The sequence below is a fragment of the Mesoplodon densirostris genome, chromosome 3 (assembly GCF_025265405.1).
Source record: "Mesoplodon densirostris isolate mMesDen1 chromosome 3, mMesDen1 primary haplotype, whole genome shotgun sequence".
In the NCBI taxonomy this organism is placed as follows: domain Eukaryota; kingdom Metazoa; phylum Chordata; class Mammalia; order Artiodactyla; family Ziphiidae; genus Mesoplodon; species Mesoplodon densirostris.
In genome coordinates this window covers 138,882,651-138,954,739 of record NC_082663.1, presented here as the reverse complement: position 1 = coordinate 138,954,739, position 72,089 = coordinate 138,882,651, and the positions used below count along the sequence as shown (strand labels likewise).

The window sequence follows — 72,089 nt, the reverse complement described above, 5'->3', positions numbered from 1 at the left end:
ATACAATGGAATATTACTCAGCCATAAAAAGAAATGAAATTGAGCTATTTGTAATGAGGTGGATAGACCTAGAGTCTGTCATACAGAGTGAAGTAAGTCAGAAAGAGAAAGACAAATACTGTATGCTAACATATATATGGAATTTAAGGGAAAAAAATGTCATGAAGAACATAGGGGTAAGACAGGAATAAAGACACAGACCTACTAGAGCATGGACTTGAGGATATGGGGAGGGGGAAGGGTAAGCTGTGACAAAGTGAAAGAGCGGCATGGACATATATACACTACCAAACGTAAGGTAGATAGCTAGTGGGAAGCAGCCGCATAGCACAGGGAGATCAGCTCAGTGCTTTGTGACCGCCTGGAGGGGTGGGATAGGGAGGGTGGGAGGGAGACGCAAAAGGGAGGGGATATGGAAACATATGTATATGTATAACTGATTAAATTTGTTATAAAGCAAAAAAAAATAAAAAATAAAAGAGAAAAAATAAAAAAGAGGGGAAAAAAAATAAAGTTTGACTGCTGATAGCTTCCAGTCTATACTACCACCACCCCTTTTCCTTTTACCTCACATCTAGGCAAGCTGAGAACAGAGCCTGAACACTCCCTCTTTTGGCATCAGAGAGAAGTTCAAACCATGGAAACGCTGCCTCATTCATGAAGGAATTTTCACCCCATCTGCTTCCCCTAACTGTAGTGAAAGCCAAGTCAGTTTCCTTTCTTTGCTTTCTTATGCCATTTTTCACACCTGCTTAGGAGTCTGCCTTGCTTTCCCCAGAAAGCCTCATTATGTGACTAACAAACTGCCTCATATCTTTTTGATGCATGTATGACATCATCAGTCTCAACAAATAAACCAAATTTTGAGAAAGGCAGGAGGGAGATCCATTCTCCCTCTGAAGGGTGACCACTGCAGTATATCTTCTTCTATCCTTTCCACTCACTCTACCAATGACATTGTATTTGATATGAGTTTCCTATAGACAGCACATAACTGGGTTGTGGGTTCTTTTTTTTTTTAAATCTATTCTGCCTATTTATTTCCTTATTTATTTAGCCGCATGCAGCTTGTGGGATCTATGTTCCCCGACCAGGGATTGAACCCCAGCTCTCAGCAGTGAAAGCACGGAGTCCTAACCACTGGAATTCCCAGTGCCAGTGGAATAATCAGGGAATTCCCGTGGCCAATTTCTTCATTAGCGTATTTATAGCATTTAAATTTAAGGTAGTTATTGGTATTTAGAGCTTAACTCTGGCATTTTATTATTTGTTTTATGTTTGTTTCCTCTGTTATCCTTCCTCTAGTTCTCTTTTCTTGACTTCCTAGGGATTACTAGAACATTTTTAGAATTCCATCTAGATTTATTTCCACTATTTTTGAGTACATCACTTTGTATAGTCATCTTAGCATTTCATCTGGGTATTAGATATAAATATATGTACCACAACCTACTAGTACTGACATTTTATCACTTTGAGTAAAATGTGGAATACTTACTTCCATTTAGTTCTCTTTACCTTCTCCACATTTGAAGTAAAATTTCCTTATGTATTTCTTCTACCTATATTGAGCATCAAATCAGATAGAATTATAACTTTTGTTTAAATCATGAAAGATAATTTCAAAAACTCATGAGAAGGGCAATCTATTGTCTTTACTTGTGATCATTCTATTTTTTTCCTTCATTCTTGATGTTGTAAGATTCCTTTTATCATTTTCTTCCTGTTTTAATAATTTTCTTTAGCCATTCTTTAAGACTAAGTCAACTAGCAACATATTCTTAGTTTTTTTCATCTGAGAATGTCTTCATTTCCTTCTCATTTCGAACATCTGATTCAGTCCGGTGTGGCATCAGTCAGTTGCCTATTCTTAAATTGAAAATTGGATATTTTTAATATTACATTAGTAAATCCCAGATCCTAGTCAAGGATGCTTCTGTTTTATCAGGCAGTCACACTGTTTGGGTTTAGCACTCAGGTCCTCATCCACTTTTTGCAGTAGTGGTTTCAAGAACTATTTAATTTTCACACTGTGCTGTTTTGGTCTGCTTGGTTTACTTGGTGATGTTGGAGATTCTTACTGATCCCTTCTAGTGCTTCCTGTGCAAGTAGAGATGCTTCCCTAAGTCAGACTTCCTGGTATCTCTAGGTGATGGAGGGGAGTCCCTGGCCCATAGAGAAAAAGAATGATTCCCCTGGCCTCTTGTCAGTGGAGGCTCCTGCTCAATCCTTTGGCTAGTACCACTTTGCCCACCTGATGTTGTCAGTGATGTGGGTGTGGAGTGAGCCTACTTGGGCCACATTCCTTTGCTGAGTAAGGGGGTGAATCATAAGATGCTTGGCTGCTATGTTGTTCCTCCAGACCTATGCCCCTAGTCAGTACATCTTCTTCTTTCAGATTTTCAGTGTTTCCTTATGGTTGCCTCATGCTATTTCCAGGGTTTGTAATTTTATTTAGATGGATGCTCAAGGGGAGATAAGTCTATGCTATCCTATCCAGACCCCTTTCTCCGGTGCTTACACCATCATTTCTTTTTCATCTATTCAACCAACAAACATATATTAGGGTTTGTGCACTGATAAAAACCCCAGGGAATGTCAGAAAACAGCACATGGAGGCTAATTTCTGTCTGGTGAGGAGAGATGAGCAAAAACAAATGATCAAATAGAGGTCACCTGTGTAGAGAGTCTCACCTTGGTGTCCCAAGTCATAAGAGTGGAGGTCAGACTAAATTCTACTCAGGATTCCAGTTATTTCTGTTGAATCAACTTCCCTATTATCTATCCCCTTATTGTAGCCTTCTTCTTTTCTTGTTCTCTTCTTCTACTTGTATGACTTTAGTGCTGCCTAGTTTGCCACTCCACACCTGGGAGATTCCAATCATCCTTCTTCCATGCTGCTGCCTTGGAGTCTCTCTAAGATGCAGGTCTGGTTGTAACTTCCTCCTGCCAAAAGTCAGTAGACAACTCTACAGAGCTACAATTCCTTCAGTGGCTATGGGGAAACTGTCTACACCTTTATTTCAGTATATTCACAGTCTCCGTGGTCTGCATCTTGGTTTCATCAGACCTCACACCCATTCCCTCTTACACATCACAGTCTAGAACTACCAAAGGTCTTTGAACACATCACAGCATACCAGCTCTCCTTATCATGGTGTGTACTTGACCCTATACCTATCATGCTTCTCCCTCTCATCCAATTGTCTACCAAATATAAGATAAAACAAAACAAAACCCACCTATTTGTCTGAAACCACAGGGTGTAAATGATGCATCCAGGAAGCTGTGACTTCCCCTGATATTTAATTACTCTCTACTCTGTGCTAACTTTACTATGCTTCCATACTTGCCCTTTTCACAATGAAATATTTTTGTTTACAGTTGTTTCCAAGTTTAGTTAGTGAGTAAACAGAGGCTCTGTCTTACTCACTTCATCATATTTAGTATTTAGGAGCAGTCAGGCATATAGTAGCTGTTAAATGTACGTTGAATGAACAAAGTCCATGAAAGGGCTTACAGCAGTGTTATCAGTCTATATTTATAAAAGAGAGTGAGAGGGCTTCCCTGGTGGCGCAGCGGTTGGGAGTCCATCTGCCGATGCGGGGGACACGGGTTTGTGCCTGATGCAGGGGACACGGGTTTGTGCCCCGGTCAGAGAAGATCCCACATGCCGCGGAGCGGCTGGGCCCATGAGCCACGGCCGCTGAGCCTGCGCGTCCGGAGCCTGTGCTCCGCAACGGGAGAGGGCACAAGAGTGAGAGGCCCGCATACCGCACAAAAAAAAAAAAAAAAAAGGAGTAAAACTATAATTTTTTAATAGATGCGAAAAACAAATAAATTTCAACATCCATTCATGATTTAAAATTTTAGTGAATCCAAAACAGAAGAAAATTGCTTATGAATCTAGAATTAAAAGAGAACCTCCTTAATCTGATAAAAAACACTTAGCAAACATCATGCAAATTGTATATCATCACAGCAAATATCACACATAATCAGGAACATAATAAAGATGATTGCATTAAATATAGCTCTCCAAAACTATACTGGAGTACTAGTCATTTCAGTAAGGGAATAAAATGGGAAAAAGTTATAACTTTAGAAAGGAATAAATAGAATGGCCACTACACAGAAAATCTAGAAGAATCTACGGATGAATTCATCATATTCATGTGACTTAAGATTAATAAACCAAATAAACTGCATTTCTATACAACAGCAAAGAAACAGCAAAGACAGAAAAACAAACATGTCATGTACAATATCAAAAGTGTGTAAATTAGGAATAAGTCCAATAAAATATTTTCAAACTTATTAAAGAACATTATGAAACTTTATTAAAAGACACTAAAGAGGGCTTCCTTGGTGGCGCAGTGGTTGAGGGTCTGCCTGCCGATGCAGGGGACGCGGGTTCATGCCCTGGTCCGGGAGGGTCCCACATGCCGCGGAGCAGCTGGGCCCGTGAGCCATGGCCGCTGAGCCTGCGCGTCCAGGGCCTGTGCTCCGCAGCGGGAGAGGCCAGAACAGTGAGAGGCCCGCGTACCGCAAAAAAAAAAAAAAAAAAAAAGTCGCTAAAGAAAACTGAAATAAGAGGAGAGACATAAAATCTTTCAGATAAAATATGTGTAATTTAAAGATATCATTTCTCCCAGAATTAATCTATAGATTCAGAACAATTTCTTTGAAAAATCTCAGTGGAGTTTTCTTAGAACTTGGTAAGTGAATTTTATGTGGTAGAGCAAATAGCCAGGAATTGACAAGACACAGCAGAATAAGAACAGGACTGGGAATCTTAGTCTCATGTATATCAAGACATATCCCAGAACTGTGATGATTAAGCCAGCTAACATTTTGGGCGCAGAGATAGCCAAGTGGACCAATAGTAAAGAACAGAGAGCCAGGAAACAAATCCAAGGTTAAACAGAAACTTGATGTAGACAGGGTTGACATTGTGTGTTAAAACACAGTGCATTCACGAAGGATGTTGGGACAGTTGTTATCCATTTAGAAGAAACTGAAATTGATCTTGTACCTCATTTTACATAAAAAGATAAAATACACATAGATCAAGATTTTTTTTTTTTTTTTTCGGTACACGGGCCTCTCACTGTTGTGGCCTCTCCCGTTGCGGAGCACAGGCTCCGGACGCGCAGGCTCAGCGGCCATGGCTCACAGACCCAGCCGCTCCGCGGCATGTGGGATCTTCCCGGACCGGGGCACGAACCGGTGTCCCCTGCATCGGCAGGTGGACTCTCAACCACTGCACCACCAGGGAAGCCCCAGATCAAGATTTATACGGATCAACATGCTCACCAGCATCTGATGTCAATATTCTGGGTTCAGCTGTTCTAACAGCCCAATGAGTGAAACCATAGGCACCAAAAGAGTAAAGTGCCAGAGGTGGTCTTTAAAGATGGTGACATTGGAGGCTTCTAAACTCTCTGTTGCCAAATCTTGGCTCCCTGTGCACCGATGCTGAATAAAAATACGGAGACAGAGATTTGGAAGTTAAGAAAAAGAGAGGTTTTTTATTTTCTTTGCCAGGCAAAAGGAAGACACAGCAAGCTAGCACCTCAAGAACTGTGTCTCCCCCTGTCCTGGGGAATTACAGGGGGTCTTATAGATGGAACTCTCTGTCCAGGGTAAGTGATAAGGATCAAAGTGGTGAAGGTCTTGCATTCTGCTTCTTCTTCTTGCAATATTTTAAAACAGTCACATTGTAACAAGGAAGAGCTAAGTCGGACTCCATGTTTGATCTGTTTCTTTGACTTTAACCTTTGCTTTTCCTTGCTTTTGTTATTTTAATCATACATAATGGCCTGCCTCAGGGAACCCTGCCCCTCTGCCTGAATGTTAAACTAAAGTGCCTCTGTTCAGCGCCCAGTGAGATCATCTGACCCCGCCCACCACAGGATGGCTTCAAGAAAGAAGAAATTAACACATCCCCTCCCCGAGGCTGGCCATGCCAGGGGATATTGGCAAAACTTATGGCCCTTTTACTTTACTTCCACATCTCATCCCCCTCTCTGTGCTATAAAAGAAACTGACATGCAAGCCCTGAAAAGCTGGTTTTTCAGGCATTAGTCTGCCATCTTCTCGGTCTGCCGGCTTTTCGCGTGGCGAGCAGAGCGAGCTTGAACTCGGTAACAACTGCTGGCAGCAGGCAGCCTGGTAACTGGTTCCGTTCATCTCTGCGTTATCGGCCTTCGACCTTTTTCTGAAATGTAAACAGCCACAAGGGGTGATTTGCTACAAAAGAATGCAGCAAGAGTAAATGCCAGGTGGATTGTACAATTCATATGGAGTCAGAGTAATGAGCTTTGTTTAGCTTTGTGAAGGACAAGTCTAGCTACAAGTGTTTGTCAGTAGTAACAGCTAAAGAGTAACCAAGATTGCTTAAGTGTTTCAGGCCTGTTTATGTTGTTTCCCCAGCCTACTCATTGTTTGCTTATTTTCCTTGTTTGTCAGAAAAGTCTCATTTCTATATTTGCTACAACGTCCCCACCTCCCATGGACACACATAAGAGGTAGTTATACATGAAGCAATCCCCTCTGAAAGAAATCCAGAAACTGGCTGAGTGACTCCTACACATTGGGCTGATGAGCAAATACCCACATCAAAACAGGTCGGAAAGGCTGGGACACACTCCTGCCAAAAACCCCACCCCTGGCACAGTGCCAAAAAAAATCAGAGCCCCCACCCCCACCCCCAATTCCCAGTTTCTGTCTGAAGAGTGAAGGGTTTGGAATACACAACTAGCACCTCAACTTTTAAGGCTCCCATCAGAGGGATCAGCCTCCAAAACACCTAGCTCTGCAAGTCATGGGGCTTGTGTGCGTGAGACCCACAAACTACTATAGCAAACAAAGAAGCAGTTATTAATGGGAGCGCACACTTAACTGCATCTATCATCCCAGTGCTCAGAGCTGAGGGAGCAGGAAAAAAGTGCCCATCTTCCAGTCTTTTCCTGAATGGAGTCTATCTGCATACTTTAAAAGCTACTACCTGAGGATCAGGCTTCTAATTTAGCACACATCTCAAGGCTGATGCAATCCTCCTCAGAGACCAGGGAAGCCTGCAGGCACTCCCCATCACCCTCTCTCTCCTGCCCACCCCAAGTAGCCATTGTCCCACTGAAAGGAGTTTGTACATATGTCTCTGCCTCAGCTTTTGTGGCTGCTGCCCAAGGGGACATCTCCCTTGGTCACATGGCTCTGATAGCCAACAGGGCTTCCATTCAGGAGTCCCACAGACTATAACAAACAAAGAAGCAGTTCTTAACTGGCTATCTCCCCAGGGCTTATTGTAGAGGGAGCAGAAATTCCCATCTCCCTGGTTTTTCCCTTAAAGGGGTCTATTTGCATACTTCAAAAGTTGCTACCTGAGGGTCAGGCTTCTCTTCAAGCTTGTATCTATGGGCTGACTGCAAGCCTCTAGGGAGACAAGGGAAGTGTGGGAACATCCCCCTTGCCCTCTTTCTCTAGCTCACTCCAAGTCACCAGTATCTCCATGGAAGAATCTTATACACATGTCTGCTACCTGATCTTTTGCAGCTGCTGCCTGAGGGAAGTGCCCCTGGATCACTGGCTCTGATAGACAAGACAACAGGGCATGCATTCAGGAGTCCCACAGGACTGTGGTCAAAAAGCAGTTCTTAATGGGCTTAGGAGCAACCATCCCATGGTTATACATCCCAGCTCAACACAGAGGGAGCAGGTAAAAAAGTCCTACCTCCTGGGCTTCCCTGGTGGCACAGTGGTTGAGAGCCCGCCTGCCAATGCAGGGGACGCGGGTTCGTGCCCCGGTCCGGGAAGATCCCACATGCCGTGAAGCGGCTGGGCCCATGAGCCATGGCCACTGAGCCTGCGCGTCCGGAGCCTGTGCTCCGCAACGGGAGAGGCCAAGACAGTGAGAGGCCCACGTACCCCCCACCCCAAAAAAATCCTACCTCCCAATTTCTGCCTTAGAAGGGCGTAGCATGTCCCCAGATGCTGCCTGAGGGTCTTGCTTCCAACTGGTCTGCATCTGGGTGCTGACTGTGATCCTCCCATTTAGGACACTGATAGGTATTGGCACACCCAGAGCTACTGGGAGCCACTAAGAAAAAAGGCGGCTTGGCCAATCGCAAGGGTTTGAGACACAACCAGGAGCATGAACTAGGCTGACTGACGAGGTTCATGGCCTACACAAGACCACTGTGTCGAAACTAGGGAAGGCGGCAGCTTAAATCTACAATTATTTCAAAATGAAAAATTTAATTTAAAAAAGTGTCCGCTGAGTTGTAGTTCATTATACATAACAACTGAAATAAGATATGTTAAACACAGTTTCAGAGATTCAATTAGTGTTAGCCCCATCAAATAATAATTGAACAAAAGGCCTTAAAAATCCCTGTAGCTTCAAACATCAGAACAATTATCTTCAGCTTATTTAAACTGCAGGATGTCATCTTGTGCCATCCAAAGTAAATAAGGATTAAAGCCATGAACAAGAAATGGTCAAGGATAAACAAAACTAGACACTACTTAAGATAGTGAAGACAAATTTTATTTTATTAATTTTTAAGGTGGTGAAAACGGAGTTTATTCAGGAACAATTGCAATATGGAAAAAGAGACCTCAGAATAGAACTGGGTTCTATTCCAAATACAGAATGGGCAAATGGGAATTTATAAGCCAAGGAGCAGTTTGGGGTCAGTGATGGGAAATTTCTAAGAGAAAACATGAGGGATAGGGGATTCTGGTTATAGACCTGAGAGAATTCTTGCTGAAGGTGATCTCGGAGAGACAGCAGTGAGCGGTACTGAAGAGGGATCTTAGTTCCCTGCCCAGGAATTGAACCTGGGTAGCCTGGGTGAAAAATCAGGAATCCTAGCCACTAGACCACCAGGGGCCAGAGGCTAGAAGCAAAGTGGCCCTAGCTCTTTCCCCCGTTTGAAAGCAAGAATGTTTCAAAGAGGCAAAAACTGTAAAAACAGGTACGAAGTTTATTATTAGAGACATGGGATAGCATGTTGGAGAGTACACAGTTTGTTTACGTAATTCAGAAGCAAAGCAGAAATACACACCTGGAGAGGAGTGTGGGCGTCCTGAATGAGGAGCGTAGTAAAGAGGTGATTTAAATCACTTATATAGGACAGTCCTTCTGTGTCTTTGTTTACCTTTGGCCAATTATCTCATTTCTTTTTTCGCACCTGATTGGTCCCAGGACCCTCCCCAAGATGTCTGCACAGCGGCAGAAAAAGCGGCAGGGGAATCTTCCACTTGGCAGGGCCTACTGCTGGTAGATACCAGGGAAGAGGAGCTTCTTCTCTTGGGAGATGGGATGTGTGAAGACTTTTCACGCTGCAGCTCCTTCCCAGCCATCAGTGAGCCTGGTGATTTAGGCCGATGATCTTCACCCAGCACTTCTTTTGTTGGCCTCTCCAGCAGCAGGGAGCAGCATGTGGTTGGGGCAGAGAACACCATGGCATGGGATGGGACCTTCACCTCCCTCTCCTTGGGGAAGGAAGTGGGAGGTGACTGGATGGTACCGGCTTCCTAACGTAGGGCAGAAGGCAGGCGCTGGAGCAGCAGGGTGGTCCCTGTCAGATGTGGCAGCCTCCCAGGAGGGCAAAACCAGCGGGTGACAGCCCACCGGGGCCTCATAGAGGGCCGGCGGCGGCGGCGCGAGGTACGACATTTACAACATAAATTGCCCATGTAGGACCGGTTGTGCGCCAAGCGATCCGAAGTGGGAGAGCTTCTCCCTAGCTTCATCTCCTCTCAAGGTCTAGCACACACTGGACACTGGATGGCTCAGCCTGGCGCTTGTGACATGTCCATTTTACCTGTCACAGAGAAAGGGCAGGCAGGGCAGGGGGTGGGGCGGGGGGCGCATGCAAGCCCAGCCCATGGAGAAACCCCACCCCAAGGGCAAAGGGCGGGGCCCCTTCTGAACTTTCTAGTGGCTGGGTCTTCTCGCTGTGGGTGGCAGGTGTTTGGCACGGGATGGGCCACCATGCGGAGACTGTTGGGGACTGTGGAAGGCTTCTCCTCCAGAGCTCACCCTGCCTGGGCACCAGCTCTGCAGGTCCCTCAGCCCTGCGTATGTATCGGCCAGCCCTTCCCCACCATGGGGCCCAGAGGCCAGAGCCTGCTCAGAGCTGAGGGCAGGAGGCACCCAGAGCTTGCCAGGATGTGGGTCACCTCCTCCGGGGACCTCCCCAGCTTCTCTGCGAGGCCTGGAGACAGGATTGCCTTCTCCAGGGCTGCTCAGCTGCCAGCATCACCATGAGCCAGGTGGCAAAGGTTTCTGAGCAGGAGATGCAGAGCCCTGATCCGACCGGATGCTGCACCCCACGATATCCCTTCCTGGCAGATAGGTTCTTTCTTCACTTTTTTTTCGAAATTTGGTAAAACAACATTTAAACCTTCAACTGTTCTTCAGGGTATACAGATGGTAGTGGCTTAGCTAGGATTCGAAGCAAGCCTGTGTGATTCCAGAGCTCGTGCTCTGGACTGTGGTGCCTCCTTATCATATATGCTTCATGTGTTGCTTTTTTTTTTTTCTTGTAGTCCTTATGGTACTTAGCCCTAAGTGCCATACCTGTAACGAACAGCTACACTGCCCTGTAGGAGGTCTTCTTTTGTTCAAAGCATGAATTGGTCATCCACCACACTGTGTTCTAATCTCAGAAGATACAGGTCAGGGACCACCAGTTGTCAACATAGCACCATTCCACATTTCTAATTGAGGCTTGAAGGCTGGATTTTCCCTTTGGTCTAGTTTGAAGGATCCAGATTTGTAAAGATTATATTCTAGATAAATCATGGGCTATCCTGAAAGAAATTCACCAGTAAATTATTCCAGTTTCTCTGGCCTTCCTGGAGTATATCCAGTAAGGCATCTCATTCATGTCTAGAAAGCAAATACATCATTTATTGCAACTTCAGCGTGGAGCGATGTATTGGCTTAAAGTACAATCAACACAATTTGGTCATTGTGAGTATGCCAGCTGGGTCCATTCTTTACTACACATATGTAACTCTAGAGATTCTTATGCCCAAGAGAGGAGACGTACTCTTGGGTGTCTAGGACAAGGGAAACATGTGTTGTTATTCAGGAGCTGGAAGCTTCAGCATGACAGGAAAGAATTGAACAATCCTGGTCTACACATCACTTGACCTTGTTTAAAACTTGTTTCTTTGGCTTGCTTCATTGGAGTGTTTTCTCTCTCCTGGGGCTGACATTGTGTGTTATGTATCACACATGTGACATGTAGAAGTTTCAGAACCCAGAATCCTATAGATCAGTAAAAATGTATTTATATATTTTTGTTCAGAATCTATTGAAAATAACACTGGGCATAATTCATATATTCCAAAATTAGTTGGACCCTCTGCTCATGAGATTCTTTTTATGGTATGCCACAGCAAATTTGGACTTCCATCCCCAATAAACTTTGGGGTTGGAGGACACAAAAGCTTTTGCTCAGACCTAAATTCTGTCTGAAAGAAAAGGGTAAATATTATAAGCCCTTTCTAACCTCTCCAAGAGCAGAAATGATTTACAGCTGTGGCATTTAACCATAATTCCTCGATCTCATTTGAGAAGAGTTCACTAAGAAACAGTGTCTTGATTTTTGTTTGTTTTGTTTGTTCCCTGTTTTCTTGTCTTACTTACCAACAATCCATTGTAATTCATGAGTTAGTATGGCAGCAGGCTGAGTGTTCCTTGGAGCTCATTAAATGAACTTCTTTTCCTTAAAAAAAAAAAAAAGTTTAGTCAAGAAAAGAGTCTGTCAGGCTTCCCTGGTGGTGCAGTAGTTAAGAATCCGCCTGCCTTATGCAGGAGACACAGGTTCAAGCCCTGGTCGGGGAAGATCCCACATGCCGCGGAGCAATGAAGCCCGTGCACCACAACTACTGAGCCTGTGCTCTAGAGCCGCGAGCCACAACTACTGAAGCACCTGCACCTAGAGCCCATGCTCCACAACCAGAGAAGCCACCTCAATGAGAAGCCCTTGCACCGCAATGAAGAGTAGCCCCTGCTCTAGCCCCCGCAACTAGAGAAAAGCTCATGTGCAGCAATGAAGACCCAATGCAGCCAAAAATAAATAAATAAAACAAAATTAATTAATTTTTTAAAAAAGAATCTAATAAAAAAGGAAAGAGGGCTTCCCTGGTGGCGCAGTGGTTGAGAGTCCGCCTGCTGATGCAGGGGATGCGGGTTCGTGCCCTGGTCCAGGAAGAACCCACATGGCGCGGAGCGGCTGGGCCCGTGAGCCATGGCCGCTGAGCCTGCGCGTCCGGAGCCTGTGCTCCTCAACGGGAGAGGCCACAACAGTGGGAGGCCCGCGTACAGCAAAAAAAAAAAAGGAAAGAGTCTGCCAATACTGTTGTGAAGCCAGTAAAATTGCTTTTTGTTTGTTTGTTTGTTTGGGGGGCCAATTACTCAGAGTTTAAAGTAAAAGATATTGAATTATTTTTAGTATATACATTATGAGCTCTTTTAAAGCCAAAAATTATGAATATTATGATAGCTCAAACTTGAACTGAAAAGGCCAATGAAGCATCCTACAGGTTATAATTTCTAATAAGGTAAATATTGATTTCTATAACCTACATAAACAAAAATTCTTTGGGGACCCTTCAATTTTTTTAAAAAGAGTAAAGTGTTCCTGAGACAGCAAGTGAGAATACCACTGTGAACATGCCTAGCTGATATAGGTCTGTTTCTTGTCTTAACCTCATAAAGAGCCACTGTTAGGGAATTCCAAGCACCTATAAAAGTTCCTGACTGAACCTAGCTTTTTGGTTCTTTCAGCCCAGGTTGGTGGTTTTTGGTGACCTGAGGGACTTTGGCCACAGTTAGCTTATTTTCTCTGTTTTTTTTTGTTTTTTTTTTTTCGCAGTACGCGGGCCTCTAGCTGATGTGGCCTCTCCCGTTGTGGAGCACAGGCTCTGGACGCGCAGGCTCAGCAGTCATGGCTCATGGGCCCAGCCGCTCCGCGGCATGTGGGATCTTCCCGGACCGGGGCACGAACCCGTGTCCCCTGCATCGGCAGGCAGACTCTCAACCACTGCACCACCAGGGAAGCCCTAGTTGGAATTTTTTATAAGGAATCTCAAATTTCACTTTTAAAAGCCTCTTGAGAGTAGGAAGCCAAGCCAAGGCCTTGCCATCAGGCTTCATCTGCAGTACCTATAGACTTAGGTAATTGCCCTCTTCTTGAGATCCACAAAATAGCCTAAGATTCTTAGGCCTACCAGGAAGGGACATTCCTTACTCACCTGTAAGGCTGGGAACACTGCAATCCAAGAACCAGGCCAATTTTTCCAAGAGGGCTTTGTAATTATTAGCTTTATAAAGTCAACATTAGTCCCTTAAAACTGCCTGGTCATATCTAATTCTATACATCATTTTACAGTCAGATATTCCAGCCAAGACTTGTTTATATAAAAAATTTTCCCAATTATGTCCTATTACAAGGAGGACATTCTTATTGAAACTATGCAAATAGCAATATTGTGATAAAAATAAGAATGGTTAATGAGTTTTTTCAATTGGGAGCTATTAAGCAGGGAGAGAAAGATAAATGTTTCATTTCTGTTTACAAAAGTACAATTTTCTAGATTGTTATGAGCTTTTGATAGATTAAGAGAAAAGGGAAAGGGGTTTCTTACATCCAGAAAATAGAACGTTAAAGAACCAGCAATGTTCCAAATAAATATAAATAACCTATAATCATCCGTTTGTTCACTCAGTTCCATGTAATTCATTAACTTTTGTTTTGTTGATCATGGGCTATCAGTTTCATGGATCCATCAGCTTCTCCATCTTAGAAATCCTCACTAATTCCAGTGGTATGATCTCAAAGTTAATTAAGTAATGCTAGCAGAAGCCTACACCTGAGTTGAGTACCTGGCATAGTCCTTTTCCATGGGTCTCTGAGTTCCTTCCTTCCTTCCTTTCTTCCTCCCTCCCTCCCTCCCTTCCTTCCTTCCTTTCTTTCTCTCTCTCTTTCTTTTTTTTCCTGTTGAAAACGAGCGCTCTTGCTTGTAACTAATTGAAAACAGTTTCACAGTAAAGCAATAAATATCTGAGGATGTAAAATGTAAAAAGACTTTAAAAGTCTGTGTTTAAAAATCTCATGAAAGTTTATTATTAAAAAAATGTAATTGACAAGGAAATTTGGCTGTTTCTGTGACATACAACATTTTAAAATAGTAACTGGAATTATGACAGATAATATTACATTGTTGCTTAGTATTAGGCAAAGGAGCACTAGGACATTTCATAGACAGCAAGAGCATTGACAAATTTCTAGGAATTTTATACAATTCAAAATATTTATATTAATAACATTTTACCCATACAAATATAACCTAGGGAAGGTTAAGCATCTTTTCTTGACAACGCTTCTTATGTAATTTAATAAATCAAATGAACCTAATTAGGCTTAACATCTCTCTTTTTACCTGGTGAAAGAACAAACCCTTTGTGATTTTCCAGGGGGCCTCTGGGAAATCTCAACGTCAGTCTGAGATCCAGAATATTTTATTTAGAATTTGACTTTGGGAAAGCAAAATTGTCAAAAATGTCAAAAGATTTGAACACTTGGATAAATAAAATAAGTCACTGTGAAACAACGTGAAGCTACCTATTTAAAGTAACAACAGAGTATTTCAAAAGAAAATATAAGCAGTAACATGATTAAAAGAAAAAACAAAACTTTTGTTCTTTCAAAACTGAGAAAACTTTGGCTCTCTCAAATAATCAAGTACATGATAAAGCCAACACCAGAAATAATGTTAAGGCACCGAATCTTTGTTTCCTAGGCAGATTACTTAAAAGGCAAAAAAACTTTTAACAATCTCTTAAGAGCAGACCAATAATTAAAGAAAACTTTGTCTTTTTTTTTTTTTTTTTTTTTTTTTTTTTTGCGGTATGCGGGCCTCTCACTGTCGCGGCCTCCCCCGTTGCGGAGCACAGGCTCCGGACGCGCAGGCTCAGCGGCCATGGCTCACGGGCCCAGCCGCTCCGCGGCATATGGGATCCTCCCAGACCGGGGCACGAACCCGTATCCCCTGCATCGGCAGGCGGACTCTCAACCACTTGCGCCACCAGGGAGGCCCAACTTTGTCATTTTAACAGAGGAAAACCAAACTCTAGCTTTGTATCAGTAATGATACTAAAGATCATTTTAAAAAACCCTTTAAATAAATCCATCCAATCTTAGCCAGCTTGGACCACGAGAGATGAGATTCCTTTTTCACAATCCTTCTAAAACTTTCCCTATCTATTCAGGTTTTATCCTACACTTTCCTCTTTCTCGTTCTGGAACAATCAGTCATTTTATTTTAGGACCAAATTATTCTTTTTTTCTGAACAAAACATATCCTAGAGGAGACCTTCAAGATGGTGGAGGAGTAAGACATGGAGATCACCTTCCTCCCCACAAATACATCAAAAATACATCTACATGTGGAACAGCTCCTATAGAACACTTACTGAACGCTGGCAGAAGACCTCAGCTTTCCAAAAAGGCAAGGAAATCCCCACATACCTGGGTAGGGCAAAAGAAAAAAGAAAAAAAGGAGACAAAAGAGTAGGGATGGGAGGGAACTGTGAAGGAGAAAAAGTTTCCACACACTAGGAAGCCTCTTCACTGGCAGGGACGGTGGCGGGAGGAGCTTCGGAGCCACAGAGGAGAGTGCAGCACAGGGGTGCAGGGGGCAAAGCGGAGAGATTCCCGCACAGAGGATTGGTGCCGACCAGCACATACCAGCCTGAGACGCTTGTCTGCTCACGTGCTGGGGTGGGTGGGGGCAGGGGGCTGAGGCTCGGGCTTTGGAGGACAGACCCCAGGGAGAGGACTGGGGTTGGCTGTGTGAAGACAGGCTGAAGGGGGCTAGTGCACCACAGCTAGCCAAGAGGGAGTCCGGGAAAATGTCTGGACCTGCTGGAGAGGCAAGAGAACATTGTCTCGGGGTGCACGAAGAGAGGGGCTTCCTGCTCTGTGTGCCCACAGACAACAGAGCACCACCTAAGCAAACTCCAGAGACAGGTGCAAGCTGCGGCTATCATCTTGGACCCCAAAGACAGGCATGGACCGCTACTGCTGCTGCCTCTGCCACCAAGGATCCTGAGTGCAATTGCAGGTCACTACCCACACCTTCCCAGGAGCCTGTGCAGCCCACCACTGCCGAGGGTCCCATGATCAGGGCCAACACACGGAGAACACACAGGGCGCCTCAGGCTGTTGCAATGTCACGCCAGCCTCTGCCACCGCAGGCATGCCCCACATTCCAACTGTGACTACTGTACCCCTCCCTCTCCCTGGCCTGAGTGAGCAAGAGAGCCCTAATCAGCTGCTGCTTTAACTCCCTCCTGTCTGGGCGGGGAACTGAGGGCAGTCTCTACACAGAGGTGGGGCCAAAACCAAAGCTGAACCCCAGAAGCTGTGTGAACAAAGAGAAATAGAAATTTCTCCATGCAGCCTCAAGAGCAGTGAACTAGATCCCTGCAATCAGCTCGATAAACCATGCATCTGTGGAATACCTGAATAGACAATGAATGTTCCCAAAATTGAGGCTGTGGACTTTGGGGGCAACTATGGACATGGGGTTTGCTTTCTGCATTTGATTTGTTTTTGGCATTATGTTTTTCTTTGTTTAGTTTTTAGTGATTGTTTTCATTTGTGGGTTTTTTGATTGGTTTTGTTGCTCTCTTCCTTTTTTTTTCTCTCTTTCTGTGAGTGTGTGTGTGTATGTTTCCTTGTGTGATTTTGTCTGTTTAGTTTTGCATTTACCGTTTGTTATGGGGTTCTGTCTGTTCTTTTTTTTTTCTTCCTTTTCTTCTGAGCCGTGCAGCTGGCAGGGTCTTGGTGCTCAGGCCAGGTGTCGGGCCTGAGCCTCCGAGGAAGGAGAGCTGTGTCCAGGATGCTGGACCACCAGAGACCTCCCGACCCCATGTAATATTAATCAGTGAGAGCCCTCCCAGAGATCTCCACCTCAACACTAAGACCCAGCTGCACCAAATGGCAAGCAAGCTCCAGTGCTGGACGTCCCATGCCAAACAACTAGCAAGACAGGAACACAAACCCACCCATTAGCAAAGAGTCTGCCTAAGTCATACTAAGAGTAGTATTCTTTTTCCACATGCTGCTTTTACCAATCCTAATACAGATGCCCATGTAATTAATCATAGTAACAAAAGTATATGTATTGGGGCCACTTGAATTATTTTTTTCTTATTTTAAAAATGTCTTTTATTGAGATTGATTTAGTCCATGTTAATAGTGGGCCTGACCTTTAACCCAATTTGCAAATTTGTTTATTACTGACCCACTCACTTTCATGACATTTTAGTGGATGTAATCTTGCAGCAAAAATGATTTATTCAGATTGTTCCAATGAAATTTTCCAGTTGAATAATTACTGGTGGAATGTTTCCTGGTATCAGTAGTGGTCGAAAGTGGTTAGGACTTAGTTTGTATGATATGAAGACAAAATGCTACTAAGAGTCTGCCTAAAAAGTCATACTAAGTTCACAAAAACCCCCAAATATACCACCGGACATGGCCCTGCCCACCAGAGGAAAAAGATCCAGCCCCACCCACCAGAACACAGGCAACAGACCCCCCCACCAGGAAGCCTACACAAGCCACTGGACCAACCTCACCCACTGAGGGCAGACACCAGAAATAAGAGGAAATATGAACCTGCAGCCTGCGCAAAGGAGACCCCAAACACAGTAAGTTAAGCAAAATGGGAAGACAGAGAAATATGCAGCAGGTGAAGGAGCAAGGTAAAAACCCATGAGACCAAACAAATGAAGAGGAAATAGTCAATCTACCTGAAAAAGAATTCAGAGTAATGATAGTAAAGATGATCCAAAATCTTGGAAACAGAATGGAGAATATACAAGAAATGTTTAACAAGAACCCAAAAGAACTAATGAGCAAACAAATAATGATGAACAACACAATAAATGAAATGAAGAATACTGTAGAAGGAATCAATAGCTGAAAAACTGAAGGAGAAGAATGGATAAATGACCTGGAAGATAGAATAGTAGAAATAACTGCCACAGAGCAGAATAAGGAAAAAAGAATGAAAAGAATTGAGGATAGTCTCAGAGACCTCTGGGACAACATTAAACACACCAACATTTGACTTATAGGGGTCCCAGAAGAAGAGAAAAAGAAAGGGTCTGAGAAAATATTTGAAGAGATTATAGTTGAAAACTTCCCTAACACGGGAAAGGAAATACGCAATCAAGTCCAAGAAGTGCAGAGTCCCATACAGGATAAACCCAAGGAGAAACACGCCAAGACACATATTAATCAAACTATGAAAAATTAAATACAAAGAAAAAATATTAAAAGCAGCAATGGAAAAGCAACAAATAATGTACAAGGAAATCCCCATAAGGTTAACAGCTGATCTTTCAGCAGAAACTCTGCAAGCCAGAAGGGAGTGGAAGGACATATTTAAAGTGATGAAAGGGAAGAAACTACAACCAAGATTACTCTACCCAGCAAGGATCTCATTCAGATTTGACAGAGAAATTAAAACCTTTACAGACAAACAAAAGTTAAGATAATTTAGAGAATTTAATACCAAACCAGCTTTACAACAAATGCTTAAGGAACTTCTCTAAGTGGGAAACACAAGAGAAGGAAAAGACCTACAATAACAAACCCAAAACAATTAAGAAAATGGTAATAGGAACATACGTATCAATAATTACCTTAAATGTAAATGGTTTAAATGCCCAAACCAAAAGACATAGACTGGCTGAATGGGTACAAAAACAAGACCTTATATATGTTGTCTACCAGAGACCACTTCAGACTTAGGGACACATACAGACTGAAAGTGAGGGGATGGAAATAGATATTCCATGCAAATGGAAATCAAACGAAAGCTGGAGTAGCAATACTCATATCATATAAAATACACTTTAAAATAAATCCTATTACAAGAGACAAAGAAGGACACTACATAATGATCAAGGGTTCAATCCAAGCAGGAGATATAACAATTGTAAATATTTATGCACCCAACATAGGAGCACCTCAATACATAAGGCAAATGCTAACAGCCATAAAAGGGGAACTCAACAGTAACACTATAATAGTGGGGGACTTTATCACCCCACTTTCACCAATGGACAGATCATCCAAAATGAAAACAAATAAGGAAACACAAGCTGTAAGTAACACATTAGATCAGATGGACTTAATTGATATTTATAGGACATTCCATCCAGAAACAACAGAATACACTTTCTTCTCAAGTGCACATGTACATTCTCCAGTATAGATCATATCTTGGATCACAAATCAAGCCTTGGTAAACTTAAGAAAACTGAAATCATATCAAGTATCTTTTCTGACCACAACACTAAAAGACTAGATATCAATTACAGAAAAAAAAACTGTAAAAATACAAACACATGGAGACTAAACAATACACTACTAAATAACCAAGCGATCACTGAAGAAATCAAAGAGGAAATAAAAAATTACCTAAAAACAGAAGACAATGAAAACACAATGACCCAAATCCTATGGGATGCAGCAGGAGAAGTTTAAAGAGGGAAGTTTATAGCACTACAATCCTACCTCAAGAAACAAGAAGCATCTCAAATGAACAACCTAACCTTACAGCTAAAGCAATTAGAGAAAGAAAAAAAAAACCCCAAAGTTAGCAGAAGGAAAGAAATCATAAAGATCAGACCAGAAATAAATGAAAAAGAAATGAAGGAAACAATGGCAAATATCAATGAAACTAAAAGCTGGTTCTTTGAGAAGATAAACAAAATTGATAAACAATTATCCAGACTCATCAAGAAAAAAAGGGAGAAGACTCAAATCAACAGAATTAGAAATGAACAAGGAGAAATAACAAGTGACACTGCAGAAATACAAAGCATCATGAGATACTACTACAAGCAGCTATGTGCGAATAGAATGGACACCATGGAAGAAATGGAAAAAATCTTAGAGAAGTACAACCTCCCAGGACTGAACCAGGAAGAAATAGAAAATATGAACAGACCAATCACAAGCACTGAAATTGAAACTGTGATTAAAAATCTTCCAACAAACAAAAGCCCAGGACCAGATGGCTTCACAGGTGAATTCTATCAAACATTTAGAGAAGAGCTAACACCTATCCTTCTCAAACTCTTCCAAAATATAACAGAGGGAGCAACACTCCCAAACTCATTCTATGAGGCCACCATCTCCCTGATACCAAAATCAAAGAGGTCACGATAAAAGAAAGCTACAGGCCAATATCACTGATGAACATAGATGCAAACATCCTCAACAAAATACTAGCAAACAGAATCCAACAGCACATTAAAAGGATCATACACGTTGATCAAATGGGGTTTATCCCAGATATGTAAGGATTCTTCAATATATACAAATCAATCAATGTGATACACCATATTAACAAACTGAAGGATAAAAACCATACGATAATCTCAATAGATGCAGAAAATTTTTTGACAAAAGTCAACACCCATTTATGATAAAAACTCTCCAGAAAGTAGGCATAAAGGGAAACCACCTTAACATAATAAAGGCCATATATGACAAACCCACAGCCAACATCATTCTCAGTGGTGAAAAACTGAAACCATTTCCTTTAAGATCAGGAACAAGACAAGGGTGTCCACTCTCACCACTATTATTCAACATAGTTTTGGAAGTTTTAGCCACGACAATCAGAGAAGAAAAAGAAATAAAGGAATCCAAATTGGAAAAGAAGTAGAACGGTCACTGTTTGCAGATGACCTGATACTATACATAGAGAATGCTAAAGATGCTACCAGGAAACTACTAGAGCTAATCAGTGAATTTGGTAAAGTAGCAGGATACAAAATTAATGCACAGAAGTCTCTTGCATTCCTATACACTAACAATGAAAAATCTGAAAGAAATTAAGGAAACACTCCCATTTACCATTGCAACAAAAAGAATAAAATACCTAGGAATAAACCTACCTAAGGAGACAAAAGACCTGTATGCAGAAAACTGTAAGACACTGATGAAAAAAATTAAAGATGATACAAACAGATGTAGGGATATACCATATTCTTGGATTGGAAGAATCAACATTTTGAAAATGACTATACTACCTAAAACAATCTACAGATTCAGTGCAATCCCTGTCAAACTACCAATGGCATTCTTCACAGAACTAGAACAAAAAATTTTACAATTTGTATGGAAACACAAAAGACCTTGAATAGCCAAAGCAATCTTGAGAAAGAAAAATGGAGCTGGAGGAATCAGGCTCCCTGACTTCAGACTATACTGAAAAGCAACAGTAATGAAAACAGTATGGTACTGGCCCCAAAACAGAAATATAGATCAATGAAACAGGATAGCAAACCCAGAGATAAACCCACACACATATGGCCCCCTTATCTTTGACAAAGGAGGCAAGAATTTACAATGGAGAAAAGACAGCCTCTTCAATAAGTGGTGCTAGGAAAACTGGACAGCTACATGTAAAAGAATGAAATTAGAACACTCCCTAACACCATACACAAAAATAAACTCAAAATGGATTAAAGACCTAAATTTAAGGCCAGACACTATAAAACTCTTAGAGGAAAACATAGGCAGAACACTCTATGACATAAATCACAGCAATATCCTTTTTTTTTTTTTTTTTTTTTTCTTTTTGCGGTATGCGGGCCTCTCACTGTTGTGGCCTCTCCCGTTGCGGAGCACAGGCTCCGGATGCGCAGGCCCAGCGGCCATGGCTCACAGGCCCAGCCGCTCCGCGGCATATGGGATCCTCCCAGACCGGGGCACGAACCCGTATCCCCTGCATCGGCAGGCGGACTCTTAACCACTGCGCCACCAGGGAGGCCCAGCAATATCCTTTTTGATCCATTTTAGAGAAATTGAAATAAAAACAAAAATAAACAAATGGGACCCAATGAAACTTAAAAGCTTTTGCACAGCAAAGGAAACCATAAACAAGACCAAAAGACAACCCTCAGAATGGGAGAAAATATTTGCAAATGAAGCAACTGACAAAGGATCAATCTCCAAAATATGCAAGCAGCTCATGCAACTCAATATCAAAAAACAAACAATCCAATCCAAAAATGGGCACAAGACCTAAATAGACATTTCTCCAAAGAAGATATACAGATTGCCAACAAACACAGGAAAGAATGCTCAGCATCACTAATCATTAGAGAAATGCAAATCAAAACCACAATGAGGTATCATCTCACCCTGGTCAGAATGGCCATCATAAAAAATCTACAAACAATAAATGCTGGAGAGAGTGTGGAGAAAAGGGAACACTCTTGCACTGCTGGTGGGAATGTAAATTGATAGAGCCACTATGGAGAACAGTATGGAGGTTCCTTAAAAGTCTAAAAGTAGAACTACCACATGACCCAGCAATTCCACTACTGGGCATATACCTTGAGAAAACCATAATTCAGAAAGAGACGTGTACCACAATGTTCATTGCAGTACTATTTACAATAGCCAGGACATGGAAGCAACCTAAGTGTCCATTGACAGATGAATGGATGAAGAAGATGTGGCATTTATACACAATGGAATATTACTCAGCCATAAAAAGAAGTGAAATTGAGTTATTTGTAGTGAGGTGGATGGACCTAGAGTCTGTTATACAGAATGAAGTAAGTCAGAAAGAGAAAAACAAATACCGTATGCTAACACATGTATATGGAATCTAAAAAGGAAAATGGTTCTCATGAACCTAGGGGCAGGGCAGGAATCAAGATGCAGATGTAGAGGATGGGCTTGAGGATTTGGGGAGAGGGAAGGGTAAGCTGGGACAAAGTGAGAGAGTAGCATTGACATATATACACTACCAAATGTGAAATAGATAGTCAGGTGGAAGCAGCTGCATAGCACAGGGAGATCAGTTTGGTGCTTTGTTACTGCCTAGAGGGGTGGGATAGGGTGAGTGGGAGGGACGCTCAACAGGGAGGGGGTATATGGATATATGTATACATATAGATGATTCACTTTGTTATACAGCAGAAACTAACACAATATTGTAAAGCAATTATACTCCAATAAAGTTGTAAAAAACACCCCAATAAAGCCCCCCCAAAACCTGTCCTACATTCCTTGCATACATTTCATGTAAAATATTTTTCCTTCACGCTTATTGTTTCTAGTAGTTTTATTTACATATATTGATTACATTTTTTAATCATTATGGAGAAAATTAGGAAGTAGACAGTTGTAAACTGTCATATATCAGCATTCTGCAGCAGACCAGCAAACTTTATAAGTAGAACATACAATTTTTATAGGTATATGTTTCCTTGTGGAACAATTTTTTTAGTGTGGCAAAAAAAGAACATATTCATTAACAGACACAGATTATCGTTAGCCTTTCTGTACCATATAAAATTAAGAAGCCAAAAGTATATAAACTTAAACTTATGCCTAATAATGAATGTTTCAGCATTTTATCTTACTTAGAAATGATCTATATATTTAGTGAATATCTATTACTTAAGTTGGCATAACTCTAAGGTTGCAAGTTACAAAAGAGATTTTGGAAACTACTTTTAAGTAAATACATTATAAAATGTAATTATTGTTGAAATAAAGTTTGTCAGAATAATGACTCAATTTGATTAAAATCAAATTTATAGTTTTTATAATCTTATACATCTGATAAATATAATATTAGCTTATTTGATTAGTAAACTCAAGTAGAATAAAAATGTATGACTATTACATTTAATTCTAACAATTATGAAGACATGTCTTTTAAAAAATTAAACCTACAATATCAAACTGGTCTTATTTATCAAAGATTTACCTAAATCAAGTGAACTTAAGAAATATTTCTGTATTTTGGGGAGTTTTAGGAATATTTAATTTCTATAATCACATTTTTATCTAAGCCAATTCAAATAGAATTTCTTTAAGGGCTTATATACGTGAATTTGGTAATACCATCTGCAGGTAGGAAAATATCACATAACATACATGCATAAACATACAGACAGATATAAATAGAAATCTTATGGCTTTCATTCTGAAATTTTAGCGATGAGTCAGGCATAAAAATGATACAAAACTCACTAGTCTATGTCAGATTTGCTCCTCATCTCTTTCCACTTTATATTTTTATCAGAATTGTGTTTCTGGTAGATAGAACAAGTTAAACTTACCTGCTCAATATAGGTACTAAAACATTTCATCATATCTCTGGGGGGAGACTTTTAAGATTTTCTTTTGCCCTGATGTATAATCTCACAGGGGCTGAATTTGGAGTGAGGCACAGAGGAGACAGTAAATGGCAATCTGGGTATCTCCAAATCCTGTATGAGTGGATAAAATATCTGGTCTGTTTCCCATTAGCTCTTTTTACGTTCTCAGCCTCAGGTGGTTGCTTTTTGGGTCCCTTGATCCCTTGAGGAGCTCCGATGGGAGAGCAGGGGGCCGAAAATTTGAATGACCTCAGGAAAATTAGAGGCTGGAGTGGGAAGGGAAGGTCTAGTGGGTGAACAGAGGCATACAGGAGATGGGGGTTTGAGGGGAGACTTAGCAAAAGATTTAAGGGAGCTGAAGGGAAAACTGAAGGTGGTAAAAGGATGGAGGAGCAGAGGAGATGGGAAAGGATACATCTCAGATGAGATAGTTTGGGGGAGATATTAAGTTTCCCAGAGAAGCCACTGAAATTCCAAATTATCTTTAGTAAAGTCAGCCCACAGGAAAGGACGTGAACAGAATGAATGCCACTGTGGTGAAGCATATTGGCTGCAAGGGTTTGAAAAGGGGGGGATTTCAGTTGGCTGAAAATCTCCCATGTTCTTTTTTAAAATTTATTTTTGGCTGGGTGGGTCTTCATTCCTGTGTGCGGGCTTTCTCTAGTTGCGGTGAGCAGGGGCTACTCTTCGTTGCGGTGTAAGGGCTTCTCATTGCGGTGGCTTCTCTTGTTGCGGAGCACAGGCTCTAGGCATGTGGGCTTCAGTAGTTGTGGTATGAGGGCTCGGTAGTTGTGGCTCGTGGGCTCTAGAGTGCAGGCTCAGTTGTTGTGATGCATGTTCCGCAACATATGGGATCTTCCTGGACCAGGGCTAAAACCCATGTGCCCTGCATTGGCAGGTGGTTTCCTAACCACTGCGCCACCAGGGAAGTCCTCTCCCATGTTCTTAACTAATGGCAGTTTGCAAACAAAGAAACCTGCCTTTAACCCAGGCTTCCTGTCTTATGAACAGAGAATTCTGGGACCCTAACCCAGCCTCTGTTTGCCTGGGATTCTAACTCAGCTTGTATAATATATTCAGAATCTTAAGAGTCAAAATTTATCATTATCAGTTTTGACAGACTTTTTTTTTTTTTTTGAGCACTGGATCAGGACTCAGACTCACCGATGGATTCCTGATCAGTAAGTCAGGAGTGAAGACAGAAGCTTCAGAGTTGTGCAGCTGGGGTCCTGAGTGAGTAATACTTTATTGAAATAGGAAAATGGAGCTCAACTCTGACTTATGCAGAGGTGACTGGCTGTTTGAAAGGGAGGATGAGGGAGTAGGGAGGGGGTAAACAGGGGCTCAAGCAGAGTCAGAAAAATGGAAATTTACAAGAAGAGGCACTTGTGGAAGCTGGCTCCTACCCTCCTACAGAGACTAGGAGACAGGGATCCTATCTTCAAATGTCAACTGATACAAACAGTAAACTCTTTTGTCAGCCTTGAATTTTCCCAGGCAGGAACTTTAAAGGGGGCTGGGTCATCCCAGGGACACAGCCTTGAGTTGTTAGAAATGATGCTAGAGTTTGTTAAGTCTCTTAGGTTGGGTGGTAGATGAAATCATTTGTGCTGGGAGACGACAAGGTTGAGGAGTAGTCAAGAATAGAGCTCAGAAGAACCTGAATTTGTTCAAGGAGTCTTTGCCTAAACCTCATGAATAAGTGAAAAAGTTAACGTTCATGTAAAGTGATAGTCAGACTAGGAATATGAGGGCTAATGAACATCTTGCCCCCAAAATGCCAACCACCATATTGCTTTTCATAATAAACATGAATAGCAAAACAAGGCAGCCATAGACAGGACTGCAGGCTCCAGGGGCTGTTAGTCAAACCCAGGATGGGGTCAGGGTCAAACCACTGCAGACCTAGGCTAGTGGAGGCTCTCGGGACCTTGTCTCCTGGGGCAGCCTTCTGAGCTTTCCCATGTTAGGACAGTGATGGGGATCGGGTCGTAGGGCATAAATCAGGAGCCAGACCCATGCACTGTGCCTAGGGATGGAGATGTGGATCCTGAAGAGCCTCAGGAGAGGGGGCAGGGCTGGTGTTGGAGGATGGACTGAGTCCAGGGGGTCAGAGGGAGCATAGGGTCTAGGAGATGTGGTGAGTGGCAGAGGTGAGGGCTGGTCCTCTGTGTGTCCCAAAGGGGTAGGAAATATGAAACCAAGAACTGAGAGGAGTATGGGAGTGGGCTGGGCTGAGGAGTTATTGCCTAGAAACAAAACAGCTAAGGGGACACTGTGGAAGGAGAGGTCAAAAACTCATCTCCTGGGAGGAAAGGAGAGAGAGAGCTATGGAGAAGCCTGCCTACACACATGCACATCCCCACACTCCTCACACACAGATGTATTTGTGTGTGTGTGTGGAGTAAAAAAGAGATGGGGAGGGGGTTTCCCTGGTGGCGCAGTGGTTGAGAGTCCGCCTGCCGATGCAGGGGACACGGGTTCGTGCCCCGGTCCGGGAGAATCCCACATGCCGCGGAGCGGCTGGGCCCGTGAGCCATGGCCGCTGAGCCTGCGCGTCCGGAGCCTGTGCTCCGCAACGCGAGAGGCCACAACAGTGAGAGGCCCGCGTACCGCAAAAAAAAAAAAAAAAAAAAGAGAGAGAGAGGTGGGGAGCGGGGAGATTCATTTTGTGAGCTCCCGTGTGGTTTATTCTCTTTCTATATGGCCAATAAACTGAGTCACTCACACATAAAACCTGACTTCACATTCCAGATTTGGTTGGAACTAAGTTCCTTTGCATTTTTAAAAACTTAATTTTATCAAAGTAATGCAGGCTCATGTTTAAAGAGTAAAATTGGACAAAAAACATAATAAAAAAAAACAGTAGTCCTTTAACCTCCCTCCCTGCTTCATCTCTTCCCTAATCATCCTAGTTTTGTTGCCAGAGGGAGAACTTTGTGGCTTTTGGGTTTGGTTTTTCTGTAATTACTTCCTGACGTCTAAATTATGTGTTAATACCACCAGTCCCTGTCTATTGACTCTGCTCGAAGGGATCAGGATTAAGTCGTTTACACTACCTCCTCACCCCTCTTCCCACGGGGTTTCATTTCCTCCCATACACACATTTACATTTTTGAACAATAATCTTTCAACTAAGAAAGTAAAAGAAGATCTTCAGAAATGAAGGAAATCAGAGAAATTACACTATCGAAGGACTTTTATGGAAATAAAATACTAGAGGATATTTCAAGCAAGATGAAGCCAAGGAAAGATAAAGTAGATGAGACATGTAACACAAGAAACAGTGATGTGCAATAAAATTGCCAAAAGTTGTGGTTGTTACTGTAATTGCTGTTAATGCACTCATGATTTTTAAATGTAATTTTTAGAAAATAGTTCCTAAAATAGAAGAAGGGAAAACTGTATTTGAAAGCATCTGAAACAAAACTTCCAGATTATTTCAATCAAACCTGGGAGTTTGGAAGGGGATGAGTAGAAAGGAAGAGAAGAGAGGTAAAGCATGCCCAATATTTTGTCTCATTCAGAAGTAACCAGCACTTCTAGACACTGAGGAAAAAAATACAGGCTTATACATTTTTAAGAGTAGTTACAAATAGAAATAGGTTCTAGAACTTTGAAACCACTAGAGGGGGCACAAAGAAAGAAAACTGTATGATCCAACCAGTCAGGAAAGAAAATACACAAGAAGAAAGCATGTTTCATAGGAACATAAGGTAAAGGGACAAGAATAAGTCAAAGCAAATCAGTAGCCACAATAAATGTGACAAATTAAGTTCTCCTATTAAAATACAGAGACTTCATCTTGTGGCAGATACATTATCCATTGTTTGTGTTCTAAACTTTGTTTATGGTATCTTTCATCTTAGAGTGATATAAAATTTTAATGTAGATAAATATGCTAATAATTTATTTTATAGTTTCCGGGGTCTGTTTCATGTTTTGAGTATAAATATGATTTTAAAGGCATAAATATTTAAATAGAAAGAAAAATTTATTTCTTGAAAATGATAAAGTTGTCTACCTAGAAAACCCAACAGAATCCATTGAAAAATTATTTGAACTGATGAGAGAGCTTTAAAGGGTGGTCAGGTGCAAGATATAAACAAGAAGACAATGATTTTTCCCCATACGCTAATAATAAGGAATAAAAACACTTTTTAAAATTCCTTTCATAATAGCCACACAATTTGTGAAATAAAATCTAGGAGAAAAAATTTTAACAACGTGCCTGAAGAAGCAAACGAAAAGACTATACTGAAGGACAAAAAGTGGACAATATTCTTGAATGGAAAATTAACATATAATAAAGATGTCAGTCATTCTAACCAAAATCCCAGGATGTTTATTTTGAAAAATAGAGAAGACGATTCTGAAGTTCATATGGAGAAGCAAATATGTAGATATACTTCAGTCACTTTAAAAAATGAAGGAAAATCAGAAGTGAGATGCCCTTCAAATACCAAAATGTTACTAAATAATGTGTTTCTGATGTGGGAAGAGATAAATAGGTAAACAGAACAGAACAGAGACTTTAGCAACAGACCCAATATTGTATAGAAATGTAGTAATTAATAAAGATGCCCCTTCAATCATGGGAAAAACTGTGGTTTTCTCTAACAAGTGATATGACATTTACTTTCCACTGGAAATTTTATATTCCCTCACCACACACACGCACACACACCCCTGATGAACATCAATGAAATAAAACCTATAGAATTATTAGAAGATACTAGAAATATTTGTATCGTGTTTATCATTTAAAATTATATTGAGGTCTTCCCTGGTGGCGCAGTGGTTGAGAGTCTGCCTGCCGATACAGGGGATACGGGTTCGTGTCTCGGTTGGGGAGGATCCCACATGCAGCGGAGCGGCTGGACCCCAGAGCCATGGCCGCTGAGCCTGTGCATCCGGAGCCTGTGCTCCACAACGGGAGAGGCCACAACAGTGAGAGGCCCGCGTATCGCAAAAGAAAAAAAATTATATTGATATTCAAAACATGAAACAGACCCCAGGAGCTATAAAATATTGTCATATTTATCTACATTAAAACTTTACATCTGGGCTTCCCTGGTGGCGCAGTGGTTGAGAATCTGCCTGCCAATGCAGGGGACACGGGTTCGAGCCCTGGTCTGGGAAGATCCCACATGACGCGGAGCAGCTAGGCCCGTGAGCCACAACTACTGAGCCTGCGCGTCTGGAGCTTGTGCTCCGCAGTAAGAGAGGTCACGATAGTGAGAGGCCCACGCACTGTGATGAAGAGTGGCCCCCGCTCGCCACAACTAGAGAAAGCCCTCGCACAGAAACGAAGATGCAACACAGCCAAAAATAATTAATTAATTAATTAATTAAAAACTTTACATCTCTCTAAGATGAAAGATGCCATAAGTAAAGTTAAAACAGAAACAATGGGTATAATTATTCTAGGCAGTATCCAAAATATCTAAAGAACACCTATAAATTGATAAGAAAAGGTAAGCAATCCAATATAAATGAGATAGAACAGACAACTCACAGCCCTGAAATACAAGTAGACCATAAACATGAACGAGAGATAGGAAAAGACACACTAAAATAAATTTAGCAAAATGCAAGAGATTTATGACTTCAGCATTTATTAAAAGCATGCACAGAGATGGGCACCATTATACCCTGCTGCTAAAAGTGGCAATAGGTGTAACACTTTTGGAGGGTAGTCATCAAAACCTTAAATGCATGTTCTCTGTTATCCAGAAATCCCCTTGTGTTCTAAGGAAATCATTACACAAATGCACAGAACACATTCAGTGCAGCTTTGTTTGTGTGTAACAATGAATTTCTGCCCATCAGAAGCCAAGACAGACATGATAGAAAAGGTGCACAGAGCAACAAGAATGGGATGATGTGAAGCATCTCCCTTGCAGGCTTGAAAGCCAAGTCTGAACAGAGATAACTGTGTCCATGACCAGCTCTCAGCCTCACCTGGGGCAGGTTCTCAGAACTGCACCCAGGCCGTAGGGTGTGCACCTCCCAAGGGATGTGGTGTCATGGAAACTCTGCCTTCCTATTACACTGGCGGAGTCACTCACTCACTTTGCAGCTTGAGTTCTGGATTGTGCAATGAGGGGCTTGGGAGAGGTGATCTCTAAGATATTCTGTCTCCTACATGCTGTGGAGGAACGTACTTCTAATTTTAGTCTCTTTGTTCCCTCCTCCATTTTCCTTCCTGGGGCCTGCTCAGGAGTTGGTGTGTTGTCCCAGCTGTGGGACAAACATTTAGTAGTCACCGGAAGAGGTCAACTCTGAATAATATCCCCCTTTCCGCCCCCCCTCAGGCAATTCTCAACAGGACCTGCATTCAGCTGGTGGCTTCCTTACAACCAATTTTCATTCTATATGGTTTTGCACATTGTAAGAGGATGCTGGCTAATTCTTTATCTGAAGGGAATTCCTCTGAGGCTGGAGTGCCCAACGCTGATGCCTTGGGGCAATACTCTTCAAGTCACCCCAGAAATGCCTGCTGACCTTGGAGACTGGTGATTGGGCAGTGGAAGGGTGTGTGCAGCCCTTGCAGCCCTTTACACCTCCCAGGACCCAGCTAAAGATGAGCGCCTGCAGTTCAGAGAGCAGGTAGGGTGCTTCTCCCTCTCTCTCAATGCATGTGTGAACTTCACCATCTGTGTGACAAAAGCACAATGGTGGGTGTCCTGCCAGCTGACAGTCTGAGTTTCTTGGAAAACAACAAAAGAAGGTATGTACTGAGGAAAGCTCAGGAGGCCACGCTTTGGGCTGGAGGAAGGTTGGTAAGAAATTAGCAAATCTTTCTGCCCCTGAGCAGTGCAGAGCAAAAAACATCTCCCTTAATGACCATCTCCTCTTTTGTGTATCAACTTATGCGATTAGCTAGTATCCTTCATGAGGAGGAATCTCTGCTGGAACCCAAGAATATGCCAAGGGTCAAGGAGACTTGGCACTGAACACCGGGAGCCAGAACTGTAGATGAAAAGAAAATATAGTCACATAAAGACATTTGTAAATGTGGCCCCATTAGACATTTATACAAGTTCAAGCTGTACGGGGCAACTTGAAGAGTGAGAAGGAGGAAGTGTGTGCACAGAGAGAGGTGGAGGAATTCATCCATGAAGACACTGGAAGAAGTTTTTAGCAGGAACTTGGGGAAAGAGATTGGCAGAGAGAAGAGGTGGGTAGGACGCCGGGTGTAAACGCATGGGGGTGGAAGTGACCACCGTGGGTGCTTGACTCGTAAAGATTAGGGGCCAAGAATAAAAAGAAAGAAGGTTGGAAAAGCTAGAATGAGCACTGAGAGGTAGAGAGAGGGGTGTTACAAATTTCTGCATGGACTCTGAAGATGAGGGAAAACATTTTATGTATTCTCAAACTCAGGAGAGAAGATGACTCCCCTCTCTCCCCCAGACCTGCATCTGTGCTCACAAGCTTATCTTAGGCTGCTCTTACTGTCATTTCTTTTGCTATTTTTCCTTAGCAGAAGAGAATGATTAATTCATATACTTGAGAATTTGGCATTACTTTTTGTTCCATCTCCCCATGTTATGTGTGAGAATGGCCTTTGTGCTTGGGGTGTTCTCCAGCTCCCACACCCCTGAATCCCCTCAGACAACCTCATGGTGAGGGCCGGTGTACATCAAAGAGAATTGGCCTAAGTGACCCAACGGAGTAGCTGTGAGTTCCCCACTGTCCAAGGGCAGGTGAGGGTCCCTCCCTTTTCACTTTCAGTTCTCCAGGAGTCCAGAGCTCACTCTCTTTTTGGATACAGGTATTTATGCATTTCTTGGGGCCTTTGACTGGAGGTACCCACATGCAGCTGGTGGGAAGGGGCACTGGGCCGTGTCCCTGCTGGAGGATGCACCCTGAGGTGTAGAAAGTGGCAGGTGGGGTCTCCCTCTCATATCCCAGCAGTGCTGTGTCACAGAAGTGAACTCTGCCTGCTGCCTTTGCATTCTTGCTGTAACATTCTCACCTCTCCCCAGGTGGTGTGGAGGACCAGAGGGGAAGGCCAATGAAAAGCTCAGGACGAACCTTTCCAAACAACCCCTCCATACGACCATCATTTTCTTCTCTAGCCTGAATCACTTCAGGTCCTTTGAACTTCGAAATGGCTCTTGACTGCCCAGTAGATCAATGTTTCACTTCCCTGTGTGGAATGAAGAATCCTTTGTAATTTGGTCCCAGCCTGCCATTCCACTGAGGAGTTTCATAAATACTCGTGGCAAGCCCATAGCTTTTCCTGCCCCATACGTGCTAACCACTTTCCTCCACTCAGAGTTTCTGTCCCCCTCCCCTCGCCCCCATCATTTCCCTGATCCTGCTCTTTATTGTGTCAATTTTATGTTTAATCTGTCCCTGAGCACCCCTCTGTCTTCTCAGCCCCAGGGACCTGAGCTCACCATCTGAGCTCACCACTCAGCCCCTTTTGCTGTCCTGGGATGTCTCTATGCATGCATAAGCCTGGGATGCATGCACCAGCCTGCCTGAATATGGAGCATTACCTTCAAATTTGTGCCCCAACGCTCACTGTTTTGACCTCCATCCACTAACCCAGAACCCTAGCACTTGCACAGATCCCTCCCCAAACAGGCATTTCTGAGAGTCTTCCATGTGCTTGAGTTACCCCGTGTCACACATCTTACTTGTCCCCTAGGAAGGATGTCAGTGTCGGGGTACAGCCAGGTGGCTGGCACCTTAGTCCACTGTGCTTCTCTCCCACTAATACCAAAGTTGCACAGTGGCATATGGCAAAATGGGGTGGGGTGGGGTAGTCATTGCTTCTTATTTTTTTGAGTTCCACTCCATTAGAGAAATCCCAGTACAGCATCCCACTGTATTTCCAAGTTGTATGTGAACAGCTCTTGCAGGTTTTACTTATGGCAAAGTTACCGGGTTATTTTTCTTACTGTCCTTACCCTGCAGAGGAGGGTATAGCTGGTTAAAAGTTGAGCGCCAGACCTTTCCTAACCCTTAGTTAATGGATATTCCTGTCCTGTCTCTGTATCTTTTGCTATGATGGTGAAGAGAGAGGGGCTAGCCAGACATGGCCATCCTGCCTCCCTGGAGCCCCAGATATCCCGGGCAGCCAACTGGAGCGTTTTTTCCCTGCTCTGAGCCTCTGTAGTTTGCAGTCTCTACAAACCTCCCAGATACCTTTCCCCTCCTTCCAAGACCTTGGAGGGACATGTTCCATGGAAATTCAATTCATGGTTTTCCTCACACAGGCAGGATGTGACAGAGACTTCCTCGTTTTGTTCTATCTATCTTGGTTTTTATAGCAAAGGGCAGAGCAAGCAGTGTTGTGTCTTAGGTGGAAGGTGGGTGGGTAATTTTGTCAAAGATGAGCTGGTCCCCCTCAACTGAACTGCCAGCCCATGTCTAGGAGACCTTAGCATCTGGAATCTGGATACTTCACAATTGTCTCCCTTGCAGGGAAATTGAGATCACCAGGATTCATCTGCCATTTTGGACCCTTGGCTGCTACTTGCCAGGTATGTGCCTCATTCTCAATGCCTGTCTAAACCTCCACCTTTCAGAAATGGGAGGCAGAAATGAGGCCTTAGGAGGGAGTGCAAGATGGGTTGGCACCATCTTATCAGCTGAGCCTGGCTGCAGGATAGGGATGTCAGTGTGACCAAGGGGAGATGCCCATTTAGGCAGCTCCACTTGAAGAGGAAGGATTCTGACACATCCCATTTCCCCCTCAAGCCATGTGAAGCCTCAAAGAGGGTCCCTCCTTGGGACAATTCATCTCCTGTAGAGACAAGGGGTGGAAACCCTCTTGTGGACCTATTGAAATAAAAACCAGAGCAAGCCAGTGATCGTTAATTGACAGCTTGTGAAAGGCAAAACATTGCAGCAGGTGCTAGAAGGGGAGCGGGGTGCAAGAGTGCCAAAGCCCTATGCCTGGGGGCTCGTAGCTTAGGATACGGAGAGCGGGAGAAGGGCAATGCACACACAGCCCAAGCTTACAAATTAGCAAAAGCAGAATATAATAATCTTTAAGGAGAAACTCAAGAGCTGAAGGACTGGAAATCAAGGGAACATAAATGTTGTTTAGGAATTGGGGATGCAGGAGGAGAAAACTGGAATGGGGTTGGAGTGAGGCCAGGGGAAAAATGAGAAGGAAAGAAGGAAGAGGAAAGATAGGCTTGGGTGGAAGTAGCCGCATTTCAGCAGCATTTCTTTGGCATCAGTGTGCACGACCCTTATTCCTCCTTGCGTCTTCAGAGGCTCCCTGGAGAGCAAGGAGCTTGCACCCCACCAGCAAAGCTTAGCTCCAGCCTGAGACCCCTTTTCTGGCTGTCCTTCCCCTCACTGGGTCCTCTCTCTTCCCCAAATATGCAACGTGGCCAGTCTCAACTTTCCCCAGCAAAACCTCCCCATTCTTTTTCTTTTCAGAAAAAGAATCTGAAATCCATTTACACTGTGATGCAAATAGCTGAAATCAGAAAGTGTTTCCCTTCAGAGGGGTAAGGATCAGAGACTTTCAACTGCAAAGGGAGGTTGGAAAAGGCAAACTTCAGGTAGCGACTGGGGAGTAGGGTGCCCTTTAGACCAGGAAGGGGCATTCAGCCCTTCTGAAGTCCCTTCAAGAATTTGCCAGACTGTCTCTTTCCTATTAAAGTCTTTAAAGTCAGGTCCGTAAGTGTTGGAAGGAAAGGTACCACAAGGCATTACCTCCTGCTAGAGGAGATGCTGTTGATAAGGGAAACTCCAGTTTTAAGTTGTTTTATCAGAAGTGGATTTTAAAATTTTTATGCATTTGTTGGTTGGTTAGTCTTGTGGCTGACATATGGGAACTCAAGCCACTTCTTCAGTGCATGTGAGATGCTGTCAGGGTGAGCACTGCAGTCAGTGACCAGGCGATTCCTAACATGGGTCACAGTTTGGGGGACAGGAAAACTGAAGGTGCACCCAGCTTTGACACATGACAGCTGGTGAGGAATCTGTATCAAGAGAAGGGCAGAGGGACTTCCCTGGCGGCGCAGTGGTTGAGAGTCCGCCTGCCGATGCAGGGGACACGAGTTTGTGCCCCGGTCCGGGAAGATCCCACATGCCGTGGAGCGGCTAGGTCCGTGAGCCGTGGCCGCTGAGCCTGTGTGTCCGGAGCCTGTGCTCCGCAACGGGAGAGGCCACAACAGTGAGAGGCCCGTGTACCGCCAAAAAAAAAAAAAAAAAAAAGAGAAGGGCAGAGCTTGGGAGGAACTCCCACTCCACCACATTCTAGCCGTGTGTGCAGGGCAAGTCACCTGGCCTCCCAAGGACACCTCAGTGTCCTTGCCTGTAATTTGGTCCTATAATAATAGTGATAATATTTCTGCTATAGGTAAGTACTTGGTCGATAGTAAGTGCTCGATTTATATTAGTTTTATTACTGTGGGCACATGCATGTTATATGTGTGTTTATGACCTCTTCCCCCTGCAGCCTCAGTGACTGAAATCACATGAATGTATCACAGCAGAGAACTGCCGTCCTGATAGTAATTCCAGTGTCTGGAACACACTGACTGACAGGTGGCAGCCTCCCCCTGCCTGGGAATATTGGAGCATGTGCTCCCGCTGTGAAGTGCCCCTGCCTCCTGCTGTGGGCCTAATGCCCCATTGCTGCCTTGGGAAGGACTCAAGTTAGCACCTAGCACAAGTATTGACCAATTCCTCAGAGTCTGGCTGATCCAAATGGATCCAGAAACACGCTCTGAGCCCCTCTTGTTTTGGAAGGCATTAGCTGGTGCTGATATACCCTCATGGCTTCACCCCATGGGGTTCTATGTCTTTTGCTGCCAGTTTCTAGGCCTGTCACAGACACATTCCTGCCATCAGCCAAAAGGGCAAGAGGCTGGACTGTCCAGCCTGAGCCTGGACCCTGGCCCAAGGTCTCTGTTCTGCTGGTTATTGTGTGAATAATGATTCCAATAACTGCTGGCTATCAGCCAGGCACACTTCAGAGGGGACTCCTATCTCCTCCCTGAGGGGTCCCTTCTGAAACATGAATGGAACCCCCCCAACTTGCCCCTCTGTCTTCCCACCTGCGTGTGGAAGGGCAGGGCCCGCAGACCCTGGCCCACTTGACTCATAGGCCATTGCCCCTTCCTCCTGCTGTAGTCCTGTCCGCCACTGTCCTTCCAGCACAGAGGTCAGTCAGGGAGCCTCCCTTCCATTAACTCACCTGCACACCTCCTTAGACTAGTCTTCTGCTGCATGACCAGCAGCTTTTTAAGTCCTTCATCTACTGTAAGCTTTCTTTTTTTATTGTTAACAATTTTAGTCTAAGAATTTTGTCAATTTAGGTAAATTAAATAAATCAATTGAAAAACAGATGAAATGAAATAAAGAAGAAAAAAATATATGACCACCTGAATAGTTGCAGAAAAATAATTTACTAAAAGCTAATACTTTTTTCTCTCAGCTTTATGAAGTATGATTGACAAATAAAAATTGTGTATATTTAAAGTATACAATGTGATATTTTGATATGTGCATTCATTGCACAAATGATTATCACAATCAAGCTAATTAACATATCCATCGTCTCACATAGCTACCATTTTTTTGTGTGTGGTGAGAACACTAAAAATTTATTCTTAGAAAAATTTAAGCATACAATACAGTATTATTAATTATGATCACCATGCTGTACATTACCTCTTTAGAACTTATTCATCTTATAACTGAAAGTTTGTACCATTTGACCAATATTTACTCCATTCCCCCCTCCCCTTTCCAGCCCCTGGTAACCATCATTCTACTCTTTTTGAGTTCAACTTTTTTTTTTCTTTTTACTGTAAGCTTTTATATATAGAATGGATAAACAAGGTCCTACTGTAGAGCACAGAGACCTATATTCAATATCCTATGATAAACCATAATGGAAACAAATATTAAAAAATATATATGTGGGGCTTCCCTGGTGGCGCAGTGGTTGAGAGTCAGCCTGCCGATGCAGGGGACACGGGTTCGCGCCCCGGTCCAGGAAGATCCCACATGCCGCGGAGCGGCTGGGTCCGTGAGCCATGGCTGCTGAACCTGCACGTCCGGAGCCTGTGCTCCGCAACGGGAGAGGCCACAGCAGTGAGAGGCCCGCGTACCGCAAAAAAAAAAGAAAAAAAAAAAAAAATATATATATATATGTGTATAACTGAATCACTTTGCTATACAGCAGTAATTAACACAACATTGTAAATCAACTATATTTCAAAAAAAAATTAAAGTCCTTCATCTACAACCCGCTAGTGATATTGCTGATACTGTGGCTGGGACTCTGCAGCCACAGGACCCCAGGGACACGTGCCACCTCGCAGGTCTGTGGGAAAAGGAAAACCAAACAGTGGAGTGGGGGGCCAGAGAGAGGGAGAAGGGAGACGGGGAGCTGGAGAGTAGAAACTGCATGGGGCTTTCTGCTCTGGGGGTGCTATGATGGCATGAAAGGAGAGGGAGGCAGCCTCTGGAAGAAGATGGAGGCAGAGAGAGGAGCTGGCTTTTTAAAATATTTATTTATTTGTCTGGCTGTGCCGGATCTTAGTCGCTGCATGTGGGATCTTTGTTGCCGCATGCGAGATCTTCATTAGGGGCATGCGGAATCTTTTTAGTTGTGGCATGTGGGATCTTTTAGTTGTGGCATGAGAGAGCTTAGTGTGGCATGCAGGTGGGATATAGTTACCTGACCAGGGATCAAACCGGGGGGCCCCCTGCATTGGAAGCATGGAGTCTTAACCACTGGACCACCAGGGAAGTCCCTGACTTTTCTTTAGAGAGCACCCATCCCACCCATAGGAGGCTTAAGCTTAACAACCCTCTGAGTTGGACTGGTTTCTTCCATGGTTTAAGCAAAGAAATTAAGGTTCAGCAAGTTACATCATCTGTCTAAAGTCTCACAACTAAATAGAGGAGAAATGTGGAGAGGCTTATGTATCTCCCAAGATGTACAGCTGCCCAGGCTCACTGGGTCTCACGCTGTGAGGCATTACTTCAGGTCCCAAAGGGGCATCAGGAGTGAAGAGGGAACAGCCCTTGCCTGGGGCTGGGTCTCCAGTGCCACAGACGAGGCATGGGGAGGGCTAGATGGGACGGCACCATCACTATGGTCTCAAAGATGCTACTGACTCCGTGACAGTCGCCAGCTGACCTCCTGGGAGCTCCACCTGAAGTCTCAGGGATGGAAGAAGGTGTCCTAGATGTGGCTGGAGTTAAAAGGCAGCCAGGCATGCATCCTACTTCGGAAAGATTAGAACTCTGTGTTTGTTCCTCTGTCTTGTGGACCTGATGTTCCAGGTCAAAGGGAACTGGGAGCAAGTTTGGGCAGAGAGAAGGAAAATGCATCTGGGAATCATTACAGGTTTCCTTTTGTTTGGGCAAAGTCACTAAATCCTAGCTCAGCCCCAAAACAATGCATGGCTCTGTTCCTGGCTCTAAACAATGCGAAGCTAAGAAGCTGCTTCCTCTGGGACCCATTGGCCTTGTCCTCTCTCAGCTCTGTGAGTCCAAGCAAGGCCAACAATGCCATAAGCAGTGCCGCCTGTTAAAATTAGAAGCAGCTCTCACATCTGGCTATGATTGAAAAGAATCCAGGCACTGGAGCTTGCAAGAACCAGACAAAAAATAATTGAGGCAGTGACAGACGTCAGGCCTGATGCATGGAGTTCCAGCTCTCCTGCGTCACTCCAGTATCTCTTTGTCCCTCTCCAGGTGGCCCCCACTGCTGAGGAAAAGTGATGGATTTCCCAGTCTCCCTGGACTCCTACCAGCGAGTACGTCTTCCCAGCAGTCTCTCCTTCCTCACTCACCTCCTCCTCCTGCTTCAGCCCGGGGAGATGCACTCAGGTAACCTGTCTAATCTGCAGCCCAGACAGCCAGGACGTGAGCACCTCAGCTTCCGCCCACCCCTTCTGCAGGTGATCCCAGGGCTGAGATCTTGTAGCCTGGTACCAGGCTGTGCCAGGGGCTAAAATATAAGATTTCCATCCCAGCTGTTAAAGAGCCACCACCCCCAAACACCATCCAGCCCCACAGTGCTCCCCCACCATCCCTGCAGCCACCCACAGCTCCACAGCTCACAAGCATGGCAGAAGGCATAGCAGCAGGGTGCCAGGAGATTCTTATTGGTCTGTGCTTAGGCTGAACCAGTTGGAAAATATTTTTAACTCCTCTCCTGCATATAAGCCATAGCTTTTGAACGGCAGGGAGGATCCTAATCTTACCATCTCTCATGAAAGAAGCAACTAACAGAGAGTGTAAACTAGTTACGCAAATACAATTCCCTAATTCCCTGAGCTGGAAACCAGGGATACCAAGGTGACTAGGCACAGCCCAGATCCTCAGTCTTTCAAGGCAGGGGGACAGACACGACATACATGGCTGTCCAGCTGTGTGACCAGAGCTGCAAGAGAAATGTACCCAAGGATTTGGGAGCACAACTAAGAGACCAGTTTGTTTTTTCCAGAAAGCCATGAAGGGCCATAGAAAAGAGGTATTATTTGAGTAGAGCCTTGCAGGATGCACATTCTCCAGGAAGATGACAGATGGAGAGTAAACTGAGGCAGGCTGTGCCCAGAAGAGGGCCAAGCATCAGGCATGGGGACAGGGACAGCTGGAGAGAACCTGGAGAGGGAAGCTGGTAGGGATGGTATCAGGGCTACACCCGGTGGGCAATAAGGGTTCTCAAATGGAGTGAAGAAAGGTGCCCCCATGCTATATGGGCAAAGTGAAGGATGGGAGAGATTCATAAAGGAAGAATTTAGGGTGGGATTAAGCTGAGCTTTGAACGAAGGAAAGGAGGTGTACAGAAGCCAGAAAAAAGAATGAAGTCATGCTGGGTAGAGAGGCACTGCAGCAGGAATAGCAACTCTCATGGAAATTGCAGAAAACAGGGAGTAGAGAAGCCATACCGAGACATCACTGCAGAGAACAATCAAATGAAAGATCCAGATAAATTAAAATCTTGAAAGCAGGATTTGGCCTTAGATAGGAAAACCCATGAAACAAGGAGCACCCCTAGATTACTTTAATACCCTTTGTTATTACAGAAGCTGTCCATGTGCATTATAAAATGTTAGAAAATCAGACAAAGCAAAAATAAGAAAACATCCATTCCCACCAGGCAGAACTTATCACCATCAATAATTTGGTCTATTTCCCTTGAGATCTTTTATTCTGCACATTTATGCAAATATGTCAAATTTTTAATCAAATAAGAGGATAGTGTACATATGGTTTTGAAACTTGCTTTTTTTTTTTGCCAAAGATTCCATTTAATTTAATTCCCTGGCCATATTTACATAACTGTCCCCAAAATAATATTTGCATTTGGTAGGTTCAAACCAGATACCAGTCCAGCACCACACATTTGTATCTGGTTGTAATGTTCCTTGTGTATTTTTTAATGTGGCACACTCAACTTTTTCATGACAATTACTTGTTCAAGCAACCGGACCGGTCATCCTGTAGAGTGTCTCACCTTTGTCATTTGAATGGTTTACTGCAAAAAAACATATTTGAGGAGTGCTGATTTGGGCCATTGTCTGGGTTCTCGTCCTAGAGGAGGTCAGAGTGGTAGGCCATGGGGAACCCATTCTGGCACACGTCGGGGATGAGGTGGAATTCTCGTGCCATCTGTCGCCGTACCGGGACGCCGAGCACATGGAGATCCGCTGGTTCCGGAGCCAGGCCTCAGACGTGGTGCACCTGTACCGGGAACGGCAGGAGTTCTATGGACAGCAGATGGCGCAGTTCCAGAACAGGACCAAACTTGTCACGGACGAGATCGCTGATGGCAGCGTGACCCTGAGGCTCCACCCCGTGGTCCCCGACGACGAGGGTCCATACGGGTGCCGCTTCCTCTCCAGCGACTTCACTGGGGAAGCAGTCTGGGAGCTGGAGGTGGCAGGTGCGTGACCAGGTCAAGCCCCAACAGAGAGGAGAAAATGGTCCATTTGGAAGCAGGTCAAGAGTAGATAGAAAAGAACAGAGAAAGGGAAAATATCTCTAATTTAAAAAAAAAAAGTATTAGAAAGATTCATTAGAAAATGAACAAAAAAATGCACACAAAAAAGATACACAAATGGCCCTGAAACATAAGAAAAGATGATTACTTTTACTCATAGTGAGAAAAAGGCAAATTAAAGCTACAGAGATACAATTTTTTTACCCATCAGATTGGCAAACATTCAATATTTGGATCACACACTCTTGGTGGAGGTGTAGGGAAGCAGGCCCCCTCCTACCTATTTTTTTATATTAATTAATTAATTAATTAATTAATTAATTTTTGGCTGCATTGGATCTTCCTTGCTGCGCGTGGGCTTTCTCTAGCTGCGGGGAGTGGGGGCTACTCTTCGTAGTGGTGTGCGGGCTTCTCATTGCAGTGGCTTCTCTTGTTGCGGAGCACGGGCTCTAGGCGCGCAGGCTTCAGTAGTTGTGGCACGTGGGCTTCAGTAGTTGTGGCATGCAAGCTCTAGAGCACAGACTCAGTAGTTGTGGTGCATGGGCTTAGTTGCTCCGCAACATGTGGGATCTTCCTGGACCAGGGCTCGAACCCGTGTCCCCTGACCTGGCAGGCGGATTCTTAACCACTGTGCCACCAGGGAAGTCCCCACCTACCTTCTTGATGGAGTTCAAAGTCCTGCAGCTCCAGGTCAGGGGGATTAGGCAATGGCTAACAGGGCTGCCTGTGCATCTACCCTTTGAACAGCAATTCTACCTCTAGGAGTTGACCCTGAAGATACACCTCCCACAGCTCCAGTATGAAAAAAGGCATATGTATAAGTTTACATTGTACAACAGTGGAAACTCCCTAAATGTCCAAGCATAGATGCTGAGCGTGGTCTATCACACTAGGCAGCTAAAAAAATGAGAAAGAGCTCTAAGCTGATATGAAGTGATTTATGTGATGTTTTTAAGAGAAAAAAGGAAGACGCAAAAGAGGTTCTATAGCATGTTAGCTTTTGTGTAAGAAAGGAGGAGAAACATGGCACAAAAGAAACAAGAAGGATAAACTAGAAGCTAATGAAATTGGTTACTTAAGGGAGGAGAGGGTGCAATGGGATGGAAAGGATGGAGAAATGCCTGGTTTTTTGTTTTTTTTTTTTTTTTGGTGGTACGTGGGCCTCTCACTATTGTGGCCTCTCCCGCTGTGGAGCACAGGCTCCAGACGCACAGGCTCAGTGGCCATGGCTTACGGGCCCAGCCACTCTGCGGCATGTGGGATCTTCCCGGACCGGGGCACGAACCCGTGTCCCCTGCATCGGCAGGCGGACTCTCAACCACTGTGCCACCAGGGAAGCCCGCCTGGGGCTTTTTTGATCTACTGTTTTTTACAGTATTGATGTTTAAACCATCTTAATGTTTTGCATATTCAAAATATAAAGCTAGCTTACTTGGATAGAGAGATAAAGAAGTATATATAACAAAGCCACTTGAGTGCCAGTGGGATTCAAGAGAGAGAAAAGACAATCTATTGAAATTTGGGGTGGGATTACTCTTCATTCTAGGGGGACTGTCCCTTGCATTATATGACTAAATATCAGTAGCCCTTCCCTATTTTCAAATGCCCTTCAGAGGTAGTGCTGTCCCCACATGCCACCGGTGATTTAGCCTGTCATTTATAGTCCACTGGTGGAGGGCTGCAAGCCCACAAATGTGTTAAGCGCAGTCACAGTCATGATGCCTTATGGTGACTGCAGATGGTGAATGGTGGCATGAACTTCACATACAACTTCTGGGAAGGAGCCTGATCTTTCCCACTCTTCCTGCCTCTCTCAGGGCTGGGCTCGGACCCTCACATCTCCCTTGAGGGCTTCAAGCAGGGAGGCATTCAACTAAGGTGCAGCTCCAGTGGCTGGTACCCCAAGCCACAGTCTCAGTGGAGAGACCGTCAGGGACGATGCCTGCCTCCAGAGACTGAAGTCATCGTCAAGGATGCCCAAGGCCTGTTCAGTCTGGAAACCTCTGTGGTCGTCCAAGGGGGGGCCCACAGCAACGTGTCCTGCTCCATCCAGAACCCCCTCCTGGGCCAGAAGAAAGAGTTCGTGGTCCAGATAGCAGGTCAGTGGGTGCCAGCGCACCCTCATCTTCCTAGTCTTCAAGTTCTCCATGTCCATTATCCCAAACACCATCTATTAGGACACAATGGCCCTGGAGCCTGGCTGTGTATGGGGTGGGTTAAACCTGACACCTTGAAAGTCAGCCATAATATCAGGAACCTAATGAGTGTACAACTGACAACCCAAACAGTAATTGGGGGAGGCCCCAGAAAGCCAACATTATGAACCAAAGACCAGGCACTAAAATCCAGAAACTCTAGTTATTAGAGGGCATCATGAGAGCCCATGTGTTCCTAATTTTATCCCTCAAACAATATTTATTGATCACCCACAATGGTCCCCAAACCCTTGGCCTCAGGTCCACATTCCAGCGGGGGAAACAGATACACAAAAGGGTAAATTACAGCACATGTTAGAAGATGTTATCTGAGACAGAGAAACATGAAGCAGGGAAGCATGCTAAGGCGGGGTGGAGTGTATATATGGATTTAAAAGTGGTGGATCAGGGAAGAAGACCAGTTAAGCACTGAGTTCAAAGGAAGACCATTATCTAGGATCACAGTTTTATTGTGAGGCGCCCATTTGAAGGATTTAACGTTCATGGCTCTAATTGTTTTAAGTCTTGAGGATAAACCCAACCTATGGGCCATGTTTCACATGGTCCAAATCAATAGTTATATTATCATAACAGAAAGAAATCTCACCCTTATAAGCGATAACTTGTCCTCAGGTAAGAGGACTTGATAAGCACCATGTGTCACACATAGTTCACCCGAAATTTACCTGGTAATTGGGTAAGGAGTAACATCTGTGTTAGCTAATTGTCTTTATCCAAAGGAGAAATAAGATATCTCTTATCTCTATGACAAGCATGTAATTACAACTTGGAGCCAGGTACCTAAGTGAAACTCCCAGCAGACCTGGAGATAAGGGTACTTTCTCCTTGATGTTTCCATTTCAAAGAGATGGCTCTAGCTCCTTAAGAAAAACATTCCTGGGTTTTAAAATTGGCAAGGGGCTTATTTACCTTTCAGAAAGATTTGTATACATCTTGAGGGGATAGAGAAAGAATCGACAAATTTTCTAAAGGAAATACTCTAAGAGAAGGGAAAGGGGAATCTCCCTCCATTTTTGCACCAGGGGAAATCCAGTTTTTAAATTTGTGTTTAACCTTGACAAAGGGTGTGGGTCACATGGATATCTGCAAGGAGGCCATTCAGGTAGAGGCCATTCAAGTGCAAAGGTCCTGAGATGGAAATGTGTGTAGCTATCTGAGGAGCTGGAAAGATGCAGGAGAGGCTGGAGATTGCAGGTCAGGGAGGCACAGAACCCTGAGCTCTTTAACCCCTAAGTCAGTGCTTCAAAAACACCTGTGGTGAAGGACCAACCCTTTGTAGCTCAACACTTTTAACCAAGACAATAAAAATGCACTGCTAGAAAAATAAAATCAGAAACCGAAAGAACACATTATGCCTAATGAAATAAGCCAGACACAAAAGGACAAATATTGTATGATTCTCTTTATATGAGGTACCCAGAATAGTCAATTCATAGAGAGGGAAAGTAGAATAGATGTTACCAGGGGCTGGGGGTGTGGGGGGAATGGGGAGTTAGTGTTTAATGGGTATAGAGTCTCAGTTTGGGAAGATGAAAAAAGTTCTGGTGGTGATGGTTGCACAACAATGTTAATATACTTAATGCTGCTGACCTATAAGCTTAAAATGGTTAAGATAGTAAATTTTATGTTGTGTATATTTTACTATGATAAAAAAGTTAAAGACCACTGAGATAAAAGCACCAATTTCTTATTATCTTCAACAGACACAAAATTATTCTATTAAATTGCCACAAGAGTTACTAAAGGGTTGCTCTCTATCTTGCATTCATTTCTTTACTGTCCAGCCACTGTCCTTGAGAACCCTGCGCCACATTCTGCCTCTGGGCAGATCCTCCCTAGGACGCCTGGAGAGGGAAGAGAAGAAGTGTCAGTCAGCCCCACAAAGCTTTGCTAACAGTTCTTCCAAAGGTGTGATGAGAAGTAGAAGCCAGGTGTTTGCAAGAAGCGGGAGATGACGTGTGGATTCGTCAGAGTGGTAGAGGGCAGTTATTAACTGGGTTTCAGGTATCAACACCTTGGATTGTCATGCCCTTAGATGTAAAGCAAGAGTAGGAAAAAGTAGAGGGAGGTCAGGGCTGTGGTCACAGAGGTTCTAAGCTGGAGGGCTGGGCAGAGCCCGTCAGCGCCTTCCTTTCCCATCCTTCAGTTTACAGTGTCTTCCTCTGCGCTGAGCAAGTTCAAGTTCGCCGCTGGTCCTCTGATGCCACCTCTCTCTAGAGCACTGCAGACTGGTTCTCAGGCCCGTTTTACAGAGGGCTATGCTGGGGCCCAGGAAGCGGCAACCAGGCACTGGGAGGGTTTTCCGGCACGCAGTGTCTAGAATAGCCTTCTCACTTAATGTTTAGCGAAAAACAAATCGAGACAACTCCATGTGGGGTGTTTTCCAGACGTATTTTTACCCGGAACCTCTCCCTGGAAGAGAGCTTTCCTCGGGACTCTGATGGGACCGCTGATCCTCCTGGCTCTCCTCCCGACGCTGGCGCTGTACTTCTTCCGGAAGCAACGGAGGTCCCAAGGTACCAGGCAGGCTGGGGGCTGCCCTCCTGGAGGTGGCTTTTGCCCAGTGGTGGAGGCGGCCATAGCGGGGCACTGCTGAGGGGCCATCCTGCGGAGGCAGGGCTGGCATGGGTCGTGGAAACAGGCAGGGGAGCGCGCACGCTCACGTCTGCTCCCCTTTTTTCTTCCTTGCAGAAAAGCTGAAGAAGCAGGCGGAGAAGGACAAAGGTAAGCAGAGGGAAAGACGCGCTCTTCGCGCGCATCCCTGACTCGCAGAAGTGGGGACGCTGGGTGAAGAAGACGAGTAGGTCACAGCGCGGGGGTTAGGAGAGGGCAGAGACGGGGGTGGGCGGGGGCGTGGCAGAGGTTTTCTTCCACTTCTCCTGCCTCGGAACCTGCGCCTCCCTCGAGTCCAGCTCAAACTGGTTCTCCAGAGTACATAGGGTTCCAAGTCTGTGCACTTTGGAGATGCAAGGCCTCAGTGATCCATGGAGATTTTCCCCTTTTCTTCGTTTTCTTTCCCCAGGGAAACTCACAGAAGAGCTGGGTAAGTTCTGGGTGCCATGCCCACAGTGCTGGCTGTGGGCTAGGGGGTTAACCCCGGCGCACGGTGGAAGCAGGGGTTCAGTGATTTTAGGCGCCCTTTGGAGAACAATGGATGGCAGCGCTCTAATTCGAAATCCATCCCTCTAAGCCTCCCGCCTTGACCCTCCGAAACCGATTTGTGTGCACCTGCCAAGGAAACCTGACCTAAGACCCTCTGGAAAGACTCTGCCAGGCCCTCTCCTGCAAAGTGTACAATTCAGTTACAATTCCACTGAAAAAGGTCTACTCCCTCTGGTTCATCTTCCTAGGACAACCTCTTTTTAATGCAAATGTCACTGGGAAGGAAGCCATCTTTAATTTGCACCAAAGTGAAAGCAATTTATCAAATCCACTTTTCTTCCCAGGGGGACTCAGCACCTTGAAACCGTGTTGGGGGAGGAGGGAAGAGTGAATCCAAAGGAAGAGGGGATAGAGGAGAGGGGAAGGCCACCATGGGTGGGGGAAGACCTTGAGAACCACCTTGTCTGCCCCAGTAAAACACCAGACAAAATAGTAAAGTTGAAGCTTGTCTTGCAGTCTACCTAGTCATGGAGGGGAAAACAAACAAACAAAAAAGGCAATCAACCAAACAACAAAAAGAGCCACAATAAGTCATTAACATCATAGGCCAAATTAGTGTATATTGTTGCCTTTCCCAGTCTTACTCTTAAAAAAGGACAAAGATTAGAGAAATCAGAGGAATGCGTTTCTAGTGGCAAAATATCAGAGTTTTGGTATCTGGCCGGGGAAATAATTTAGTGTGATGTCCTCCTAGTTCTTTAAATAATGTACCCAGTAAGTGACCCTGAGGCTCCTGCAGGGTGTGCTCAGTGCCTGGACTTACACAGGACTTCCTCCCCAGGAAAAGCTTGTATTACAGGGCAAGTGAGCAGTAGCCTCTCCAAACCAGACCAGAAACCTTGAAAGAGGTCCCTCAGTATCAAGAGCAGTTTTCCCTTCCCAGCGCTGTGCAGATTTCTGCCTTAGAGCAAAGAATAGGATGAGGTGTAAGAATCCTGCAGATGAGTGATGCAGTCTAGGATGGGGTCAGGGTGAGCAGCGGTTTAAGACTAAGAAACCTCTTCCCAGTGGCCTAACTGCCTTGGGAAGGTGGTTCCACTCATCCAAAGGCTGATGTTTTCTCTGTGTGTTCTGCTTACAGGGAAACTTCAAGCGGAGCTGGGTAAGTGACCCCCCCCGCTTAGAACTATTTCTTGTTGTCCACCTTGTAGCATCTGGTTATCCGTGTATGTTCTTCTTATCTCCCAACCAGGTGTGATGGCCAGGCTGGAACTCTGCTGGCTGTGTGGGTGGCAGGAGAAAGGGGAGAGGAGCAGGGGTGGGTGCAAAGTTTGACGTGTGAACAAGGAAGCTGCAGGGACCTGGTGTTCTAATTCTGTTTTTCCTTGGCTGCTTCAGACTGGAGAAGGGCTGAAGGCCAGGCTGGTGAGTGAAGCCCGTTTTCCTCCCACTGTCCACGTCACATCTCAGCATCCCAGTCACCTGCTCTGACTAACCAACTATGCTTCATTCTGGTTTATTCCATAGCTACACATATGTATTAATCTATGTTGCTTGGTACAGGTTATATTTGAGTTTTACTTTTATATTTATTTTTATATTGTCCTGAAGTGTAAGCATATGGTAAATCATTGGTGCCAATCCTGGTTGCACATCAGAATCACCTAGATTCCTGGTGTCGCCCCTCAAAGACCATCACTCCTGGTGAGAGTTACCTTATATGTAAATATAAGGCATGTTACCTTATATGTAATTATTTCTCCTTGTACCTTCCTCCATTTCCCCCTGTAAAACAAACAGTCTAATGTGTATCTTTATTTTGTATGTATTCTTGCAAGAGGTGAATTTCTGTTTTGGACACGTGAGTGCACTTCAGTTTCTGTAAAGACATTTACAGTCTCATGCTGCTCCTTGCTTTTCCCACTCATTGCTGTGTTTTAATATCCATCCCTGCTGCTGCACGTAAATCTAGTCTGTATCTCCTTGCTGCAGGGCACTCCATTGGAGCTAGCCACCCACCTGGAGTAGACATCCAGCCTGCTTCTAACTCTATACACCACAAACAATGCTGAATAAATATCTGAAAACGTGTTGCCTTCTGGCTGTGTGTGGAGGTTTCTCTGGGATGTATACCCAAGAGGGGAACTGCTGGCCCATGGGGGATGTGTCACTAAGTGAGATAGAAGGATCTCCTGAAGGTAGCACCATCATCCTTCATGCAGTGCATGGAGGCTCCATGTGCCCACATCCCGTGTGAGCCAGCTTTCTAAGTTTACCAGTCAATGGGGATAAGTAATTGTTCTTTTGGTTTGCACTCCTCTGGACAGTAAGAAGTTTGAGCATCTCTTTATATGCTAGCTGGCTTTTGGGGCTTCCTCTTCTGAAAATTGACAGTGCTCCTGTCCTTTGCCTATTTTCCATATGGCATTGCTATCTTTTTCTTGTTGATTCACAAGACAGGGCTGGTGTCAGTGCTGGGGAATGGAGCCTTTTGGTTTGCAGGCATCCTTCATGCAATATTATTATTATAGAATATGATATATACACATAGGATATTAATCCCTCATTGTTATTATACATTGTGAATTCCTTCTTCTCTTCTGTCACCTGCTATTAGCTTTGTCCAGTGGTGCCCCTTATTGAAAAGAAATAGCCAGGGCTTCCCTGGTGGCGCAGTGGCTGAGAGTCTGCCTGCTGATGCGGGGGACGTGGGTTCGTGCCCTGGGACGGGAAGATCCCACATGCCGCGGAGTGGCTGGGCCCGTGAGCCATGGCCTCTGGGCCTGCACGTCCGGAGCCTGTGCTCCGCAGCGGGAGAGGCCACAATAGTGAGAGGCCCGCGTACCGCAAAAAAAAAAAAAAAAAGAAAAGAAAAGAAAAGAAATAACCAATTTTGATAAAAGCTAACTCATCACATTTTTACCTTAATGGCTTGTGTTTTTGAAGTTTTGTTGAAGAAGATCTTCCTTACATTTAGGTCACAAAGACAGTCTCTTACATTTTCTTCTGTTCACTGTATATGTGTTATGTGCAGGTTTTTAATACATCTGAAATTCACCATTTTATGTAGTGTTAGACAAGAATCCAGCAATTTTTCTCCGAATTAAGAGTCAGTTTTCCCAATGCCACCTACTACACCATCCATGATTTCCCCATTGATTTGGGTATCACCTTTAGTGCATATTCAGTTCCCATGTCTTCATGGGTCTGTCTTTTGGTCACATATTACTTTGGCTTTTAAAGTACCTGAAAGTGCAAGTCCTCCTCCATTTCCCCTTCCTTTTTAAAGTTAATGGACCTTTTTAAAATATAAATTTTAGGATAAATTTATGAAGTTTCTAAAAAAAATCCAAAAGTAGTTTTACATGGGATTGCTTTGAATTTATAGATAAATTTAGGGAGAATTGACACCTTTATCGAATTGAGTTATTCTATGCAAGATTTCTATATTTTTAAAGATCTACTGGTTATTCTGATGCAAAATCAGGGTTGCAAGGCCTTGCTGTAAATTTATGGAGCTCTGAAAATGTCTTCTATTGCTTTTGCATTTTGTGACCAAGGTGCTCTCTTTGTTGTAAAATAGAAGAAGATAAAACAAAACAGAAATCCACACAGAATGGCTCATGGTAAGAAAGAGGGCAAGACAGGGTGTCCAGAGGATGTCTCAGGACAGGAGCCAAGCTCAGCTGGGCCTCCTGGAGACTAAGCCAGTCAGAGATTGAGGCTTCATTTCCATCCTTTAAGGTATCCCAGTTGCATGTATTGGTTCTCTTTGCCCACATACTCTGTCATCCCACTGTTCCCAGCACAACTTCAGCCTGTACACAGCCTGTACAAGCCAGCACTGACACCAGCCCCCTACCCAATCCCAAATTCCCGGGAAGATGCCATGGTGGACCCAGGCCAGTCTGGATCCAAGCCAGCTATCATGGTGGGAATGAGGTTACTTAGTTTGTAGGCATCCCTTTTGCATCTTGAGCCTCCCTCAAGGTTCTAGGGTTACTGACTCAGATCTCTGATCCTCTTTTTCCCCTCTGTTTGGTTTCAGAGTGGAGAGCAGCCCAACAACATGCAGGTAACTGAAGCCAAGGAACTGTGCCTTGTGAATTAGGCTGGCTGGATCTTAAGTAGAAGGGAGGTATCCAGAACTGAGATTAGAGGAAGGGTCTGTCCAGGAGCCAAGTATGGAGCCCACATACAGACACACAAGCTCATGTATAAAACACATAATATGACACATAGGCCTGCACACATACATGCTCGTGTGCATTAATGTGATTGTACTCACACATGCACACGTTTGTGTGCACACACATGCTCCCACACGCACATAGCTTTCTGGGTTTTACTAGATTTGTTTCCATCTGGCAGAAAGGTTGCTACTAGGGCCTCTTTGCAGGAGAGAATACAGAGTTTGTAAGGAACCTCCCACATCATCTGACAGAGGGTTCCTATCCATCAAATAGGTGTGGTTTTTTGGGGGGGATGGGGTGTTGGAGTGCAGGGTACTGGACTAGATGATCTCAGAGGTCCCCTACAGTTTTTTTTATTTTTTATTTTTTTGCGGTATGCGGGCCTCTCACTGTTGTGGCCTCCCCCGTTGCGGAGCACAGGCTCCGGACGCGCAGGCTCCGGACGCGCAGGCTCAGCGGCCATGGCTCACGGGCCCAGCCGCTCCGCGGCATATGGGATCCTCCCAGACCGGGGCACGAACCCGTATCCCCTGCATCGGCAGGCGGACTCTCAACCACTTGCGCCACCAGGGAGGCCCCCCTACAGTTTTAAAATCCTAAAATTACTGTAAAAGAGTCCCAGAGCTCACTAGTGATTTCATGGTCACACAGGGTGGTGAAAGCAGCCGGGACAGAATCAGCCCTAAGCTCCTTCCCGTTGATCAGGTCTTGGGGAAAGTGAGCCCACCTCTAGCCCCACAAACCTACCTCATTTGCTCTCTCTGCTCTGCATGGCACCATGGAATTCAAGAACCTTCCGGTTCAGGGTTCAGGAAAGAAATGGGATTCCTCTAATCACTTTCAAAAACTAGGAAGTGACTTTCATGCCCCTTCAGTACCAGGGTGGTGGGAAGGGGGTTGCAGGAGAGAGGGTGACTATTCCACTGATTGGTCCATCAGGATAACTAGAGGGTTTGCCTGTCGGGGGAGGGGACAGGTGTGGGAGTAGGGGCAGAACCGTCCTTCACCTGCACTAAACATATGCCTCTGCGCAGTGGATGTGACCCTGGATCCTGGCTCCGCCCACCCCAGCCTGGAGGTCTCCGAGGATGGCAAGAGCGTGTCCTCCCGCAGGATGGCGCCAGACTCAGCGGCCGCTGACCCGCAGCGGTTCTCCGAGCAGATGTGCGTTCTAAGCCGGGAGCGCTTCTCCACGGGCCGCCACTACTGGGAGGTGCACGTGGGCCGCCGCAGCCGCTGGTTCCTAGGGGCGTGCCTGGCAGCGGTGCCGCGCGCAGGGCAGGCGCGCCTGAGCCCGGCGGGTGGCTACTGGGTGATGGGGCTGTGGAACGGCTGCGAGTACTTCGTGCTGGACCCGCACCGCGTCGCGCTCACCATGCGCGTGCCACCCCGGTGCGTGGGCATCTTTCTGGACTGCGAGGCGGGAAAGCTGTCCTTCTTCAATGTATCCAATGGCTCCCACATCTTCACCTTCACGGACACCTTCTCTGGGACACTCTGCGCGTATTTCAGGCCTAGAGCCCATGACGGCAGCGAACACCCAGATCCACTTACCATCTGCCCATTGCCAGTTAGAGAGAAACGCGTCCCCGAAGAGGAGGACAATGACACCTGGTTACAACCCTATGAGCCCTCGGACCCCGCCCTGGCCATGTGATGAGGCGCCCTCGTGGCCACAGGACTGGGTCCTGGGCGGCTTCCTGGATACCCAGTCAGTGCTTTGCTCTGCCGCTTCCTCTAGACGGAACAAATACACCGACCCCAGTGTATGAACCAAAACGCAAGCAAAGGCTTAAAAGGCTCAGTATAGCAGAAATGGGAAAAAGGGAGACCTTTGCCTATGTATCAATAGATGTGTATGTGTACACGTATGAATATGATTTTCTTTGAAAAAAAAAAGGCAATTCCAAAGCTTATTTGTGCGTGTTGTAGGTTTGAGCTGATGAGTAGAAATATATTCATGTTGCTGCTAGTCAGGGTGTTCACTGTGGAAGACATGAAAGAAACTGGAATGGGGGGGAAAGAGGAGAAACTTCACTGGATAAAATTAGAGGTATCAGTTAACTTGTGTATTTTAATAGTTTTGTATATATTTTCTAGCTCTAGAAAGATCTAGAAACAATGACACTTCATAAGCAATGAGTTCACTTAAGGCTCAGATCCTAGTTTTCACTGTCAGTTCCCACTAAAATGAACTTGGAGAAATGGTGGGTTCCAGGGCTGGAGCAGATAAAGTACAGGTACATCTGGAACATCTTTTGCTGTAATGTACAAACATGCTCAAAAACTGACGGGGGGCTTCCCTGGCGGCACAGTGGTTAAGAATCCGCCTGCCAATGCAGGGGACACGGGTTTGAGCCCTGGTCCGGGAAGATCCCACGTGTCGCGGAGCAACTAAGCTCGTGTGCCACAACTACTGAGTGCGCTCTAGAGCCCACGAGCCACAACTACTGAAGCCCATGTGCCTAGAGCCCGTGCTCCACAACAAGAGAAGCCACCACAATGAGAAGCCCGCGCACCATAATGAAGAGTAGACCCCACTCACCGCAACTAGAGAAAGCCCACACACAGCACCGAAGACCCATTGCAGCCAAAAGTAAATAAATAAAAAATTTTTAAATGTCAAAAAACTGATGGGAACATAACAAAAAGATATAGGAGCTAGGTCGAAGAGGCTCCACTGACCAATCATGGGACAATTTGAACATTAAAATGGATAATGACAAGAATTGCTCAACAAGGGGTTGATCAAAGAAAAAAATTCACTAAGTGTGCTGTCTCTTCAGCCAGAGAAAAGAAATACAAAAACAACAACAAACGAAAAACAGAAGCAAAAGGAGAGAATGAAAGAATAATTGTGAACTCATGGTTTTTACTATGTAATAGATGAAACACACATATGATATATAGATGGATAGATAGATAGATTAGATAGATAGATGATAGATAGATAGGTAGTGTGTGCACATACATATAGTTCCTAGCTCTGTCTGCTTTGAGGGCTTAGAAACAATAACACCCCTGTACCATTGAGCACACCTTGCACCCAGAACTTAGTTTTTAGTACTATTTACCACTGAAAGGAACCAAGGCTCCTTGGAGAAATGGTGGACTCCAGGGCTGGGGCAGGGAAAATATAAGAAGGGTGTGATGTTCTGATTTATACTAGGAAATATTTATTTGGTCTTCAACCTAGATTTTAGAACAGAGCTCTTAAACTCTTGGAATTTCTAAGTGATAAGAGTGATAAGGGTGTCTTTCAATATTCATAACAAGCCCCTTTCAACCACACCCGATAATGAGATAACTTTTGGAAAGCCAGTAAGGATGGGGCTGGTTGCCAGGGGAACCAACTTTGTGACCAGAGGGTTGGAACTAACCCCCGCCCATGCACCCCCCTCCACTGCTGGGAGGGGAAAGGGGCTGGAGATTGAGTTCAGTCATCAAGGGCCAATGATTTAACCAGTCATGTAATGAAGCCTTTTTATAAAACCCCAAAAGGACTGGTTTCAGGTTGGTGAATACTTGGAGATGCAGGGAGAGAGGTGCTCAGAGAGAGCAAGGAAGCTCTGTGCCACTTCCCACATACCTTCCTCTATGCATCTATTCCATCTGATTCCTGAGCTATATCCTTTTATAATAAACCTGTAATCTAGTTAGTAAACTCTTCCTGAGTTATGTGAGCTGCTCTAGCAAATTAACAGAACCCAAGGCAGGGGTCTTGGGAATCTCCAATTTATGGTGGGTGGGACAGAAACACAGGCAACCTGGATTTGTAATTGGTGTGAGAAGGGTGGGGGGAGTCTTATAGGACTGAGCTCTTAACCTGTGGGATCTGACACTATCTCTAGGTAAATAGTGTCAGAATTGATTTAATAGCTTGAGGATGTTGAAGAAACACATAGCAGAATGGGTCTAAACCATCTTTTACCAGAATGCAAAGAAGTCCTCAAAGAATAGTGGGGAGATGTCAAATGGACAGAAAAGCCCGCTTGAAGGGACTCCCAATAGCCAAATTTGAACATCAAAATAATTAATAGAAGTTACAGACTGAGAAAAATGGAATCCAAGATTATGTATATCTGTACTGATATACATAAATGAACAAATAAATGGGGGAGAAGAGAAAACTTTACCCTACAATAGAAGTCTCAAAGTATCTCAACATAAAATACTAATTATTTTAGAAGTACAAAACACTTACCAACTTTGCAGTGGAGGAGACTGGCAGATGCCACCTCAACCAAGTGACAAGTTAACATCACCAAATATGACATAAATTCACACGATGTGCCTTCTGATACAGTACAGTGAGAAGAATACAGCAGCATCACTTTTGAGGTATTCTTGCCCCCAAAATTCATAGATCAGGAGGAAACAGACAAACTGGCTGATACTCTTCAACAATGTCAAGGTCATAGAAAAGATAAAGCAAGGGCTTCCCTGGTGATGCAGTGGTTGAGAGTCTGCCTGCCGATGCAGGGGACACAGGTTCGTGCCCCAGTCCGGGAAGATGCCACATGCCACGGAGCGGCTGGGCCCGTGAGCCATGGCCGCTGGGCCTGCGCGTCCGGAGCCTGTGCTCCACATCGGAAGAGGCCACAACAGTGAGAGGCCCACATACAGCAAAAAAAAAAAAAAAAAAAAAAAGATAAAGCAAGACTAAGGAATTGCCTCAGATTGAAGGAGACTAAAGAGACATGACAACTAAATGCAATAGGTGACTCTGAGTGGGATCCCAGACCTATACAAGACACTATTTCGAGAAGAAGAGACATTTTGAAAAAATGGTTATGGATCAGGGACTTCCCTGGCAGTCCAATGGTTAAGACTTTTGCCACCTTCCAATGCAGGTAGTGTGGGTTCAATCCCTGGTCAGCAAGCTAAGATCCCACATGCCTCATGGCCAAAAAAAATAATAAAACAGAAGCAATATTGTAACAAATTCAATAAAAAGACTTTAAAAATGGTCCACAACCAAAAAAATCTTTTAAAAAAATGGTTATGGATCAGCTAGTAATGTTGGATAAATATTCATTTCCTGATTTTGATCTAGGAGAATGTCCTTATTTTAGGGAAATATACACTTCTGTATTAAGGAATAATAGAACATAATTATTTCCAAATGGTTTATTTTAAAATATGGTAATATAGAGGGAGTGATAAAGTAATGCAGTGGTGTCTGATAAATATTTAAAAATTGACTTTCTGGGGAAAAAAAATCTGTAACATTTTTTGACTCACACTGTGGCTGATTTCAAGCTGCTGATGTGACTTCTTTGGTGAAGTTGGGAAGAGATGCCCTCGATCAGCTCTCATGAGACACCAGCTCCAGCCCATCACTGAGTTTATACAATTTCACGTAAGGCATTTGGTCACCTCCTGTGGCTTCTCTAACAAATCAAACATTTTTGAGCTTATGAAAATATGCTCGGCCACCTGTTATAATACAATTATAGCCTTATTTACATACCATGAATGATATTCAGAGAAAGGAAGTGTTTTTTTAATTTATTTATTTTTATATTTATTTTTGGCTGTGTTGGGTCTTCGTTTCTGTGCAAGGGCTTTCTCTAGTTGCAGCAAGCGGGGGCCACTCTTCATCGCGGTGTGCGGGCCTCTTCACTATCACGGCCTCTCTTGTTGCGGAGCACAGGCTCCAGACGCACAGGCTCAGCAGTTGTGGCTCATGGGCCCAGTTGCTCCGCAGCATGTGGGATCTTCCCAGACCAGGGCTCAAACCTGTGTCCCCTGCATTAGCAGGCAGATTCTCAACCACCGCGCTACCAGGGAAGCCCAGAAGTTTTATTTTCTATAATCATTTACATTAGTGTGCAGATATTTTGGAGTCCAAACAGGTGTTTTGTGATAACATTAAAAATATGTTCCTTGGGCCTCCCTGGTGGCGCAGTGGTTGGGAGTCCGCCTGCCGATGCAGGGGATACGGGTTCGTGCCCCGGTCTGGGAGGATCCCATATGCCGCGGAGCGGCTGGGCCCGTGAGCCATGGCCGCTGGGCCTGCGCATCCGGAGCCTGTGCTCCGCAACGGGAGAGGCCACAACAGTGAGAGGCCCACATACCGCAAAAAGAAAAAAAAAAAAAATATGTTCCTTGACCATATGCAATCTTTATCTATTGCTTTAAGAGTTTTGCGTATTAAAACATTTGCATATATAGCTGGTACAAAAGGCAACATTAAAGATCTTAGACATTCAGCTGACTGTTTTGTGACCCATAAAGGCCATGCTGGAGGCCACCTAGGAGGCTGGAACATTCAGAATACACACCCGTCTCCTTCCAGCCCACACCCAGTGACCCTCTGGCAAGTTTCTAAAAATAGGACATGGTATATTCAGTTCTCCCCACTGTTCACATTTTCTATGCAGCTATGCCTCAAACCTGGGAAAGGGTGAGCCCAGCATCTATGTATGGATCCCAATCCAGTGTACAAAACACACTTATGAGGTGAGGCTTTCCCTGCTTGACGCAGCCTTTGTGATGGTTAACTCACAAAAACTGGCAGAGCTGAGAGAGCCCCTAGACTGTGACAACAGCATGCAAGTCAAGTTATCATTGGCTCCACAGAAATCTTACACGAAAAGACAAAGATTCCCATGGATTGGGCTCATTTTTGGTGGGCTTATAAATTGGTAGAGCCATTTCAAGGTCAATTTCGGTAATGTGTACCAATTTCTCAACATGAACGTCCTCTGACCAAGAATTCCACATCCAGAAATCTGTTCTACAGAAATATTCACACCGATACCTAAAGATACAAGAGGATGCTCACAGAAGCAGTGTGAAAGCAGATGTCTGGAACTACCTACTTGCTACTAGGAGAACAGATATATATGGTTTATTCATACTATGGGGTACTATGGCACTATAAATTTTTATGGTGCACATACATTTTTAAAGGGAGCATATATTGCTTCTGTTTAAAATTTTAAAATAAGCTGATGATTCTTTTCCTTCTGCCTCATCTCAATGGGAAAAAAATCACAAGAAAATCTTTTTTAAATGTATAATTGAATTGATCTGATTGGACACTTCTTTTTTTTTTTTTTTGCGGTATGCGGGCCTCTCACTGTCGTGGCCTCTCCCGTTGCGGAGCACAGGATCCGGACGCACAGCACAGGCTCAGCGGCCATGGCTCACAGGCCCAGCCGCTCCACTGCATGTGGGATCTTCCCGGACCGGGGCACGAACCCGTGTTCCCTGCATTAGCAGGCGGACTCTCAACCACTGCGCCACCAGGGAAGCCCTGACTGAACACTCTTAACAGCACAGGGTAGTAACATGACATGTTGTCATGTCTGTTATAGTTTTCAAATCACTGCCTTTGATTTCCTCTGTGGAATCCTTCCTTATTGTCCCTCAATAGCATCTTGAACAGAGCATATCGTGTTCATACAACTTTGATTATACTGTTCAGTTTGCAAACTCTGACCTCGTATCCAATTCTGATCCCAGCAGGTTGGGGGCCTGCTGTGGGGAGGGGGCCATTCTGCCTCCGGAAACTTCCTCTTGATCCCTCTCACAGGCTCTTGCTGTTCCTTCAGCGATGAGGCAATGACGGGAGATGAGAGAAATGGTGCAGCCACAACCTCCCCAGATCCTCCCCATTCCTCAGTTCCCTCAGCTTTGGTCGAACCCCTAATCTCTGCTCCATCTTGTTCCTGCCAGGACAACCCAATGCTCCTTTGATTCTGGATTCCCTCACCTGCAGACAGCATGCTTGAGAAGGATGCAGCAAAGTGGCTCAATTTGGCTAGCTTCCCAGATGTTCTTTTGACCCATGGGAAGCTCACACGTGTGTGCATACTGAGTGCAGGCTGGCCATGCTCTCTTCAAGGACCACATCCCCCAGTTTCCTCTTCCTCTGGGTAGATCAACAATCCTATCAAACAAGATGACAAGCTCTTCTTGCAGGCATCATCGAAAATTACATGATTCTTTGAGAGTTGGCTTAGGGGAGTGGCAAGTGACTCCACCCCCAGGGAGGGTAATTACCTCTCAACATATGCATTCAAACTCCCAAGACCTCGGTGACCCCCCTCTCCAGTTTCCTTCCCATCCTCTGTCCCCCAAAGGAAATGATCTCTTTTAACCACTTATTTCACACATTTATTTCTTTTATTTAGTTTATTGTCAACATACATCAGTTCTATAAAATGAAAAACTATGAATAATCAAAGCATAATCATGAAAATTCAAAGTAGCTATTCAATACAAAAAATACAACCATAAAAGCAGGTTCACTCACGCACACATAGCAGCAGGAGATGCAGCAGATATTTCAAAGGACAGCAAGTGCTTGCTTTTTCATTTGAAGACCGTGACCATATCAGATACTAGAATGCGTCAGCTTATCAGTGTGTGTTCACCACAAGAGTCAAAATTCACTTGTAAAAATGTTTTTCACATTGAAATTGTTGTAAAAGACACACTTTCCAGAATTAAGCCTCCTCTCAGGCTTCTTGCCAGTTTCTAACACCTAAAAACTAACTGATACAGAAAATGTTTCAAATGTTAACTATTCTGATTCTTAAAGGTTAAGAAAGGATCTTCAAAAATAATTTAAAAGAATCATCGCAAACAATAATACTGGTACTCCCCCAGCCTTACTCCAGCATGGGCGTCTCTGGTTCTGATTCTGCAGCGTTGGGCAGGGCCTTCACCACACTCCCACCACTTTGCTTGCTTCCTTCCCTGGTCCTTCTACTGGTAGCTCCACTCTGGCTCCAGGCAGCTTTGTGTCCAGTGACTGTGCCTGCTCCCAAAGTCTTGGTCTGAAACTCAGTTCCACAGGGGCCAAGGCTCAGGACATCCCCAACACTGGTGAGACTTGGGGGGTTCCTCCTCCAGCCAGCAGACCCCTGTATACTGGTTGCCACAGTCCACATCAGGCCGAGGAACTCTCACTGTCGTCTTCTTTCCCAGCAGCAATTTGGAGAAGATTTTGTAGACAAAGGTCCACATCACTGCTGGCACTCTGATTATGTCACTGCTGCTGCTTCCCTGGATGTTCTCTAGACTTTCCCGGGAGGGAGCCCTTGGAGAAGAGCTGGTCAATGAGAGACCTGGGAGAACCTTAGGACTGGGAAACAGAGAAGTAGCAGGTTAGCTGGGCGCAAGGGGGTGCGGGCCAGAGTCTTTGTTGGGACTGAAGCTGGCTTTAGAATGGTAAACCCCACACAAGCTGGGGGCCACCTGTCATCTGCCTTCTACTAATCTTGATGTTCACAACCTCATTGTAAGGCCAGGTGCTGACCACAATTTTAACTGTCACCTTCTTTGCCGCTCTCAGTAGGTCAAAGAAGCAAGAGAAACACCAGTAGCATGAAAAAAACCAAAGTCAGTGAAAGGAAATGGGTCATTCAAGTGGAATTGGGTCCCTCTGTTGTCAGCCATGGTAAGGAACCTCAGGCACAGTAACCTAGATTTCAGATTTCTTCTCTGCACTATTAAAAGCTTAGAAGCATCACTCCCATTCTTACAATAAGAAAATAACTGAAAAATGGAAAAACAATATCTCTTCTTATATCCGTCAGAGAACTGAAGTCACAAGGCAAACTGTAACTAGAGAGAGAGGCAGATACAGAGAATCATAGTTTATAGGTGAAGCCACACAACTCAGACGGGATTCAAACCCAGCCAAAACTCAGGCTGGGAATTGAACCCACCAACTAGGACTTTTACTCAGCCAAAACTCAGATCGGGACTTGAACCCACTGTCTTTTAGTTAAAATCACTCACCTGGTGTCAGGACTTGCTGCAGCTCAGGTTCTTTATGTCTCAATGCAGAAGGAATTCGGTGAGAGACAAAACGATAGGTAAGAAGTGGATTTATTTAGTAAGATACACATTCTATAGATAGAATGCAGTCCAACTCAAAAGGCGAGAGTGGCCCTGAAATATGGGGTGGTTAGTTTTTATGGGCTGTGTAATTCTGTAGGCTAATAAATGGGAGGATTATTCCATCTTGGAGAAGGGGCGGAGATTTCCAGAAACTGAGCCGCCACCCACTTTTTGGCCTTTTATGGTCAGCCTCAGAACAGTCATGGCACCTGTGGGTGCATCTTCTAGATGCTAATGCATTACAATATGCATAAAATGAGGCTCGAGGTCTAAGGGAAGTCAAATCTTCCACCATATTGGGCATAGATGGTTCTAATGAGTTTACATCATATCCTCAATGGCTATGTCATCCTTTAAGGGTTGTGCTCTGCCCCCTTCCCTCATGTTTCACAGGGAGCCCCAGAGGAGAAGCCTGCTGGTGGGGACAGTACCAGTAGGAACACAAACTGTAATTAACCAACTGCTGGAGGCGGAGCGTGGACAAGCTTGAGAGTTCAAAATCTAGGCGGGGACCAGTTTAGTCCCCTCTCGCACTTTTCTGAGTTTCACCTCCAGGAGCCCCACCAAGTTCTCACTATGAAGATTGGAGGAAAATCCCCTCATGCTTCCAGCAGGAGCAGTGTAAAAGCAACCATTTTGAAATCTGCCAGAGCACCCCGTTCTTCCTCCAATTCTCTGTAACAAAGGCCAGCACTCAAGGGAAACTACTTTATCTGACCTGGGGAAGGGCAATTAGCCAGCCCCTCTAGGCTTCCTGTCATGTAGAAGAGGTGAGGGGGAGGCTGAGAGCACTTGTGAAGATCATACCCCAGGGGCCCAGACCCACAAAAAGACTGAGACATAATTATAGGACTATAGAATGTTCCCTCTCCCCAGTGCCTTCTTCTAACTCAGCAACAGAACCCCTGCACAATGACAGAGGGTTATAGTTAAAAAAACTGAAAGGCTCAGACTCTATTTAACAAGGACTTGATAGGAGAAAGAAAAACAAGGACACTAGAGGAAACTGACATTTCAGACAACTACAGCTACAGCACACAGCAAACACAATATAACTCCCAGCCAGATCAACGTATACCGTCACACTAAAGCCAATTTACCTGGTTTCTATTACCTAATACATCAAGTTCAGCTTTCAACAAAAATACAAAGCATGCTAAAAGGCAAGAAAAAAAATAGTCTGAAGATAAAAAGAAAGCAACAGAACTGAATTCAGATATGGCAATGATTTTCGAATAATTGGACTGAGAATTTAAAATAACTATGATTGATATGCTAAGAATTCTAATGGAAAAGGTGAACAACATTGCAAGAATGATGGATAACAAGCAGGGAGACTGAAACCCTAAGAAGGAATCAAAAAAAATTGCTAGCAATCTAAAACACTATAACAGAAATGCAGAATACCTTTGTTGGGCTCACCAATAGATAGGGCTGAGGAAAGAATCTCTGAGCTTGAGAATTTGTCAATAGAAACTTACCAAACTGAAATAAAAAGAGAAAAACATAGAAAAAATGAACAGAACAGAATATTCAAGAACTGTAGGACAATTACAAAAGGTCTAACACATGCATAATAAGAATACCAAAAGGAAGAGAAAGAGAGAAGGGAACAGAAGAAGTATTAGAAGTAATAATGGCTAAAAATTTCCTCTAATTAATAACAGGCAGCAAACTACAAATCCAAGAAGCTCAGAGAACACCACGCAGGATAAAACACTAAATATCTACACCTAGGCATATCATATTCAAATTGCAGAAAACAAAGACAAAAAGGAAAATCTTGAAAAAAGTCAGAGGGAAAAAAACACCTTACCTATAGATGAACCTTACCTATAGAGGATAGGAATTACATTGAATTCTTATCACAAACCATGTAAGCAAGAATTGAGTGAAGTATTGAAAGTACTGAAAGAAAAAACCACCAACCTAGAAATCCGTAGTCAGTGAAATTACCTAATGCAGTAAGACAAAAAAAAAAAAAAAAAAAGAAAAAAGAAATAAAAGGCATACAGATTGTGAAGGAAAAAATAAAAATGTCTTTGTTCAAGGATGACATAATTATCTTTGTAGAAAATCCCAAAGAATTGACAAAAAAATCCTGGAACTGAGAAGTGATTATAGCAAGTTTATAGGGCACAAAGTTAATATACAAAAGTCAATTGCCTTCCTATATATACCAGCAATGAACAAGTTGGATTTGAAACTAAAATCACAGTACAATTTACATTAGTGCACACACACACACATACACACACACAAAGTATTATACGTAGGAATAAACTTAACAAAATAGATACAAGATCTATATGAAGAAATCTAAGAAGTCTGATAAAAGAAATCAAATAAATTCTAAATAAATGTAGAGATATGCCATGTACATGGAAAGGAATATTCAATATTGTTAAACTGTTAATTCTTCCTATTGATTTATAGATTCAATGCAATCCCAATCAAAATCCCAGCAAGTTATTTTGTGAATATCAACAAACTGATTCTAAAGCTAATATGGAGCTGCAAAAGACCCAGAGTAACCAACACAATCATAATGAAGAACAAAGTCAGAAGACTGACACAATTCAATTTCAAGATTTACTGTAAAGCTACAGTAATTATGACAGTGTGACACTGGCAAAAGAATAAATGGATCAAGGGAAAGGAATAGAGAACCCAGAGATAAACCCAGGCAAATATAGCTAACTAATCTTTGTTAAGCAATGGTACTGGAACAACTGGACATCCATATGCAGAAGAAGAAGAAGAAGGAGAAGAATTTAGACACTGACCTTGCACCTTTCACAAATATTCAAAATGGATCACAGGCCTAAATGTAAAATACGAAACTACAAAACTTCTAGAAGATAACATAGGAGAAAGTCTAGGAGACCTTGGTTCGGTAATAAGATTTTAGATAAACACCAAAAGCATGATCTATGAAAGAAAAAAATTATACATTGGATTTCATTTAAAACTTCTGCTCTGTGAAAGACAGTGTTAAAAATAAAAATACAAGTCACAGACTGATAGGAACTATTTGCAGAATACATATCTGATAAAGGACTTGTATCCAAAATATACCAAGAATGCTTAAAACTCAACAACAAATCCAGTTTTTAAATGGGCAAAAGATCCAAACAGACACCTCAGAGAAGATGTACAGATGACAAATAAGCATATGAAGACATGTTCAACATCATATGCCATTAGAGAATTGCAAATAAAAACATCAGGTTATCACTACACACCTATTAGAATGGCTAAAATCCAAAACACTGACAAACACCAAACACTGACAAGGATGTGGAGCAACAAGAACTCTCATTCACTGCTGGTTGAGAATGCAAAAATGATGCAGTCATTTTGAAAGACAGTTTAGTTTCTTACACAACTAAACATAGTCTTATGACCATAATTCAGCCTTGCCATATGATCCAGCAATCACACCCCTCAGTATTTGCCTAAATGAATTGAAAATTTATGTCCACATTAAAAAAAAACCTGAATGTGAATGCTTATAGAAGCTTTATTCATAATTGCTGAAAACTGGAAGCAACTAAGATGTTCTTTAAAAGGTGAATGGATAAACAAACTGTAGTACATCCATACAATGTAATATTATTCAGCAATAAAAGAAATGATCTATCAAGCCACAAAAAGACACATAAAAACCTTAGATGCATATTACTTAGTGAAAGAAGCCAATCTAAAAGGCCAGGGCTTCCCTGGTGGCGCAGTGGTTGAGAGTCCACCTGCCGATGCAGGGGACGCGGGTTCGTGCCCTGGTCCGGGAAGATTCCACATGCCGCGGAGCGGCTGGGCCCATGAGCCATGGCCGCTGAGCCTGCGCGTCCGGAGACTGTGCTCCGCAGCGGGAGAGGCCACAACAGGGAGAGGCCTGCGTACCGCAAAAAAAAAAAAAGAAGCTCCCACACCAGGAAGTGCTGGAGCTGGTCTTTACCCTTTAGGATGCTTCAGAACCGCCCAGGGCCTTGTCACAAATGCAGATTCATGAGCTCCACCCCAAAACATTCAGGAAGTCGGGAGAGGAGCCCTAGAACCCACAGGTTTAACAGGGTCTGGGTGATTCTAACTCAGGTGGATCTATTTTAGAAGCCTGGGGAATCAGACTGCTGTGGGGAGGGGAGCAATGGGCTGATGGTCATCACCGCTGCCAGAGAAGGTTTGGAGCCCCAGTATATTTCCTAGCAGTTCTAGTGGGGCTGGTTATGGGGTGTGCAAGGAGTATAGATGGGGAAGGACAAGTGAGGCTAAAGAGCAGCTGTGCTCAACAGAGGTCCCAAGATGGGTGTAAAAGGAGAACACTGTCCCAAATGTTCTCTAGGAGTGAAGGTCCTGTGTACCTTCCAGAGGAGATTCAGTGAGTGACACCTGATCTCCCAGTCACTTCTCTAGAACAGATTAATTCTTCCTTCATGCCCCTCCTTCTTGGGACCTAACAGTCCAGTGCACAGTTTTCATCAGCTCTCCATTTTTTTTTTTTTTTTTTTTTGCGGTACGCGGGCCTCTAGCTGTAGTGGCCTCTCCCATTGCAGAGCACAGGCTCCGGATGCGCAGGCTCACCGGCCATGGCTCACGGGCCCAGCTGCTCCGCGGCATGTGGGATCTTCCCGTACCGGGGGACGAACCAGTGTCCCCTGCATCGGCAGGCGGACTCCCAACCACTGCGCCACCAGGGAAGCCCCATCAGCTCTCCATTTGCACCAGCTTCCCAACTGCAGCACAAACACGAGGCTCGCTCACTTCCAAAGGTGGTCCTGCCTCACCCTTAGAACCACCAGCTGCCACTCTTTGAGCTACAAGAAGGCCTCACACAGGGGATGGCCCTTGGGGATTTTAATTTTTTTAACCTGCATAGAGAGTTTCAGAACAAGGAATAGAAAAGTCTCAGAGGCACCCCCAAAGCCAGGTGAGGTCAAAACTTGCTGGATGTGGGACTTCCCTGGTGGTTAAGACCCTACACTTCCATTTCAGGGGGCACAGGTTCAATGCCTGGTCGGGGAACTAAGATCCTGCATGCCCTACTGGGCAGTCAAAAAATAAAAAATAAAACAAAACGGGGCTTCCCAGGTGGCGCAGTGGTTGAGAGTCCGCCTGCCGATGCAGGGAACACGGGTTCGTGCCCCGGTCCGGGAGGATCCCACATGCCACGGAGTGGCTGGGCCCATGAGCCATGGCCGCTGAGCCTGCGCGTCCGGAGCCTGTGCTCTGCAACGGGAGAGGCCACAACAGTGAGAGGCCCGCATACCGCAAAAAAAATAAATAAATAAAACAAAACAACAACAACAAAAACTTGCTGGATGTCAAACTCCAGGGATGGTACCTAACTCCTCACCTCTTCTGCACCATTGATGATCTTTTTTCTCCAAGAAACAGTTGGGAAGGATGCCCACTTCTCCTGCCAGTCAGCAGGGGGAACATGGCTCTGCAGCCACGAAGTGGAAGGTGAGATAAAGGTGGAGGAAACTGAGGTCACTGACAGAGCAGACTGGCAATGAAGGATGAAAGGTGCCAGTTACATGGAAGGCAGGAGAGGGCAGAACACAGGGCCTCAGGGAAGAGGGTGGGATGTCGGTCACTGAGTGCAGGGCTGGAGAAGGTGGGAGGGGCTGGAGGCAAAGGACAAGAAGCTATTCAGGTGGGCTAGAGAGAGGTCAGAGGATGGAAGAACTTAAGCTTTGTACCTTCCTCAGCGTTTACTAGAAGGGGTGGTGAATGGGGCTTTTCCCTTGGGGTTTAGTACTTTTCCTTTCTCCAGGCACTCCACACCCCAAGGCAGCAGAAAGATGTTGAGAGGCAACTGAGTCAGCATGGCCATGGGAGGCACTCAGCTTCCAAGTGAGAGTGAGAGGGGCTTATTGAGTAGGAGGCACTGGGGCAGGATTTGCAGGGGGGCTGAACCAAGCATGAAGAGAGAGAAAAGCACCCCCAAAGCAGTGCTTCTCCAAATGAGGGTGGCTCACCTGCACCACCATCTCCCAGCAGCTTTTTGGAAAAATGACTTCCTGATCCCACACCTGATGTACTAAATCAGACCCTGTGAAGGTAGACGCCACCCCCCCACCCAGATCTGCTCCATCAACAAGCAACCTGGGTAGCTTTTAAGCAGTCAACTTGAAAAGACCCACTGATCAAGGCCCAGAGAGTCTGTCTGGGCCTTTCTCCAGTTTGTTAACAGTGTGCTGGGGAGAGAAGGCTACACTGTACTTTCCTGCTTTCCCAGCTGGATTAGCAGTTCATTTCAATTTGCTCTGCCTGCCCCGGGATTTGAGGAGGGTGGAGAAGAGGTCATCACAAGTAATGGTTCCAAACTTTAGCTGCCTGTCGGAATCACATGAATATATTTTATTTATTTATTTTGTATTTAATTGTAGTTGATTTACAATATTGTGTTAGTTTCAGGTGTGCAGCTTCAGATTCTTTCCCATTATAGGTTATTACAAGATATTGAATATAATTCCATGTGCTATGCAGTAAACCCTTGTGGCTCATCTATTTTATATATAACAGTGTGTATCTATTAATCCCATACTCCTAATTCACCTCTCCACCTCCCCTTTCCCCTTTGGTAACTATGAGTTTGTTTTCTATGTCTGTGAGTCTGCTTCTGTTTTGTAAATAAGTTGATTTGTATATATTTTTTAAGATTCCACATATAAGTCATGTGATATATATTTGTCTTTCTCTGTCTGACTCACTTCATTTAGTATGATAATCTCTAGGACCATCCATGTTGCTGCAAATGGCAATATTTCATTCCTTTTTATGGCTGAGTAATATTCCATTACATATATATATGTATATATATATGTATATGTATACATACATACACACACACACACACACACACACACTCCACATCTTTTTTTTGAGAAATTTTTGAAATTTTAATTTTTTTATAATTATGTTAAATATTTACATGGGTTCAGAGTCAAGGCTACAGAACAAGGTATATTCAAAGAAATTTAGCTTCTATCTGTGTCTTCTCCATCCTATTCCCTCCACCCTCCATGGTCAAGTTTTTAAAAAATTATGGCTAATACTGTCTACACCATATCTTCTTTATCCATCACATGAATATCTTTTAAAAGTTGCTTTGGCCCTTCCCCAGACCAGTTAAATCAAAAGCTCTCAGTTGGGAGCAAGATAAAAGAATGTAAGGCTTGTGGGTGACTGTAATGGGCAGCCAAGGAGGAATACCATTGCACCAAAGGAGGGGTCTTAACCCTTTTTGTACCATGGACACCTTCTCAGAATGTTTGAGGTACATTCAAAATGCATAGTATTACAAAGGAAAGTTATTGTATTAACCCTTGGTTATCAAAAACTAAAACAAATTTTATTTAGATGGGCCATTTTTCTATGTCAAAATGGTCTAACAACCACCAGTAATTCCACATGGTTCAACCAAATAGTAACACATACTTATTATACAGTAAATAACAAGATAGAGCAGTAGGACTAACAAATGATGTAATTACAAAGAAGTGGTAAACATAAACAATATTTCAAGGTATCTGCAACAACTGCAATATAATCTGTAAATGCCTGTGATTTTTGTTGGTGAGACACACACTACCGTGATTTGTTGCTTCCATTCATAATTTTCAGAGAGCAGCGACACCTGCTGGGAACTTGTTATGAACACAAATCCCAGATGGGCTGTATCTCTGGGGTCCATCAAGACAGCAGCCAGCTCCATCCCCTCTCCATCTCCAGGTAGAATTAGTTTTTCAATCAGAAATAATTTGATAAGTAGAAAGGTATCTCAAATTAAAATATAATCAATAAACATACTAGTTTTTTCATCTTTATTGGCTATTTCTATTTCTTCCATGAATTGCTAATCAGGGGTTTTGTCCATGTTTCTGTCAAAGTGTATGTCTCTCTATAGTGGCTCTCTTTATATATTGGATGTTAATCAATCTCTCTTTTGGTGAAATTTAACAAAATTTACCAATTTTTCACTTATCTGTTTGCTTTATACATGGGTGTCTTGATAAACAGATATTATATTCAAGGATCAATCTGTGAAATTTCCTTCTTAAATTTAGAAAGATCTTCCCCTGTCAGCTGAAGGTTAACATATACCTCGGTTTGCCTGCTTACTTTTAATTCCTTGCTCTTTATTTTGGAATACAATTAAAGAGGTCTGTTTATTTTCTAAATACTAAACAAATTATTTTAACATTAATTATGGTGAGAAATGCCAGGAAAGATAAAAGCAGCCCCTAACAACCGATAAACATGGATACAAAAATCCTCAACAAAATACTAGCAAACTGAATCCAATGATACAATAAAAGGATCATATACAATCAAGTGGGATTTAGCCCATAGATGCAGGGATTTTTCACTATCTTCAAATCAATTGGTGTGATATGCCACATCAACAAATTGAAGAATAAAAACCATATGATCATCTCAATAGATGCAGAAAAAGCTTTTGACAAAATTCACCACCGATTTATGATAAAAGCTCTCCAGAAAGTGAGCATAGAGGGAACCTACCTCAACATAATAAAGGCCATATATGACAAACCTACAGCTAACATCATACTCAACAGTGAAAAGCTGAAAGCATTTCCTCTAAGATCAGGAATAAGACAAGGATGTCCACCCTCACCACTTTTTGTGTGTGAGGGGGTCCCTTTTATCCACACCCTCTCCAGCATTTATTGTTTGTGTATTTTTTGATGATAGCCATTTTGACTGGCATGAGGTGATATCTCACTATAGTTTTGATTTGCATTTCTCTAATAATTAGTGATGTTGAACATCTTTTCATTTGCCTCTTGGCCTCTTTAGAGAAATGTCTATTTAGTTCTTTTTTTTTTTTTTTGCGGTACGTGGGCCTCTCCGTGCTGTGACTTCTCCCGTTGCGGAGCACAGGCTCCGGACGCGCAGGCTCAGCGGCCATGGCTCACGGGCCTAGCCGCTCTGAGGCATGTGGGATCTTCCCGGACCGCGACACGAACCCGTGTCCCCTGCATCAGCAGGCGGACTCTCAACCACTGCGCCACCCGGGAAGCCCCTCTATTTAGTTCTTCTGCCCATTTTTTGATAGGGTTGTTTGTTTTGATGATATTAAGCCGCATGAACTGTTTGTAAATTTTGGAAAGGTGTTTTTATACAACATAGTTTTGGAAGTCCTCGCCATGGCAATCAGAGAAGAAAGAAATAAAAGGAATACATATTGGAAAAGAAGAAGTAAAACTGTCACTGCTAGCAGATGACATGATACTATACACAGAAAATCCTAAAGACGCAACCAGAAAACTACTAGAGCTCATCAATGAATTTGGTACAGTTGCAGTATAGAAAATTAGCACACAGAAATCCTTGCATTCCTATACACTAACAATGAAAGATCAGAAAGAGAATTAAGGATACAATTCCATTCACCATTGCAACAAAAAATAAAATACCTAGGAATAAACCTACCTAAGGAGGTAAAAGACTTGTACTCAGAAAAGCATAAGACACCGATGAAAGAAATCAAAGATGACACAAACAGATGGAGAGATATACCATGTTCTTGGAATGGAAGTATCAATATTTTGAAAATGACTACACTACCCAAAGCAATCTACAGATTCAATGCAATCACAATCAAATTACCAATGGCATTTTTCACAGAAGTAGAACAATAAATTTTAAAATTTGTAGGGAGGACTTCCCTGGTGGCGCAGTGGTTGAGAGTCCGCCTGCCGATGCAGGGGACAGGGGTTCGTGCCCCAGTCCGGGAAGAGCCCACATGCCGCAGAGCGGCTGGCCCCGTGAGCCAAGGCCGCTGAGCCTGCACATCCGGAGCCTGTGCTCCGCAATGGGAGAGGCCACAACAGTGAGAGGCCTGCGTACCGCAAAAAAAAAAAAAAAACTGAAAAGTAAACCAAAGACAGATAAAAAAGGAACAGATTATCCAAGAACTGTGAGACAACCACAAAAGTTATGACACACTCATAATGGAAATACCAGGAGAAGAAACAATTGAAGCTATAATGACCAAAAATTTCCCCAAATTAATGCAGGCAGAGATCGAGGAAGCTCAGAGAATACCAAGCAGAAAAAATGTCTCGAAACCCACACCTATGTACATCATATTCAGCTGCAAAAAAAAAAAAAAAAAAAAAAAATTAAAGAGATAATGGGGTCCAGGCTTCTACTTGGAAAACATGAAGGAAATGAAATGAGAAATGTGTAGAACCCAAATTCAGATTCTTACCACTCCACTATCTTGTCAGTTCTCTACTGCCAAGACTGAGGTGATACTGAGACAGGAAGGGGGCAGGGCACAACCTTTAAAAGAATGACATAGCCCGAGGGCATGACATAAGCTGATTAGAACCAACTAGGTCCAAGATAGACCATGACAGTTCCAAGGCTGACCAGGTTAAGGTCAAATGTGGGCGGTGGCCCAATTCCTGGAAATCCCCACCCCTTCCCCAAAATAGCTGGAATACTCCTCCAACTCATTAGCCTATGAAATTACCCACCCCTATAAAAACTGACAACCCCATACCCTGAGGCCTCTTGCCTTCCAAGATGGCCCACACTCTGTCTATGGAGTGTGTATCTCCCTGAACAAACCTTCTTTCACTTTACTATGTCTTGCTCTTGAATTCTTTCCTGCACAAAGCCAAGAACCCACACTTGACGGCCATCCCAGGGACTCAGACATGACTTGGGATGTGACCATCCTCTCGCACCCCACTCTCTTTCCTGCAACATCTTTTCTGGCACCCAATGCGGGGCCTCAAAGGCCATAATCTCGATCTGCCTAGTGGGCTACAGCTGCCCTCTGAAGAGTGGCTGGGACTTATCCTGAGCCATGTAGATTCAAGTAGCCCGTTAAGTGGCAGCTGACGTCGCCTGCAGGATCTGGCAGAGACCAGTTCTCTGGCCGTGAAGAAGCGCACTGAGGCCAAGGCTTTTCCCCCTCAGTCTTTCTCATTCTCCTATTGCTCTATCTCTTTGGACTTGATAAGATCCACCCAGAGGACCACCAAACATCCAAATTAAGACTGCTCGACAAGTAATTGACAAATTGGTTGGGTGAGTTTCCCCTGTGGCTCCTCGAGCCCAATTCCCCCTCCCTACTCGTTTCATCCCAGTCCAGTTCTGGGAAGTCAGAACTGCGAGGGGGCCCAAACTGGGGGACTCCTAGATTTGTAGCCTGCCCGCAGTGAGGCTTATGGCCTCATTGCACCTCGGAGCAGATGTTGCAGGCAAGCACTTCCCTCAAGAGGGTTGCAGTCCCTTCCTCCCTAGGAAACATCGGGGCTGTGCACCCTCCTAATCCCACTCAGCCTTCCTAATTTTTCCAGATTTTATCAACCCCTGAGGGGAGGTAGTGGGTGAACACCTTTCTCAGCAGGCTTACAAATCTCTCTTGGGAAGCATCATGGCTGGACACCTTCCTTACTGTCCTGGATTTCCCTTATATCTTCCTTTTCTCATGACTTCTTGGACTGACTATTGATCCTTGAGCCTCCTTGCTGGCTTTACCAGCA

General features: G+C 44.0%; 1 protein-coding gene across 1 annotated transcript; it reads left to right on the top strand.

The window, feature by feature from the left end:
• The first annotated feature begins 38,958 nt into the window (after positions 1-38,958).
• On the top strand, positions 38,959-52,354 carry BTNL9 (butyrophilin like 9). The gene is made up of 10 exons (XM_060093764.1): positions 38,959-39,067; positions 40,782-41,129; positions 43,004-43,285; positions 45,790-45,918; positions 46,094-46,126; positions 46,425-46,445; positions 47,646-47,666; positions 47,903-47,929; positions 50,553-50,579; positions 51,732-52,354. The coding sequence occupies exons 1-10, from the start codon at positions 38,959-38,961 to the stop codon at positions 52,352-52,354; spliced, it is 1,620 nt and encodes a 539-aa protein (XP_059949747.1).
• The last annotated feature ends 19,735 nt before the right edge of the window (positions 52,355-72,089 follow it).

Excerpts from the sequence above, each read along its gene's own strand:
- BTNL9 (XM_060093764.1), top strand. The coding sequence starts at position 38,959 with ATGGATTTCCCAGTCTCCCTGGACTCCTACCAGCGAGTACGTCTTCCC. Across the intron at positions 43,286-45,789 it reads GTTCGTGGTCCAGATAGCAG|ACGTATTTTTACCCGGAACC; the intron begins GTCAGTGGGTGC and ends GGTGTTTTCCAG. Across the intron at positions 46,127-46,424 it reads GCAGGCGGAGAAGGACAAAG|GGAAACTCACAGAAGAGCTG; the intron begins GTAAGCAGAGGG and ends TTCTTTCCCCAG.